Raw genomic sequence first — 72,089 nt, 5'->3', positions numbered from 1 at the left:
GGTCAACAGATGGCACCCTGTCATTACACATGTGTAGTGACGTAAATGAAGCCCCTATAATAGTTAGCGCCAGCTACTGCCGCGAGAGTGGAACTGTAAGTCGTGAGCCTCTCTCTGGCACCGGAGTAGCTGTGGCATGGCAGCGGGCCCTAGAGGGCATGGCTCGGAGAACGGTCAAGAGAGAGGCGTGTGAGGACGTGACAGTCTGGGTGACCCTGAGCAGGCACGTGACCGGCGTAAGGTAGCGAGGGGGGTCAAAGTGGGCTCGAGGGACACGTCATGCTCGGACGAGACCCTTCTGGTGACTTCCAGAAGGGGGCGTGCCCGAGGGCGGAGCGAGGCCACGCTCGGCAGCATAGAGCACAGGTCCCGAGAGCAATCGTGGCTGTCTCTTGGAATCAACCCGCCGGGCTACGGCTCTTCGATCTTCGGTCGTCACGTTCTGCATCGTGGGTCAGGCAGTACGTTTCTGTCTGACCCGGTTATGTAGTTACCCTGTTGGAGTCAAGTTAACTAAGTGTATGTTTTTGATTTAAAGCTTTCGTGACTGCAGGGATTCATATTATTGGTTCCTTCTACGTGACTTTACCGAAAGAACCAAGAATATATAAGTGTATGTTATATAGTTACCCTGTTGGGGTGTTATAATAAATGTGTTGCCTCCCAGTTCAAGTGTGTGCCTCCGTTGTTGAACTTATTTCTCACCGCAATACAAGATGACATGGCTATGAATAAATGTTCCCATACATTTTTTTCAGGAAGTCTGCTTTTTTCCCTACTCTCCATGTCCATTTCCTATTTAAAATTATATATTTGTTGGTCTCTTTCTACTAAATAGGATTTTGTAAAAACAATGGCAATGTTTTGGTGGAAGGAAACAGAGACAGGCAGAGGATGACCAAAAATAAGTAATATTTTTAAAAAAACTTTTTGGAAAACACGCTTTAATGAAATGTACCGTACTACTAATGGAAGAACTCCACAACTCCAGGAAGTGGCCCCGAAGCTTGTCATAACTTAAGGGACCGTGGTGATTTACAGCTAACGTCAGATGAGCGTGGACAATTAGACCCAAGCCGAAACATAACATATAAAAAAGAATGTTAATTTTTTTTTATGATAGAATATGGTATTGTCCTCAGTATGACATAAGTATGCCAAGTTTGCAGTCGATACCACATTGGGAAGTGGGTAAAAATTGAGTTACAAGATTTGATACAACACCAGACAGAGGGAGTTAATAAAAAGCGTGTAATAAAAGATGGACTGATGGAGTGTAGGAGGCATCACAGTGTTCCCTCGTTATTCAAGAACTTCCTTTCCGCGATTTTGGCTATCCGCGAATCGCATCTGGAACTCTCCACGACTGCGTCGAGAGAGAGATCAAGTGACGAGTTATAGATACAGTGATGAAATATAGTGTTGGGGGAGAATGTGATGCGAGAAAGTGACGTGAGAAAGTGATGAGATAAAGTGGTGAGATTAACAGATGAGAGATACCTTTTCGAGGCTTTAGAAGTATCGACAATACTACGCGTTTACGATATTCGTAGGACAATATCATCCGCGAAATTTGCTGTTCACGAGCATTTCCGGAATGTAACCCATCGCGAATAACGACGGAATATTGTAGACTGGAGAGGAACTATACGAAACATCAGCACCTGGTGGTATATGGTGCCAACAGTCAGGGCTGGATTACGTTTTATGGGGCTCCAAGGTGTTTTAGTCTTTGAAGTCCCTCTTTATAAATTCACTTCCTTCCCTTCACTGTTTCATCACGACCCATGCCAAGCGCTCCATTATCATTCACCTCAGTTATTAAAGTTTTTGTTTCTTTAAGTGTTATATATTAACCTTGGAGCAAAATTTAAGTTAAGATGATTTTTTTTAGTTTGGCACATAACGGGTCGTAGTACACATAGTGACGCTAGGGCTTTGATTACCAAATGAAGCGATAGGATGTATCGCTTCATGTGGTACTCACAACCTCCGCCCCCACCAAGGATCGGGACTGTCGCTGCCAAGCGTCGTGTCTCTGTGGCAGTCCCCAGCCATCTGGAATGCCATCCTCGCTGCACATTCACAGCAGCATTTAATCTCTAGAAATTACGGTCACTTGCGTCTGTGAAATATTGTGTGCATTTCAAATTGCCTGTTTATCATTATTATTATTGCGTTTCACAATTATTTAGCCGCTGTATATTTGTTTTCGGAGGAGGAACCCCTCAAAATCCGATGCCCTGAGCTGCAGCCCCATGAAGCCCCTGCGTTAATCCAGTCCTTACAACAGTGGAGGGCTTTGCCCATAAGTTATTAGACCCAAAAGCTTCCACAAAGGAGCTGGCTGGGAAGGGCGCAAGGTGTTGATGTCATGGCTCCTTCCGAATTTATGGTAGGGCACTGCATTCACCCCTGTTGGTCGGTGATATCACAGAACTAAATGTGAGATCCTCTTCATTTGACACCTTATTCACTATAGGGTCACTGCACTTACCCTAGAACATGGATTTTATTGATTTATGTTTGGTCCTTTTCCCAATTTACTTCAAGGGTGCTCTTGATGTTTTGCCATGAGATGAAAACATATTTTGGAAATAACAAATAGATGTGCATTCGAGATTGGCCCGCAGAAAATATATTTGGTAGAATTCCTCCACTTAATAAAAACCTTCAAGAGGCTTTTAATTCTCTACACACAAGATTGTTTGTTGCCACAAAACAGCAAATATATATTTAATTTTGAGAACTAGAATTGAGCTAAATCTAGTGCAAAACCAAAAGTAATTCGGTGGCTTTTTTGTGCAGAATTTGGTGCCTTGAAATGCAACTGTTTATAAAGGTTTAAAATGGGCATAGCCCAAGTGTCAGAAGGAGTGGGGAACAAGAGCCGTGGAGCAGCATGACTGGACGAGCTCGAGCTGAGCGGCGAGCGACGTAGTCCAAGTGTGTCAGCAGCATGGGCGGGGCAGCCAATGTTAATGTAGGAGAAGACATCGGGGGAGAGAGAGTGGGGGTAGATATAGGGGGGGAGAAAGGGAGGTAGAGATAGGGGGACAAATAGTGGGAGAGATAGGGGGGAGAGAGAAGGGGGTGAGATAGGGGAGGGAGAGGGGTAGAGATGGGTGGCATTGCACCTCGCTCCACACATCCGCACTGCTGATGGTGGAGGTTGACAAGAAATTACAAATCAAGTCATGACCCAAAGTGGTTGATGACATCTTTCCAATGATTGCTGAGTTTATAACCGTCTTCTCGGTTGAAATTGTGTCTGTGCCTGTATATATGGATCGCTTCATTAACGAATCTTTGTTCATCGCCAGTAGGCTGGCAAAGTGCCATCGTCTTGGAGAAATCAATTTCGTGTGAGCCAGCCGCATTAAAATAATGATCAGCTACGGCAGAAGTATTGGTCCTACCATGTTTCAAATCTGCCTTATGTTCATGAACACGGTCCGAGACATGTCGCTTAGTGTGGAGTGAGGTGCAATGCCCCCCATCTCTATCCCTCTCTCTCTGCCTATCTCTACCCCCTCTCTTTCCCTATCTCTCCCCCCTATCTCTCCCTCCTATCTCTCTCCCCTATCTCTCCCCCCTCTCTCTCCACCTATCTCTCCCCCCTCTCTCTCCCCCTATCTCCCCCCCCTCTCTCCCCCTATCTCTCCCTCCTATCTCTCCCCCCTCTCTCTCCCCCTATCTCTCCCCCCTCTCTCTCCCCCTATCTCTCCCCCCTCTCTCTCCCCCTATCTCTCCCCCCTATCTCTCCCCCCTCTCTCTCCCCTTATCTCTCCCCCCTCTCTCTCCCCCTATCTCTCCCCCCTCTCTCTCCCCCTATCTCTCCCTCCTATCTCTCTCCCCTATCTCTCCCCCCTATCTCTCCCCCCTCTCTCTCTCCCTATCTCTCCCCCCTCTCTCTCCCCCTATCTCTCCCTCCCATCTCTCTCCCCTATCTCTCCCCCCTATCTCTCCCCCTCTCTCTCCCCCTATCTCTCCCCCCTCTCTCTCCCCCTATCTCTCCCCCCTCTCTCCCCCTATCTCTCCCCCCTCTCTCTCTCCCTATCTCTACCCCCCCTCTCTCCCTATCTCTCTCCCCTATCTCTCTCCCCGATCTCTCCCCCCTCTCTCTCCCCCTATCTATACCCCCTCTTTCCCCCCTCTCTCTCCCCCTATCTCTCCCCCCTCTCGCCCCCTATCTATACCCCCCTTCTCTCTCCCCTCTCTCTCTCCCCTATCTCTCCCCCTATCTCTCTCCCCTCTCTCTCCCCCTCTCTCTCCCCGATCTCTCCCCCCTCTCTCTCCCCCTATCTATACCCCCTCTCTCCCCCCTCTCTCTCCCCCTATCTCTCCCCCTATCTCTCCCCCCTCTCTCCCCCTATCTCTCCCCCCTCTCTCCCCCCTCTCTCCCCCTATCTCTCCCCCCTCTCTCTCTCCCTATCTCTACCCCCCCTCTCTCCCTATCTCTCTCCCCTATCTCTCTCCCCGATCTCTCCCCCCTCTCTCTCCCCCCTCTCTCTCCCCCTATCTATACCCCCTCTCTCCCCCCTCTCTCTCCCCCTATCTCTCCCCCTATCTCTACCCCCCCTCTCTCCCTATCTCTCTCCCCTATCTCTCTCCCCGATCTCTCCCCCCTCTCTCTCCCCCTATCTATACCCCCTCTCTCCCCCCTCTCTCTCCCCCTATCTCTCCCCCTATCTCTCCCCCTCTCTCCCCCCTCTCTCCCCCTATCTCTCTCCCCTCTCTCCCCTCTCTCTCCCCCTATCTCTCCCCCTATCTCTCCCCCCTCTCGCCCCCTATCTATACCCCCCTTCTCTCTCCCCTATCTTTACTCCCCTCTCTCTCCCCCGATGTCTTCTCCTTCATTAACATTGGCTGCCCCGCCCATGCTGCTGACACACTTGGACTACGCCGCTCGCCGCTCAGCTCGAGCTCGTCCAGTCATGCTGCTCCACGGCTCTTATCCCCCACTTCTCATGACACTTGGGCTACGCCCATTTTAAACCTTTATAAACAGTTTCATTTAGAGGCTTAACCCCCCTTTTCTCTCTGCCTGATGACGACTGCTTGTGTTGCGATCGAAATGTCGTGAGTTTTTTCTTCTTCTATTTCTATCTACGTGACTTTCCCGAAAGAACCAAAGAATATGCTATGAAGTTATTTTTTGTTCCACATAAACTGGCTAAATTCTACCTCAGGGACTTAATTTATTGCACTGCAGGTCCTAAGGGAAAGTGCATTTCCGAGTGTGTGGATGGAAGACAATCACTTGAACGAATGTCAGGGGTTCTGAGAAATGTTATGCTTCTTGTGGCCGTTCTCTGAAGCACTCACTCACTACTCTGCAAGAGTTCTGATTGAACACTTAATATCACAACATGCCGACCGTAGCACAATTGGAATTAAATTGCGAACAAAGGCACAATGTGTACTCTTTGGCAGGGCATGTTGACAGCACAAACACTTAGTGAATCCAATTGATGTATACAATATCTATTTGATGATGATGGCAACGAGTCAAGGAGTCATGTGATATTCATCATACGGTTGTATAATTACTCGATTGGATATACTGTATATAGATCTACAATAATTTACATCAATGTGTTTATCCACTGCTGGACGAAGGCCTCTCCACTCCTTTTGTTCATGGTGAGGGTTGTCTGATTACCTTTCACCATGCTGGTCAGTGCAGGTTGATAAGGAGGCGAGTCCACCTGTGACTCACCATTGGTGTTAGCCGAGCCCACAGCTCAGTAAAAGTCACTTCAGCACATACATCGACTTGTGCGTACGTACACAAATAATGATAATAAAAACAACGACAAATTGAAAAGCACCGGAACATAGCAAAGCTCTTCCACAAAAAGCAAGGATGGAGTGGTGGTGAAGTGGTGCATGATGTGATGTCGTACGGAGGAATTGCAAAGTATTTTCCGGAACATCATAGACACAATTTTTCATATCCGGTCAAGAACTTCGAGGAAGTGGAGTGAATTTCCAGAGATGTTTTCGGGAAATTAGTACAACAAAATGTGGACAGGAGTTCACTCGGATGTCCGTGCGACGCTGTTCACCCGCATTCGCACCGCGAAGTGGCCTTCAATCCGAGGAGGATCTTGAAACTTTTGTCAAAGGGGTGGGGGCGATCCTCATATATATAAAAATGAAACGTATTTACATTGGTAAATATCAACAAAAATACCAGTAGTTTCCGCACTGCCCTATGAACCCAGCCACCTGAGTTGTGATCTCTGAACACTGCTGACATCAGTGTGCGTGTGATACCTGACACTCGAACCGGTTCCAGCTGCCCCCCAAACCCCCGACCTCACTTCACAGTACGGCAAAGCGCGATCAAAGAACCCGCATGACTGGCACAGCACGGAGAGGCATTCATCCAGCAGTGATTGGCAGGGGGCATGTGTTTTAAAGTAGTTTTTTTCTCACAAAAATAAAGTAATGTCCCGGGGGTAGGGTGTTAATTTATTCTGGCCTTCATAAAACAAACAGAATAGCTAATTATTGATTTGCTTAAGTATCATGCCACGACAGCCTGATGCTATAGAACCCACCCAAATCTCTCTTTTCTCGAACCCTCCTCGCTTCTCGTGCCTTTGAAACCCTCCCCTTTCCGTGGCCCCCGGGAAACTCGCAGCTCAGACGGCCGACCAGCTCGCCGCCTCCAGCCGCAGGAATGCGCTGGGCGCATGTTTAGGCCAGAACTCGTGGCGGCTGCTGTGACTTAAAAAAAAACAAGTTAAACACTTGCCTTTTTATCTTGTACAGCGTGCCTGCAAAAGTGCGAAACGACCAACTTTGGGATTCTGAATACGGTATTGTGTGTGTTTATATACGCGTGTGGATATCACACACAGTGGGGAGCGGTAGTGTAGCGGTTAGCGCGCTGCGCTATGAACCTGGTGACCCGGGTTCGATTCACGCTCACGGCCAACACCAGTGAAGATTATCTGAACCGGTCCCGGGCCTCCCCTAGGTCAACTCAGCCTCAAATGAGTACTTAGTACGGTGTGTAAACGTTGCCACAGGGGAGACAAAGGCGGTCGGGGGTGGTGCTGGCCACCCCCTTCGTGTGCCGTGCCGGCCTTCATAGGTGCTCGCTAACAGCACTTGCCCCTACAGTCTATCACAACAACAAGTCGATTAAATTATCGGCATACGCCGTGGGTTTAGCCATATAAACTGTCAGAGAAAGATTCTGCCAGTTGGCACCGATTACTGGAAAACAAAAACAAAGACAAAGATGCGCCGTGTAGGCGACACGGGCTATTTGGGCAAGCACTGCTCGCGAACGCCTATTAAGGTCACGACGTCGCGCAACCTGGTGATGTGGCCAGCACTCTGCCCGACCGCCTTTTTTACACACTGCACAAGGTTCTTTCGGTTAAGTCACGTCTAAAGATAAAATAATACATTAAAATAATGGCATATTACGACGTTTCGATTGCAACACAAGCAATCATCATCAGGCATAAAAGAAATAGCAACAAAAATCTAACTATAGACAGACATACAAGCAGACAGACATCACAAGGGCACACAGAGAGAGGACACATATCGGCACAAAGAGAGGGGTCGTTTCTGTGACGGTCCCTTAAATATAGAGAGGGGGGGGCGGGGACGGAGAGAGGGAGGGGGCAGAGAAAATTAGCATATCAATGAGTGGACGGCAACGTACTGCTGCTGCAAGTAAGATGACGACGTGGCACGGGCACGCAAGCTTGAAAATTAGGAGAAAGGCACACGAAAATTAAATAACCTAGCAAAATATCGAAATGTGATGTAATACAACACAGAGAGTCGGTCAACACACAATTAACGCATAGCCTGGTTGATTACGTATTTCAAGTGATGTCTGTCTGCTTGTATGTCTGTCTATAGTTTTCTAGTTAGATTTTTGTTGCTATTTCTTTTATGCCTGATGATGATTGCTTGTGTTGCAATCGAAACGTCGTAATATGCCATTATTTTAATTTATTATTGTATCTTTAGACGTGACTTAACCGAAAGAACCAAAGAATAATTCCTGCAGTCACGAAAGCTCCAAAAATTAAGACTGCACAAGGTGCTCATTTTAGGCTGAGTCAACCCAGAGAACCCCCAGGGACCAGTTTGGGTAACCACCGCTAATGTTATACCCGTGGGAGGAAATCAAACCAGATTTCTCGTGCAGAGCACCACCACTGCGCTACCACTCCACCCAGACACGCACTTTCACGCATGCATGATGGACCGTGAATAGTGCTGAAATGTATACCTATGCTTACCTTTCATATGCTCTGCACTCCTATCGTATGCTGGTATTGTTTGTTCTTCTAACTTTCTGACCCGCCCCTGCTGGACATCTGTGAAAATGAGCTTTATAGCTCATCGGATTCCTGGAGTATAAATACATGTTCTTATTCTGATTTATTCCAGTGGCTGCGAGGCTGTGCCACTTTACAGACGTAGGCAGAGGTTGTTTTGTTGTTGAGGACGTAGTGATGAACTGAGCTCGTCACAGCAACAGTGAATTGGCCCCCAAAAGCGATGGGCACCACGTGGTTTCGAAAAAGTAATTTAAGGACTTTTTTTTTATCTCATGTCGTGGGCTTACAAAGACAATTGCGGACAATGTGCAGCTTCGAACAGTGCACATCCACACCGTACCCACTGCTGAAGCTGAACAAAACTGCAGTTGTTTCAAATTAATGTCCTCTGGCAGGATGAACGAGGCTGGTAAACGCGGCCAAAACGGTGCACGCTTCAGTTGCATGCCTTAGCATTAGTGAAGCCTTCACGCAATGGAGCTGCCAGTATTTTGCTTTACAAACGTGTCGTTATCTGCGACGTATAGTTCAACCGCGTGTGGGTGTTTTGATTTAGCAGTAAACGGTGTTCACGTGTCGTCAACAAATCAATCGATGTCTTTATTTCAGCCCGCTGAGTTTCTGTTCAGATAACATGTTTCTATTGCAATGGGGATTGGGATCAATAATATTCAATCAGGAGTTGAACAGATATCCCAAACAGGACGTCTCTCTGATGTGTTTTTGGGTGGTGCCGTGCATGTTGCTCAGCGATGACGTTCACTTCTCCAATTCCTGAAGGTCTTGAAGAGTCCCCGGTCTGCGGAGTAAAACGTCGGACATCGTTTCTGAACAACGCGAGCTGTACAATCTCAAACCATATGGAAAGCTGTACTGTACGATCGTAAAAACGCAGGCGGCAGTATGAGACTCGTTCCCCTTTACGTCCCTCCACTCAATGTTCTGGAAGGCATGGAGGGATATTTCCTGCCCATGTGACTTTTAAAAAGTTGGAATGATTTGCTGCTTGGGGATTATAATAAGGGCATGTAGCTGAGCCGAGAAACACACACACTCACAATTGTGCATCACACAGAAAAACAAAACCTTATTAAAAAATCAGATCTTGTACAAGACTACGCATGGCATACAGGGCAGAGATGGATTATGGTTTAGCACCCACTGCATGTTTACATTTTGAGAAACCAGTGCTTGGCGGATTTTAGTTTTTACTCTCAAACATCCCGAGATTTCGCGCTATGCCTCTTGCTGTTACGTAACTTTACAGTCGGTCAACTGACCCTTGATTTTGGATATTTAAAAACATAATATATATGTATACTTTGTCGGTGGCATACATACGTTGATATGACGTAAAACAGCAATGTACAGCTTGTAGCCTTATACAAATAGCAGGATATCTCTTTATAAATAGACATGTAAAGAACACTAAATCATATTCTTGAGTGTTTCGGTAAAGTCACGTAGATAGGCTACGAAAGACCCAAGAATATGAATTCCTGCAGTCGCGAACGCTTTAAGTCAACACTAAACCACACAAACGCACTCGGTGCCAGAACGCTATCACCTTCTGGGGCCATGGGGGTGGCCAGTTTTCCATTGGGCATCCCTTGAGTATTCCGCCTTGGGATTATGGAGAAGCAAGCTGCTCTGGCCTTGTGGTTATCACTCTGGGACCCGCGCTCCGGACAGAGGCCTCCGGTGCGATCTGGGCGGCGTGACAATTGCAACAATCGGCAAAGTTTCTGAAATCTATCCCTCACCCCCCAGCAGTATCAACGGGGTTCAGCACGCGGGAAGGCGATCGGATGGTAACCGCGCGACGGGGCCCAAAGTGGGGGGGGGGGGGGGGGTTGTCTCCCGCTTCTCGCGAAGGGCTGGACAAAGTCGATTCGAGAGGGGCCTCTCTCTAAAGCCCCCACCAGTAGATTGCTTTTCTGTCCAAGGCGAAGGCCTTCGACTTTTGTTGTTCCCTTTTCCTGTCGGAGCGGAGTCAAGGGCCTCTCGTGGTGCGTCATGTTCTCCCCGTGCGTGCATTCAGGCTGCAGGCAGACGACGACCACGCGCACGGTGCAATGGTGCTGGCTGGATTACCCATGCACGAGGTTGCATCCTCTTCTCGAATAAACAATAGTGTATGCGTGTGTTGATGGCCTGCTGATGAGTACGTGTGTGTATGTGGCTAATGTTTATGTGTATATGTGTGTGTGTGTTACATCGGGATTGGAGCGGTCAGTGCACCACGCTACGAACCTAATTGCCTGATAATAATTACATTTATCGCTTTTCATCAAGTTTCTCAAAGCGCTGTACAGAACACCGCAGCAGCAGATACTCAGCATGACAATAATATCATAAATACATTTAAAAAATAATTTACTAAAATTACTAAACATTTAATAATCGGAAGCGTATAAATATGTTTTAAGGCCCATTCAAAAAAGTTTACACTCAGATCCTGATATCTCGTTCCATAGCCAATGACAATTATCTGAATCGGTCCTGGGCCTCCTCTAGGTTGACTCAACCTCAAATAAGTACCTGGTGCGATGTGTAAACATTACTGCTATGGAGACATTGGCTACCAGGCGTGGTGCCGGCCACCCACCCCAAGAGTCTGTGAAAGGCTACACTGAGGATCTTTGTCTTTGTGTGTTATATCTTGAAGCAGAAGATTATTGCTGGATACGGTCACATTTTCAAATGTGATTTGTAACTTTGATCCTTACCTGTGTATCGATCGTCCAATGTGAGTGTGCCATTGTATTGAGGGACTCCTGCTGTGTGGCGTTATCTTGGTGTGGTCTGGGACTGTGTCTGTTTCTTTTGCTGCCTTGCCCACTCTTGATGAAACGGACTTATATAATGTATTTATATGTATTTATATGCAGTGACTTTCTTACCATTTTCTCTATTTTGCACTCCTATAAATGTGTTTGTGTTGTTTGCTGCTGCTGCTGTAACTCGCTGATCCCGCCCCTGCTGGACATCTGTGACAAAGAGCTTTATAGCTCATCGGATTCCTCAAGTCTAAATACGGATTCTGATATCATTGTTGTTTTGTTTCTTACAGTAACTTTGGAGTTATACCGCTGCGTAGGTGTCCACGGGTGTGCCGCGTGCCTCTCCAAAGCGTTTGCAGGTCGTGCCGAGCGTTGTTCGGCATGAAGTCCGAAGTTTCGTGCCACGTGCTGGGAGCTTCTATTCAGTTCCTGGACTCATATTCGTGACTCAGGTGCCTGCTCCAGATGTGTTCCTTTCAATTAATTGCAAGGCATTTATAAATACATATTTCTGCTTCAAATATATTTTCAATTAATGCCACCCGTTAAGAATTATATAGCCAAAAACAACGGCATGCTAATGTCTCGATATGCGTACTAAATCCAAACGTGGGCTAAAAAGATTTTTGCACACAGCGTTGGTGTACGGTGTTTTTTCTGCAATATTTTGCTGTCTTTTCTTGGATTTTCTGTTTGCACTTAGTCACATAGTCACTTTAAGATGTTTTTTGTTCATGTTTTTGTTTTTTGTTTGTTGCGGTTGCACCCGATTCAAGAGCTGAATGGCTCACAGGGCTATACCTAATAAATGAACTTGAACTTGAACTTGATAAACATATTTATTTCCATACACGCAAGCATACGTGTTTCAGTTTCAGTCGGTATTTATCGCGTGTTATATCATTGCACGTAGCTTGGGGAGTCTCTGAAGCCTCGGCAAGTTGTGGTTCTCCATTCGTTTTACTTTTCATACGGCCAATGGCAATTCAGCATGCAGGAGGAGCCCTCGTATCCGCTGTGATGCAGGGGATCAATGAGGCGGATCATATTCCCCGCCGGGGTTATCCACCCACATTTACTTCACATATCTGCGAGGGGGGTGGGGGGAGCAGTGCGGATAATTGCAGCCAATTTGAGTCATTTGCCACGCTTCTCCTCTCGTATCGTGAAAAGAAATCGTGGGGAATTTATCCTCATGGCGGTACCCCGGGGTAACCAAATAATACAAAATGGGCGAGGCAATTAAATGTTTTATTTCTGGGACACTATTTTTTCCAGGGGTGTACTTAACTCCGCGACTGGGGTACCAATCAATCCGAAATCAGTGCCACTCCGCGATGTCGAAACGCAGCGAGGACGATTGCGCTGAACCACCATGGGGGTGCATCGTGTACAGCTCGTCGAGATGAGTCGATTGCCGCATCGCCGACCATCAACAGACTAAAAGTGACTGCATCACGGACATTGTGCGAGAGCCAGGGTACTATGGTACCCCGGGGTACCGCCATAAGGTTCAAATGTCCGATTTCATAAAAAAAAATGTTTTGCAGATGACAGAGGGGGGGATAATTGAACCAATAGTGAGGCCACTAGTTGCTGCTGCTCCCATAGACAATAGACGCATTAAAGTCACATACAAGACAGTTTCTCCTCTGTTTAACATTACCTTGATAATGTTGGTTGTTTAACATGCGTTTTGAGATGTACGTTGGACTTTTTTCGCACCGTACGTAGCCAACCATGCTAATCGGAGGCGTGGGAAGCAGATATGTGATGTTGTTATGTGAACGATGGTGATGATGATGATGTCATGTGCTCAATAGTCATGGCTTAATTTTTTTTTACATTAAAAAACATTTTATTGAACAAAAAACGCAGCAAATGAAACACATTTGTATTCAGCCACTTTAAATATGTACAATTTATATTGTTAACGACGCAAGCAGAGAACAACACAACAGGTTACCAAAGACTCGCTGCACCTGGTATCAACGAGCGGATCCATAGAACAACCTCGTCGTGATCTCAAGGGGGGGGGGGGGGAGAGAAACTAAAAAAGGGGACAGAGAGAATGAAACAATAATTTGGCCACTGAGTGCTGAGAGCGGGGTGATGTGACCCGGCCGGCAGCGTGTCAACGCCTCCTCCTGATGCTCGCGCCTCGGAGCAGGAAGACGCTGGGTTCGATCCCTGCCTCGGGTGACTTTTCTGTGCGTGGAACTTCGCGCGTTCTCCCCCTGGCCTGCTTGGATCTACTCCGCGCTCCACGGTTTCCTGCCACAGCTGAAACCACATACACAATATCAGTGGCGTCGGCCAAACATCCCAATGCAAGAACCACCCCCCCCCTGACAAAGAGTCGTTGAACTAAGTGCAGTGCGTTTTCATATGTCGAGAGGAAGCAAAGTCTCGAGAGCCCCAACATGCTTGAGTACGGACACCTACTGACTGCATCCGTAGCATCTCAGGTACTGTGACTTAACGAACACGGATGATGTGTTCAACGTGTCGATTCGGGCAGCGAGTAAACACCATCGATGGGAAAACACAGGCGGCCAGGCATTGTCTCTGTCTGCACCACCATTCCATAAGCCGCGTGCACATGACACAATACTGAAATGCGCAAGTCGTACCTCAGACGTGAGAACGGAGTATAGTAACACGGGGACTAAGTGACGCACAGTGATAGACATAGCGTGCCAGTTAGGCTACATTTGTGTCGATGCTGGAAATGTATGCGAAGGCACACACACACCTGTAGCCCCTATGCAGTAATGCAATAACTTTGCGATTCGTTCGCGAGATAAGACGGCGCTTTAAGTGGATTTCTTAGAAACCCGAACGTTCTAAATGAATATTTAAAGAGTCTGTTGCCAAACCCGATATTACACTTACAAAGATGTTTCCTTTAGACGAAGGCACTGTTTGGAGGGTGCTGTTAGCGAGCACCTATTAAAGCTCGGCGTGGGAAACGACGGAATGGTGTGACCATAACATTTCCCGGGAACCTTTATCTTCCTTTCGATGGTGTTTACGCACCGCTTCCTTCATCTAAGACCGAGTTGACCTCGAGACATCTTCGGCCAGGAATGAAACTCAGATAATCATGTTCGTAGTGTAACGTCTAAATGCTGTGACACCACTCATCATCATCAGCCATCATCAGCCATCATCAGCCATGGTGATGATGCTCCGCTGGTAGGAATGCCTCCCGCAGGCGATCACCATCTCTCGCGATCTTGACATGTCATCACAATTCTCTCCTCCGTGTTCCTCTGCTCTCTTCATCTGTCTGCACATTCGTGTTTTAAATCCAGATTGAAAACTACATTTATTTAATATGAGAAAGCCATTGGAGCTACGCACTTTTAAATCTAGATTGAAAACTCACTTGTTCAGAACTGCGTGTTGACTTTAGCTTGTTCTCCTTGTCCCCACACCTCCGATTAGCACGGTTGGCTACGTACGGTGCGAAAGAAGTTCAACGTACATATGAACGTCGTCAGCATCGCCCTTCTTATCTTTCCTCTTGGTCCTTACCCAAATAATCTTCGATCGCTCACCTCATTCAGCTGATTCCCTCTCACTACTCGAAACACAATCACCCCCGTTCAACACGGAGGCTTTCGCGACCAATATCATCCATCATCATAAAAACAACATTACCAATCGCCTCCGTCAACATGCCGGTCCCTCTCACCACTGCGTGCCCCAATCCAGGCATTTCTCCGCTTCCTACATTTATGGAATACTTTCACCGTCTTCTCTCGCCAGCACCTCGTCGTTTGTTTTTCATTTTTATCCATCTTATGACGGTAGCTCTCCTTCAAGTCCACATGAAGACGAAAATAACCTCTTTACAATCACTGTATCTTCCTCTCGTATTGTCCACATCTCCCAAGCACATGTAGGCACACGTGAAACGTTACTCTTTATTTTTCTTTTATTCAAGTTGCCTTCAAAGCGTTTTGTTAAAAGTCCCCTTTTCTTTCTGAAGGCTTCCTTGGCCATTGCGATTCTGGTTCTGATTTCTTCAGAACCCGCTCCATCGGTAAGGACAAGACTACCTCAGCAGCAGAACTTTTTCACTTCGCCTACAATGATAGATATTCACCCATCTGCCTTCTTTCTTTGAGCCACTCATTACTTTGGTCTTTCCCATGTTTATTTTCATTCCAAAAAAATCTCCCGCTGCTTCATGTTTTACCTCGTAAACTGAGACCTGTGAAGCCGTTCTGCTATATTTCCTAGTCCCGTCCGTCATCTGTACATCAGCTCGACCTCAATGTGTGTCCTCCGATCTTGTTTCCTTCCATCAGGATTTGTCAAACTTCTTCTATCACCGTCTCGACATCGAACAGTGTCGGCGATAATGAGCGCCCCTGTCCCACACCTCCAGTTTATATCTCGCTACGGTGGCTAGGAGATGTTAACTACCTCGCCTGGTGGACAGGAGGTCGTGAGTTCGATTCCGACCCTGAAACCTGCTGTATATGTGGAGTTTGTGTGTCTCTCTCCACATGGTCGCGTGGATTTTCCTCCGGTTTTTCCCTCCACATTTAGAAACGTGCGTTTAGAGTATTGGGCTGCTATAATTTCTACATGACAAGCCACTTCGTTGAGCTATCGTTTGTGGCCAGGTCGCTTCTGAAAAAAGAGCTCCACAGCCCAGTGGGCCTTACCTTGTGGTAAAATGTAAATTAGTTTAGTTTAGTTTCCAATTATTGCATCGCCGGATTCGCCTCTGAGCATTCACTCTGTTGCCTTTAGGCCCATGTACAAGGCTGCAATCCACATGAATTATTATCTTTCCCATCCGCTCTCATCATACTGAGCGTGTTGACCAAGATTATCAAATTCACCCTTTTGCATGCTTTCTCAAAATCAATCAAACAAATGTGTAACTTCTCGGTTAAACGCCAACATCCTTTCCTAGATTTTTCTAATAACTCCAATTCCCTTGCTCCTTATCCCTTCCGAAAACCCAATTTGGTCCATTGCAGTATAAGCCTCTGCTTTGCTGTAGATCCTTGATCAAATCATGTTCAGCATAACCTTCAACGGGTGAGATATCAAACGCATCATTCTAAAGTCTGAGATGTCAGTTTGTGTTTGGTTTCTTTGGGATCGGTGTCACCATTGAGGTCATAAAATCTTGTCGGCCGGTCTCCCCGCACGCACATCGTGTGGCAGACTCTGTGGCACATTCACAACTTCGCTTCTTTACCTTCGCCCTTCCTCGTTTCTCAAGGCATTCCATCGACTCCCTCTGTCTTCCCGGCCTTCCTGCCTGTGTTGCCGTGGCAACGTGTCTTCTTCGTTTGCATTTCCCTCTTCCTCTGTGTTCAGTCTCATTGAGTTTCCTTCCTTCTCTTCGAGAGCGTCTATGCACCCTTTCCACTGTTGGGTAGCTGCGGGAATTTAGCAAACTGTTTCGTGTATTTAACACGCAGGTTTTCGCGACCAACGCCATCCATAATAACTGGTGGTGTTGTACTCGTAACGAATTGGCACGTGTTCTGTTTACATGACAACACCTCACTAATTGGCTGTGTCGGGTGGTGGCGGGTTTAACAACACATTTATATTTACCCGATCCAACCGAAAAAAACTATATTATGGATGTTTCGTGTATCACTACTTGACTAGGATGTAATCTATCCGGTGTCTTCTACAATCACGTGGTTTTTCTTGGTAAATTGTCTAATTTTTCATGTTGGAACCAGGTGTTCGCAAAGCAAAGTTTGCCATTCCAAGGTGGCCCACGGTAACCGGGAAATCACTTCCCCTTTTCTGCATCGAGTATCCTTCGCGTCTGCTCACAGACTGCGTCTGTATCCTCATCACCGTGATGGAACGTTGAGCGTGTAACCGTGACTCGTGGCTCTCTATATATATGCACTGGCTGTCCTCCGAGTTTGACAAGTGGCAGTCTGTCGCCTGCTGGGACCACCTTCGATGATGCTCTCCGCTGTCGTTTCGTCGACAGGACACCGCTTTGCCTCTCCAACATCCTTGTCCACCCGTACCTCGCAGCGTCTCGCTACGCTAGGCGGGGCACGTGGCAACCTCCTGCTTGACGTTCAAACAATCCACGCTCCCAGTGCATCAGATCATTGCCATTGTTCTACAATTCCACGTTCCCATCTTCATATTTGCTCGTGCGCGGTATTCCGCCAGGGTGACAGCCAGAAGAGGTCACGACCTCCACCCCTGCCGGATGCAGCTCCGCCATAGCCAAGCTCCCGGCAGACGTTGACCCAACGTTGCACGTCTGCTGGCTACGCGAGGCTCCATTCACGTCGTTAACTCCTAATTCATAGTTTGATCTGTGCCATAATCGGGGGGGGGGGGGGGAGCAGTTGACGTGGTTCCGACCTTGTCTTTCTCAAAAGATGCAGATTAAGAACATTCTCAGGACTATATATATAGAGTATATATATAGTATATATATAGTATATATATGCATACACAGGGTATATTTAATACGCACACACGTGTGAGGTAACCATCAATTCCCTGGGCCTTGATCCACCTGACAGGAGTAATGGGTCCACCGCAGTGCTTCGATTGGCGGGCTGCGTACGGTGAGGTCAAATGTGGGTACCCCGCCCCTCTTCCTCTCCGCCTGGAATCGTGTGGAAGAGTAGGCCAAAACATAGCCTCTCACGGGGCTCTCCAGAGCTCCCTCTAGCGGAGGGCCTTCCACCAGCAGTGACGTGAGCAAGCAATTGCAGGGCTGCACCTTTACGTTGTTATTCTCCAAACGTTTTTGGCTGCCTGTCATACACACGCGTACAGTACAAACATACACAATATACAGACGCACACACGCACACATTCTTTAACTTTTCCTTCAAACCCTGTGTGGCTGCATTCCCGCACCGCGGGTCGCACTCAGAAAGGAAAGTGAGTGGGAAAAAAAAATCTTAAAACCACATATTGTTCCGCGAAATGTCTTTCCATTCTGAAAACAAACACGTCTCTGGGTTTCTCACTTTTGATCTCCACCCTCCGCTCCATCGAAAAGTTCGAAGCCAAGCCCGTTTGCAGAAAACGTGGTTTAGACTCGCCGATTAACAAACGTTATCCGCGAACAGCAGCGGATTTTATCGTTGGATGACGAGGCTGGCGATGGTGGAGCCAGAGCGGGGACCTCCATGAAAGTCGAACAAGTCAGTGATTCATCTTCTTGGTTCTTTCGGTAAAGTCACGTAGAAGGGAAATAATAAAAATAAAACATAATAAAATACAATTATGTTTTCTTTCTGGAACAGAATTTTTTTTTACATTTAAAATAAAAATAAAATAAAAATCACGACGTTTCGGAGGCAACACAAGCTTCCGTCTTCAGGTGGAACCGTCACAGCAAGTAAGAAACAGCAATCGTGCTGTGACGGTTCCACCTGAAGACGGAAGCTTGTGTTGCCTCCGAAACGTCGTGATTTTTATTTTATTTTTATTTAACTTTTAATTTTAATTTTTTACCTACGTGACTTTACCGAAAGAACCAAGAAGATGATTCCCTGCAGTCACGAATGCTTTAAATCGAAAAGTCAGTGCATGGTTTTTTTGTAGGTAAATAATAACAAAAATGGTCAACAACAATAACTCACGGACCCTTGACAATTCATTGCTTAGTTCTTGACATGATTTGGTGAAGAACAAAAAACATTAAATGTATATGTCAAGAACACTGCCTTAAAACGAACAAATAATATATAATCGGTGACGCTTTTGGGCAACGGCCCTTCTCCCGTTCATGATGTGCTTTGAAGAAGGCCCATAGCCCAAAACGTCGACTATTATGTATTGTAAAGTGTTGTTAATGAACGCGTTGAGCTTTTTGCTTCGTCTCCCTCCTGGCTCCAGCCCCTTGCCGCCGCCTTTGTCTTCCCAGTGCAATGTTGGCCGATCAACTTTCAGCCCCCCAATTTTCTGTCGCCCCCCAACTACGACCAGGTCTATCGCAATCCGTCGTTATCAATCCATCTCGCTTTAGCTGCATCAAAACTGCACCATGTACAAAAACCCGATTCTCTATTTCAAATTATTGTCACGCAATGTACGATTTTATAATTGCTGTAAATCGCCTTAGTAAAGGAGCTATATGAATCTCATTAAGTGCGTTTATAAGGGCTGTTTGACCATACTTCACCACACTGGTCAGTGTGGTTGAGTAAATGACCAGGTGGGGGGGAGAGGGAGACAAAAGACAAAGGTCGCCCGTATAGCCTTAACAGACTGTTGGGGCAAGTGCTGTTAGCGTGCACCAATGAGGGTCGGCATGGCACACGAGGGGGTGGGTGACCAGCTACACGCCCGGCCGCCTTTGTCTCCCAGATACTCATTTGAGGCTGTGTCGACCTAGGGGAGGCCCAGGAGACCGGTTCAGGTAATCGTTATCACTGGTGTTGGCCGTGAGCGGGAATCGAACTCGTGTCGCCGGGGTTCACAGTGCTAACCAGGTGGGGGAGGCAGGAGGGGGCTACACGACGGCTTCTTGGGTGAGCTGCGTCGACTGGGAGGAAACTATCACACAAACAACAAATACCTGCGACTGGAGAGGCAGGCACGATGGTCACGTTCGCATGGGTGTGGGCGATCATATTGATAGACTGGTATTGCGTTTGTTTACCAGGAAAGCCTTGCTGAGTCCCAAGACTCTTTACAAAGGAGGGTCCTGCCAAGTGGTTTCGCAGTACGTGCGCGATGCTGCTGCTGCTGTGTGTAATCCCAACTGAGTAATTTGCTGATCGTTTTTCAGCGTTGGGATGTTTGTCCAATACTAGTTACATTGTGGCAGGAAACAGGAAAAACCTGGAGGAAGCCGCACGCAGAACAGCAGGGGCTGAACAAACTCCACACAGAGAGTCGCCCAAGTCTGGAATTGAACACAGCCACTTCTTGCTGTGAGCCACAGGTGTTACCACTACGTACGCACCCGAAATGATGTATGGCTTATGATCAATGTCTTGACGTAGAAGTCAAATCATAGATGGGAGTTCAGTTTGAGGATGAGGAATTGGGTGGTCGAGGTAGGGATGCCACTCAACCGGCATGCACATTGGTCAGTGACACTGGGATTATTATTATTATTACGCCATGCCGATGTCCATAATGTAGCGCAATAGATGACCACATGCACTCGTCATGAGAGCACGGAGATCTCCGTGTATTATCTGTTAGCTGGATTATCATGCTGTCCGTTGTGCGGAATGATTCGCACACTCGACTTGCGATCCTGAGGTCGCTGGTTCAATATCCTCCGAGAAGCTCCCGTCTCTGCCCATCCAGCAGTAGACAAGGGTGCACCACAGTTAGTCGACCAGCGGGGCACGTGCGGTTGGGTAGAGTGTGGATACTCCCACCTCATCCAAGACGTATAGCCAACGTGGAAAAGTAGGCCAAATACCCTCAAGTGGTGCTCTGTTGAGCTTGCTCTCGTGGAGGCCCTTCTGCCAGCAGTGACCTAAGCAAATCGTTTTCAGGGCTGCACCTTTACCTTTTGCTGGCACCATGAACAGTGATTTATGCATTGTTTTCGCCGTATAACCCTGATAAGCGTATGCAGATGGATGAAGTCCCTCGCATATAAAATGTATGCACTGCATCTGATATAATATTTATTCAATCAAACATGAAGCGCATACCCATTTACATATTTTCTACAGATTTTCCCGAATAGTGTTTACAAAAAAGTGAATTGTAAATCCAACATCAATGAGGTTTTAATAGATAAGTAAACGCAATTCTTCATTATCATCGCCATCAGCCACGGTCTTTCCATTGCTGTATGCAGACGTCCTCACACTGTCACCATCCTCATGGTCCGGAAATACCACACTCCATCTGACTCCCGTGCAGGAACTAATCTCATCGTTCCATCTCCGTGGTGGTCGTTCCCTATTTTGGCTGCCGATTCACCAGTCTCGTCCATAATCCATAAACCCTCCGAGCCACGATGTGTCCAACTCCCAAAGCCCAGTTCATATCTAGAACAGTCAATATTTGGCTTTACTTGTATGTTTGCGTGCCCTCCTTTGTGACTGCTGATTTGAGTTCAATAAAAAAGACGTGCGCTCCTCAATCTGTATCTCGGCGTAATTCCCAGAGCATGCATCTCTGTGCTGCTTTGAGAAGTTTTCGTCTTTCACTCCCCCGTCCGTATTCGTCAGTGTGTGCTATTGAACTTTGTTAAACTGTTTCATTCCAGCACTGCAATATAAACACCCCACACGTATGTCCATCTTCGCTCGCACCGTACGGAGCCAACCCCGCGAATCGGAGGTGTGGGGGTAGGATAACAACGTGGGGCGCAATTAACAATTCACGCAAACAAGCACAGCATTAAAGTAATATTCAACTAATTTCATGTTACCAGAAGCAACCTGGCCACAAACGATAGCTCAACGAAATGGCTTATCGCTTGTAAATATATTGCAGCTAAAAGTCGAAACGCACGTTGATGTTGATTCTAAATGATGAGGGGAAAAGCGGAGGACCCGGCGAAAAATCCACGCGACCACGGGGAGAGAGACACGCAAACTCCAGATATACAGCAGGGGTCGGGGATTGCGATGGAACCCACGCACTCATGTGTGAGTAAAGTCTTGCACAGTGGTCAAACAATTAAGCACTTGTTCGTGTTGCAAAGGGATTGCGATCTGGGGAGGCGGCATTCCACAACAGCGCATCCGTCAACACCCTCACGCCTCCCTTTGGCCCCCCTTTCTCCACCTCGCCCAACACCATCCGACCCACCTCGCCCTGTGCTCGCCGCTCCTCACATTTCCCATCTTTCCCTTCGGCCGAATGGTGGCTTTCCACCAGCAAGGGGCGCTCCTCCGTGTCCATCGTGTGACACGCCCTGTGTAACCAGACCCACGTGCACGTCGTTGTCGTGGTGCTATTTTATGTGTACGCACGTTGAACTTCGGTTGCACCGTACGTAGCCAACCGTGCTAATCGGAGGCGTGGGGAACAAGGACAACGCACAAAACACAATAATCAGTTCTAAAGAAGTTAGTTTTCAATTTTAAAAAGATACATTGACTGCTAGAGATACATCGAGATACATTTAAGCAGAGGGGGGACAGAGTCATTGTTATGCAAGTCCAAGTCGAGTCGCAAGTCATCAAATTCATGACTCGAGTCTGACTCGAGTCCAAGTCACATGACTCGAGTCCACATCTCATAGGTGGGACAAAGTCATTGTTATGCAAGTCCAAGTCGAGTCGCAAGTCATCAAATTCATGACTCGAGTCTGACTCGAGTCCAAGTCACATGACTCGAGTCCACACCTCTGCATTTAAGACAGTAGTGTGATTGTGGCCATACAACCCACACTATGGACCGCATACTAAACCCATGGACCGTGTAATAAACCCGTATAGAGACTCATAGAGATACACGGGAGTGATGTTACGTGCACGTGACTGTGGCAGCGACTGCTGTCACGTGCTGCCCGGGATCACGAAGATTCGGCAGCTGTAGACGCAGCGTTGGATTTCCCCGGACGGAGCCACGTGGCACAATCAGAGCACAGCTCTGATCATGGACGTGCAGGCTCGGGTTGCCACCTGCCCTGCTTTTCCCAGGGACGTTCTCCTTTTCGGCGAGCTGTCTTGGAAATAATACTTGCATATGTTTCTACCCACGTGACTTTACCGAAAGAACCAAAGAGTATGGATTCCTGCAGTCACGAAAGCTTCAAATCAAGAATACTTGCATTTTCATATTGCCCCTGTAATGTAACGCCACCCATCGAGAGTGCGGTTGTAGGGTTTGTTTTCACTGTGCAGCACAAGGTGAGCAAAGCACCAGCCGACAAGTCGGCATGTCAGCCAGTTGGGAGCCACGTTTCTATTGGTTAATTTCCCCAAAATATAGCTTATACTAAGTCATTTTTTCAAATTATGGCAGACATCAAAAGTCTTATTTTTTCCCAGGTATAGTGAAGTATATGCAGTTCGCCCTTCTGCTGGTACGATGAGATATTCTTCTACCCACGGAACGGTTCCAGTGTGACAACCCAAAGTTGAGGCAGTGCTGAACCAGATCATCCGAAATGTGTAGGGACACGCATTGTAACAGACTCCCGTGGGCTGCCAAGCGAACGGCATGTCCTAGTATTGTGTACCCAACCCTATGTTCAGTTGTGTGGCTGGCCAGCACGTGGTTTAACTGGCACCATTGTTCACGAGCTGTACGTGGCCCAGGTGTCGGGCTACGAAGAGGGAGGGGCTGTGGGTGAGAATTGGATATTTCATCACGTGTACAAATAATAATGCTTTCAACTTGTAACGAGCCGCAACACTATTCGCTCACTCGATGGAGAGAGAACGACTGAGAGGCGTTATGAGTTTTCACATTTGGGAGGAAACCTGCAGCACCCAGAGAAAACCCACGCGTGCGAGGGGGAAACACTCTATCCCGCACAGTTGTAGCCGGTCTGCCCTGCCCCCTCTCTTCCCGTCGTGAATCCTTCAGGTCGGCTAAACAGACAACAACAACAATAACAACAATAACTAAGTTCGGAGACGATGAGTAAACTCTGCGTTGTGTTCTGTCTTCCGGAGAAGTGGGCGACTCGACAACGGCTGAGCACCGGGGGGGGGGGGGGGTTGTGAAACGGCAAAACCTGAAATCAAAAGTCCTCTCAGAAGGGAAATTGTGCATCTGCAATAGCGTTCGGCGATACCCTTACACGTCAGAACACCGCGGCTCAATTTATCGGTCCAGAAGATAGCCCGCAAATCTACATTTTTGTGGTGTGCCTCATCCTATTCTGTGCACGTGGTAGCTTGGGTCCAATCTCTGATCAACATCGCCTGGTCTTAAATAATAATAAAACGCACCCGGCTACCCATAGCTATGCAAAATGGGTTCTTAAGTTTCCGTATTGCTACAGAGTGCACTATTACACGTGTGATTGACCACAGGTGAGCCCAGAGGCAAGCCAGGGTCTGACGCCTCCACGCCCTCGGGAAGGGAGTTTCACAACATGTGTGCCATCCACCGACCCTCGCCTCCACGGCGCTGCATTGACAAGCATGCACCACCGCCGTGCCAATCTGGTTATGCCACTGCCTACGTTCGAATGTGTGTGCGCAGTGTTGATGTTTCAGTGCGGAGTGGCAGGCGAACTGACAATGTATTTGTGCACTTCGCAGTGTTCCGTACGCAATCGGACTGATTATGCTGATGATACGCTGTGATTTACATCACGTGCTCTTGTCCTAGACTTGTATACACATTGAATGGGTAAATTATTGTGGAAATCACTGCATGAAAGTATGCGAACCATGTGGGTGTACAGTATTTGTTTTAATTGTAAGAAGAATAAGAATTTGTTTTAATCAGGTGTTTAAATGCCTCAGATTCTCAAAGTGCCTCACATTTCTACTCAACCATTTCAATGCCCTAAGTCTCGCCGAGGGGGCTCCCAGTGGCACCTGTCCCTATGCGGCACAATGTACACGCAGCACTGGCTTGCAAATGCGTAGTCTGTCTTTATGTAAAACTGCTTTGGCATCGTACGTAGGCAACCGTGCTAATTGGAGGTGTGGGGGAAGGACAACCAACGAAACACAAAAGCTGTTATTTTCGAAGAAAAGAACTGCCATTAGGAGGTGATCTGTGTGGGTTTACCTAATCAAGTAATTTGTGGACAATCTTTGAAATAAGTCAAATTTGAACAAAGTCACCGGCATAACCACTTGCATTGAGAAAATGACTGTCTGGCCTTGTCATAACATTGTTTCCTCTCTTGGTGATCTCTCTCCATAGTCGGGAAAATGAGGCTACACCACGTGGTGGGCAATTAACAGCGGTTGTCCTCTGGATAAACTCCCCCTGCGATGGGAATGTGGAGTTTACACCTCTAGGTTAGGGTCACCGGTGAAGATGAGCACCATCCAAAGCTCATTTGAACAGCTTTTAAGCTTAGAGGCACTTTGATTTACTTGTAAATAAAGACACTAGCATGCAAGTGAAGAGGTTTTACATGTTTATCTTACCTAAAAACCCCACACATGAGCCTCCGAAATATGACACGGCATCGAGAATGCTTAATAAAGCAAGTGCAATGGGCACTGCCTTCCTTATTATTTAAATCAAACCCAGATGCCTGTGTCTTGTGCTGAATCCATTGTACTGCAGAAGACCAACGCCTTCACGTAGGCGAACTGACGCGCGCGTGCCGACACGTGAGTTAGTGTCCCACCTGCCGTAACCAGAACTGGGGTGGCGCTAATGTCTATCAGCCATTCTGAGCCGGTTATGGCAATTCCACATTCATATGGTGGGGAACACTCTCTCCGTACGATGAAGACTACTGATAACTTCCTACCACGTGGTGAAACTTTTTAAAATTGTGATAATTTTCTCAACCATGGGGAATGAACAGGCTGATTTGAATCTGGCCCCGGATATACACTTTAAAGAATGGAAGTCTTGCGTGGCAACATTTTATGTTTTGACTATGTTATCCAATTTTAACCTTCTTTACACGTGGTGTTTTACTTGCTGTATGTGCTCAGCCACTGTGACTTGATCTGCCCTCCATAAGATTGAATGTAGCTAGTTCATGTGTAGCATCTACACATACTCCTGGTTTTAATATGGTTTATAAACCCAAATTATATATATATATTAATAAGCTAGATCCCATTTATAATATATATGCAACCCTGGGAGTGTGCAAAAAAACACTTTCACCTAAAAATGAACTAAAGATATGGTGAAATGTATATAACGATAATAGCCTGCAATCCCTTGTCGATCCATGATGAACCCCAAGCCGTATGGGCAATTGCGGTTATTTGACCAAAGTTCGCCACACTAGTGGAGAAGGCGAAGGACAAGTACCGGTTCGACACGTCACTCGGGACTCATGTTACACATAGCCAGTAATCAAACTCAGATCGTCGGGTTATTAGCGCAGTCCCCTTTCCACTGGACCACCACTGCACCCACAAATACTAAACTAAAACGACTAAGCTATATATTTTTTATTTTACCAGGTAAGGCCCACTGAGCTATTTAGCTCTCTTTCAGAAGCGACCTGGCCGCAAATGATAGCTCAACGAAGTGGCTTATCGTCCGAAAATGTATTGCAGCCAAATACTCATTTGTGCATACGTGAGCAAGTATAGACTAACACAGAGAGCAAGGCTAGGCCGATGTTGAAGTGCTATGAGATGTAATGTCAAATGGAGGCATAGCAATATCCGATGGGATGATGTGACGGAATTACCCACCGGCACTCCACCCCACAGTACACATACAGTATCATAATCCGTGTGTGTGTCATTCACCCAAACTACGTATGTGTCGCAAAACCACGCGTCGACACACCGCGCCGTTAAGCCTAGCATAGCCCCGATGAATGGCGATGACTATAACAAAGCAATTAACCAGTTGTAGTCACGGTGTCATCCGCTCGGAATGCCTATTCACACACTCCAGCCACGCATTCATCCGACCCACGCCTCCATGAAAATCAGCCGCGCTCGTCTGTCGGTTGGCAGCAGTGGCGACCGTGCCGACTGCAGTGCGTGCAACTCTTGACTACGTGACAAATTACATTCTCGTCGGCTCGTGCCAATGTTGAATGTCATCACATTCACTTCACTTGTGTCAGAAATTAGGAACTGGCCATTGAACGCACACACGTGCTTACAATACAGTAATTGGACCATTTACCAAGTATAATAATAATCATCATCATCAACAACATCGCCGATCAACTACCGGAAGATTTCCATCTCGACATTGGCATTCTCTTGGGTGTGTTCTCTTCTTTGCTGTCATTCCGTCCTCAATATTGTCCATCAGTCATCATCACTTATAGCGATGTCCTGCCAAAGCCCACTTTAGATCGCTTATCGGTCAATTTGATATCTCGGATTTGCATTTGTTCTCCGATCCAAGGCCTTCCTTCTCTTTCTGCCTATCAAAATAATCTTGAGCAGTCATCTGACTACGAGTTTTTTTTCTCGTGTAAGTCTTAACCTGTTCTATTTTCATTTCCTCGGTGAGTATCCAGGCACAATAAAGAGGCGAGCACGACCAGTATGGAGGCTGACGTTACAAAATGCAAAATTACGTCTGTGAAGAGCAGCAGCATCATCATCGGGGCCCAGAGATGTTGTGCACACAAGGTACCTGTTTGGTGTTTTGGACATCTTAATAACTAATAAAAATAAAACATAATAAAATAATTCTCACGACGTTTCGGCCACAACGCAAGCAACCCAGCTTAAATATACGCTCCAAGCGTGGTGGTGTTTCATTCAGATGCTGTCTCCCCGACAGACCTGGTCTTCACCTGAGGACGGCTGCTTGCGTTGTGGCCGAAACGTCGTGAGAATGATTTTATTATGTTTTATTTTTATTATTGTATTACTTCCCTTCTACGTGACTTTACCGAAAGAACCAATAAGATGAATCCCTGCAGTCACGAAAGCTTTAAATCGAAATCTTAATAACTGTTTTATGTTTTTATTTCAAGAAAGGGTAAAGCCCATGCTGATTGTCCATACACTCCAGGATGTAGATCTCCGATGCGCTTCTCTGGTCGTTCTGCGCGATGTCCGACGTTTTGTCCCACTTGCTGGGAGCTTCTTCAGAAATCACTTTCAGTTCCTGCGGAAGTTTGCAGCGTGTGCAGCGAAGCCCCCAGACACGGTGACATATAACAAGAACACACAGCTGATAACGCATCGGAGAGCTGTACGCTGCAGCCGCAAAAACGTCCAACAGCCGTATCCCCAGAGCGTGCGAGTTTCTCTGCTGAGCATCTTTGGAGCGACTGCAAAACTCTTTTAGTTGACAGGATATCGTCCAAATGGAAACGGAGGAATACCCAAGTAGAGGTGGAAGTTTGGTCCGATGTTGGGCGAACGTTAGTCCAACGGTTCCAAACACTTGCCAACGTTGGCCCAACTGGGAGGCCTTCACAGGGCATCTGGCTAACAACCTACATTTAGAGTTAGAATTTGTTCCTGTTCAAACGCCTTTTAATTTCATTTTAAAGTACTGAACACGTAATTGAATGTGATCTTTCTTTCCGTGACCAATAACTGTATGCAACTTAGTTTATGTTGTCAGTCCTGAGCAGAGGACGCAAATGCCCAAAACTCCAAGAGGCCAGCGACAAACAGTGCTGTTGAAGGTGTAATCGATGAGGACAACTTGGGGAAAGACGATGGGAGGGAACTGCAAATTCAAGCACTGCAATGAAACGACCCATCGTTAGCAATTATCATCGTTATCGTGATTCTCATCTCTCTGGGATTACCATGCTAAGCGTGACAAAGGTGAGGCTGCACACGCCTGTTGGAAGCCACTAGTGGCAAACTCTGCGGGCAGCTTGGTGTGGTGGCACTGGAGCGGGGGCACGATTTGTCGATTCTATCGATTCGTCGACGCAATATTTGAACCGGCAACCGAAGGTGGGAAACCCCTTTCAAGATGTCTCGCATGCCTGGAAAGAGGGAGAGCTCTCCCTAGTGGCGACGTTCATGGCAGCAGTGGAGTGATTAATATATTTCAGGTCCTCGGCCATGGGAAATGTTGATTGTCTTAAGGCACTGAACCCAGCACAGTGTTTGATCATGAATACACTGACATTTTGTCTACTTTTAATCATGCTTCCTTAACATCGCATATTACTTTAGTTTATTAGTATAGCTGGCAATAGCATAAGTCATCATGTAATTGCAAAATACGTTTTTGATTATCCACATTGAGCCAGTTGATCTGATTGAGTCTTATCGTCTCAAAATAATTGAGACTCATCATCTCAATTTGACCTGGCCCGGATATACAAACAGAAAATAAATGTGCGGGTATAATTTTGAACAAAACCTTGTAAAAAAACGTAAAAAGCCTTACATATTAACACGATGCAGTGGTGCCCTTTTGCTAAGCCAGGATAAAGCCTCAAAGAACAAGCCAATTACCTTTACTCAAGCGAGTCCTGCTTGGCACGGCCAGGCAATTTCTCCACGAGCATTTCTCTGCAGCCGCGTAGGGTGTACAATTATGTCAAGTGTGAGTGGCGCTGGTGCAGTTGGAGGGACATTTTCTTGCCGATCTTCAAACTCTGTCGCCGTGGCAACGGAGCTCAAGTCGACGTCACTATCTCGCTGCTGCCTTCGGAACGAGCCAGAGCCCAGGATGGAATCTCATTGGTATAAGAGGCTGAGCCCTCATTGCATTACCACTCGAGTAGACAAGTGTTATTGTAGCTAATTATTTACCAATCACTGCCACGTGTCCGAGTGAATGTTTGGCTTCATCTGGTCCAACACCATGTGAGACTGGGCTCTAAGAAAAGATGTCTCGGGTGTGGACCAATCAACTTCAAGGACAGTGCACATTATCAGAGTTGTGTTTTTTGTTTGCATTCCGACCGCAGGTATTGTGGTCAATGCAAACATGACTCCTTGTAAAAAAGGTGTCAGTTTTGTTGCCAGATAAAAGGGTAAAAAAACTATTATCATATTTTGCTACTGGCAAAGGAGGTTCCAATGGTGAATGTTAAGTATTTCATTTGTAACGAACTTTTTTTGGAGGTTTCATCAACCTCCTTGAACTTGTTAAAATTAGTTGCAAGAGAATGGTAAAAATAATAATTGTTTGTTTTTGAGACGGCGACCTTGACGTCAAGGGGCCTGGGAGCTGTCCCTGTGCGACTACAAGGTGACTCGGCACCTGGCCTGCAAACGGGCACGAGTCTGCCAGTGGTGGGTGATGATTGCCGCTGTGTGTCCAATCCAAATCAAGTCATTTGCGGTGTCATTTTCGAATTTGGCAAATTTGAAAACGATCACCCCCACAACGCGAGGATCGTTTGTACCGGATGTAATAAAATACAAATTTACCTAAATATATAGGAAATTAACGTAAAGCCAAAATTACAACGTGTAAAATATATATACATACACCGTGGAGGAATAATTCGCACGCCGAACTTCCTGAGGTCGCAGCAAATGTAGAGGTCAGTGGTTTATGGTGCCAGTGCGGCAGTTGAACAGATGAACAGGTTCACTCAATCCACCCGCCGAGCAGTACGCCGCACCTCCCATTAGCACGGTTGGCTACGTACGGTGCTAAATAAATTCAAGGAGATTAATGAATCCTCCATGACACATGATGCAGACAGAATGTTAAAATGAGTGGAGTGATTTAAGTAGATTTCTATTGCAAAAAGAAAAAAAGCATAGAGCCCCCGAAATAAATAAAATAAATCTAATGAAGAGGAGGAAGTTCCAGACATAAAATATCACGAAGTAAACAGAGAGCCCTTCACAAAACCAAAAAGGGGTAAAGTCCCTGGACCAAACGGTATCGCTGTGAACGTTGTAAAATATGCCGGGCCAGTGGTGTGAACAAACTTTAGTTGATCTATTTACTTAACGGTTTGCACAGAAATGAAATGCTTCAATCGTGAAATATACCTCATTCAAACGGTCGATAGAAAGCATTGCCTTTTAAAAAAATACAGAACCATTCACCTTATTATTTCCGATATAAAAATTAGTCATGAAAATCATTGAGAACAGAAAATGGCCAACTGAGCACATAAGCCAGCCGGGTTTAGTAAAAGTGTCCCTGCGATTGATCGCATCCATCCTGGCAAATCACGTGCTGCAAAAGAGCAATGCATATCAAATACCATTGTGCTTAGAGTTTGTTGAATATGAAAGCAAAGCCGAATAAATTGACGCTGACAGCCACTGGCATGCATTCCTTCTCCAACAAACTACGGCTTTGGTCTTTCTTAACCGGTGCACTCTCAAGTACATCGATGTTTTACACAAAATGCGTAACTCTTCAACACTATTATTGCATGATCATTTTATTTTCATGACAATTTTTGTCCGTGTCTGGTGGCTTTTGAGCTATATTAGGCTCTGACGAAAAGGCATTTCGACTCGCGGGGAACGGATGTGGTTGTCCGAGTTCTCACAGCACCGATGATCTAAAAATGGAATCACAACCGTTTTACCCAAATGGAATAGAAACACGGGGCTTGCGTGACATGTGAATATATATTACGCGTTAGAGTGGGAGTGAGTGAGTGAGTCACACGAGATACGCTTTCGCCAAAGTCATACACAGCCACGTGAGAATGTTTTCCAAAAATTGGATTGGAGGAATAAAGGCCTGAAGAAATGTTTTTTATAATCTTAACCATCTCAGGTTTAGATGACAACATATTCATTGGCAACAATTCCATGAAAATGAACTGCAAGAAAGTATTGAAGACGGTACTAAAGAAGACAATGAAGTACGCTTCAATATGAATAAGTTTGATTCCAGGACACGGCTAACATTAGTGTGGAGTGTGGTATCTGAACCGATGCTGACCTCACCACCCGCCACCGACGACGACGCAGAGTGATGAAGACAGAGCCCGATCATTCCTTCATCCAGCAGTGTCAGAATCAGAATATGTCTTCATACTGGAGGAATCCGATGATGTCCAGGAAGATTCACAAAGGGCTGTAAATGATCACCATTGTTCCAATCTGACTGCAAAGCGGACACGTGTTGCTGCTGCTGGACTACAGCGCCACCATGTGATAGGACTGCTGATCTCAGATTAAACGCACTAACGAATGTGTCCTGGCAGCGTAATGTACAGTACTTGGCACAGTCCGTTGCCAATCCACTGCTGGATGAGGGCCTTTTCCACGCCGTGCATCTCGTGGGGGGTTGTTTCACCATGCCTAGCCTCACCGCGCTTGTCCGTGCAGGTTGGTGGAGATAGTTTCAGTTTAATTTATTTGGTATAGCCCTGTGAGCCATTCGGCTCTTGAATCGGGTGCAAAAGCAACAAACAAAAAACAAAAACATGAACAAGAAAACATCTTAAAGTGACTATGGGCAAACAGAAAAATCCAGGAAAAAACTGCAAAATCTTCCAGAAAAAAAGCACCGTACACCAACGCTATGCAAAAATCCCAGTGGGATGCAAGTCAAACAACAACAACCAAAAGACAACTTAGATTAAAGCCATCATTCTAACTCCGTACTACAACAAACATGGCCAGACCACAAAACGTTTTCAAAATCACCAAAATAAAGCCATAAGCAATGTAACTGTGATCATAGGAACTGTGACCGAAATTTCACAATAAACGACATAAACAACATGTACCACCAAATCCTGCAGCCATAGCTGGCTGCATGAGTCACTCCACAACAGCAGGAGCATCAGTAGGAGTATCAATTTTTTGTAAAACATTTTTTTGTGTGAACAGTTGGAGGCTGCATCACACCGTGAAACTTGTTTAAAAAAAATTGAATGTTTATCAGACCCCAGAGTGGGTAGTGGTCTCCAACTATCATTTGTTAGATCTCTCTGGTCTCTCTGTTCATGTATTATGAAGAAGGGCTATTGCCTGAAACGTCGCCTATTATGCTTCCCTTTTAAGGCCAGTGTTATTGAGAAATGTGCAATTTTTTGTTTCGTTTTATTATTTGTGCTTATGATCCACTGCCAGCTTAGCTTCCGAGATCTGACCAGATCGGGTGAATATTCTGGGTAATTTTGTCACAGCAGGCCACCCCCACGTTGTGCACAACATTAATACATGCATATTATATGGTTCTTTCGGTAAAGTCACGTAGATATAAATAATAATAATAATAATAATAATAAAATAATAATGAAAATAAAGTGAATACAAATATCACCACGTTTCGATCGCAACACAAGCGGTCATCATCAGGAACAGGAAAGTTAGCCTCTGAGGGAAAGCTGTTTATAAAGGTTTAGAGATGGGCGGGGCAGCTAATGTTAATGTAGGAGAGGGCCCAGACACCGGCAGTAGGTCTACACCAGGGGTCCTCAAACTACGGCCCGCGGGCCACATGCGGCCCACCGAGGGCATTTATCCGGCCCATGGTCACTAATTGGGCTGCGCTTGTGAGCACTAATTGGGCTGCGCTTGTGAGCACTAATTGGGCTGCGCTGGTGAGCACTAATTGGGCTGCGCTGGTGAGCACTCATTGGGCTGCGGTGTTGGGCACTGATTGGGCTGCGGTGGCGAGCACTGATTTGACTGCGCTGGTGAGCACTGATTGAGCTGCGGCGGTGGGCACTCATTGGGCTGCACTGGTGAATGGTTCAATGGGCCAATTGACTGGACTTGCCCCCCAGGCTTAAGGCTGCCAGCCCTCCCCTGGCTGCGCTTGACTGGCTCTCCCTCCCTCAGCTCCCTCACTTGCCCCTCGGCTCCACTCCCAGTGATATTCCCGTGTGCTGAGTAAATGATAGAGGGGTAATAACAGAGTGATCTCTGATCTCTGGAGGGGCTGCCTGCTGTTTTCCCGTGCTGGTCAGTGACAGACAGCCGAGGAGTAAGAAACCCAATTTAAATGACAGTAAGTGCATTTATATTCTGATTGCTATTCAATTATATGAGGTTATATGTTGTATGTTGTGTAAGCCCCGGTTCATACTGTTGCGATCTCTGAGCAGTGCGAGTTCAGCCATATGCTTGTATGGCTGAACTTGCATTAGATTCGGAAGAAAAAAGGCACATGTGCCTTCTTTTTCCTGCAGTGGAATCGGATCGCATGGGTCTTCTCCCCCATGCGATCAGATTCATATGCGAGTTCGCAGATCGCACTGCGATCTGTGAATAAAACTGCAGGTGTAATTAACTTTTTAATGGCACCCGCACCAGTGTGAGCCTGGGGTAAAAGCGGAGTTCCCCCAATCAGACTGCATTGATGGGCAGTGCAGTCTGTATGTCTCTGTGTGGGCAAAGTTATTGCTGGTATATTGTTTTTGTAGCCCTGTATATATATTGGTATTTTACTAATAGCAATTTTGACTCCCTAGGAAACAATGATGTCAAGAAAGAGAATAATTAACTCGGAGTGTAGGATATTCAAAAAACAGTGGACTTATGATTACTTTTTCATGCAGTACAAGGAAAGAGCTGTGTGTCTGATATGCCAGAATATAGTGTCTGTGTTCAAAGAATACAATTTACGTCAACACTATGAAACTCAACATAAAGATAAATATGATTGTTTGGTCGGAGAAGTGAGAAAAGATAAAATATTAAAACTGAAAAATACATTAACAACTCAGCAAAATACTTTTGTGAAGCAGAAGCAGCTAAATATTTCATCACTGCGAGCAAGTTTTCAAGTTGCCAAGCTAATAGCGTGCACTGGCAGACCATTCATGGAGGGAGAATTTGTTAAAGAAAATTTCTATGCATTTCTCCCCTCTGAGACATATCCTCATCTCAGGAACCATGCACTCAAAATGGCAACCATCTTTGGCAGCGCTTATGTTTGTGAACAAACTTTTTCCAGAATGAAACATTTGAAATCTCCAACCAGATCTAGACTAACGGATGCACACTTGCATCACTTGTTACGACTAGCAGTGACAAATATGGAACCGGACATTGACCATCGCATTAGCCAAAAGCAGGCCCATAGTTCCCATTGAAATACTGGCAAGTTTGTTGATTTAACTTTACTGTTCTTCATTTTAAATATTGTATTTGTTCCCGTTTTGTTTCTTCACTTCAAAATAAGATATATGCAGTGTGCATAGAAATTTGTTCATAGTTTTTTTTTAACTATAGTCCGGCCCTCCAACGGTCTGAGGGGCAGTGAACTGGCCCCCTGTTTAAAAAGTTTGAGGACCCCTGGTCTACACCAATCAAAGCATTGCACCTCGCTCCACACACCCACACTGCTGACGGTAGAGGTTGACAAGAAAACACAAATCAAGTCATGACCCAAAGTGGTTGATGACATTTTTCCAATGATTGCTCAATCTATAACCTTCCTCTTGGTTGAAATTGTGTCTGTGTCTGTATATATGGATGGCTTCATGAACGAATCTTTGTTGATAGCCAGTAGGTTTGCAAAGTACCATCGTCTTCGAGAAATCAATTTCGTGTGAGCCATCCGCATTAAAATATTGATCATTATTCGTTCATGAAGTCATCCATATATACAGCGGAGCGCGGTGGGGTAGTGGTTAGAGTACTGCACTCCGAACCCAGCCAACTGCGTTCCTTCCCAGCCATAGCCAAAATCAGTTGCAAATTTCCGAACGAGTCCTGGACCTCTCCTAGGTATATCCAGCCTTAAATTAGTACCTGGTACAGAATGTACACATCAGGGCTGGGGAGACAAAGACGGACAGGTGGGTTCTAGCCACACCACCCCCTCGTGTGTTGTTCCAGACGGCTTTAATAGGTGATCGCTAACAGCACTTTCCCCAAGAGTGGTAAAGTTGATGCAGTGGTTATATCTGTATTGTTGAATGGGTCTGAGACCTGGGCCCTATACAGTATAGGCACCAAATCAGAAAGCTATGCAGATTCCAACAGCATAACTTATGTTCTATCCTGCAAATCCACTCCACTGAGAGATTGACCAACGATAAACTCTGTATAGGGGGGCGGGGGGGCATGCTGGGACATTGGAATACTAAAACTAAATAGATATATATATATTTTTTTTCCAGATAAGGCCCACTGAGCTATATAGATTTTTATTTATTAGTGACCTGGCCACAGATAGCCCAATGAAGTGGCTTATCACGTGGAAAATACTCGAAACGCGCGTTTCTTAATGTGAAGGGAATAATTGGAGGTCTCAGAGAAAAATCAACACGACCACGGGGAGAACACGCAAACTCCAAATATACAGGCATCAGGGTCGGGATCCAACCCACGACCTCCTGTATACCAGGTGAGGGAGTTAACACCCTACTTCTGTGGCAGCATCAGCTGCGATGGCGCCAGACACGTCATCAGGATGTCAGACGGTCACATTCAAAAGCAACTCACGACTGTCGAACTCCAACCTTATATAGTCGCGTTTTTCTATTAGCTCTCTTCACTTAATACAGTGATTTTGGCTGTAACGGTTCCACCTGAAGACGGAAGCTTGTGTTGCCTCCGAAACGTCGTGATTTAATTTAGTTGTTTTCATTTATTTTATTTTATTTTTTACCTACGTGACTTTACCGAAAAAAACCAAAGAGTGTAATATATGCATTGTCTTTGAAACAGATTGGTCCACTAGAAACAGCTTTCTTTCGAGCCTCATCTCAAACGGTGTTAAGAGGCCTTTGGCGTCCTCTGGTCTAACACCGTTTGAGACTAGGCTCGAAAGAAAGCTGTCTCTGGTGTGGTCCAATCAGTTTCAAAGACAATGGATGTCTATATTATCAGAGTATGTTTTATATTTGCATTCTGACCACAAGAACTGTATTGTGGTTAATGCAGACAACCCTTACTAGTTGGCTGTGTCGGGTGGTGGCAGGTTTTAACGACACATGTATATATTTACGCGATCGAACCCAAAAAACCCTCTATTATGGATCATAAATGATCTGATGGTGCATTGTCTTAGTACTGTTTGCCTTATGTCGTTCTCTGGTCTGACACTGATAAGACTCGGCCCTAAAAGAAGGCTGCTGTCTCTGGTGTAGGCCAATCAGTTTAAAAAACAATGCATCATATAATTATCAGAACATGTTTTGTTTGCAAGTTCACCACAAGTACGTGTGGTTAGTGCAGACTTGATTCCTTGCAAAATGTTTACATTTGGTGTTTGAACATCTTAACACCTGTTTTATTGCCAGAAAGGGTAAAACCTATTCTTATTGTTTCATACTTTTGTAATAAACGACTGGACCACGATGTCTGGCTCAGTGTCCTTTATTATTCGGTTCGTGCTGTACACCCACACGGCTGTCTTTACTCTGTAGCTTCTCCACGGTGCTGACTCCAATGTCGGCCCGATCCCCAACAGCAGCTCCGCTGCTGTTCCTCTCACACAGCCCCCCTTGGCTGTACTCTCTGCTGCTCTTCTCCCTCCGCAGCTCTCACAGCTTCTTGCTCTCTCTCTCTCCCCCCGCAGCTCCTCCTGGCAGCCACACCGCTGCCTCTATCAAGCAGCCCCCTCTCTCTCTCTCTCCGCAGCTCCTCCTGGCAGCCACACCGCTGCCTCTAACTCGCAGCCCTCCTGGCTGTCTCCTCCCCAGCTGCACACCACTCCGCAGCTTGCTCTTATCTTCGGGGTTGGCTCCCGATCGCCGTCGGCGCCCCCCCTTCTCCACCCTTGCCCGCGTGGCCTCACTCTTTTCCGCTCACACCCCGACTGCCTTCCCCTTCCGGTTTACCCGCTTAAAGCCCCGAACCTTACCCCCACGTCACATGACTCCACCCCCCGTGACGTCACCTCCGGAAGGTCGCTTACGCCCGCATTACACTTTGATACTGGCAAAAAGGTCCCATTTTAATGTATATTTATGATTTACCATACCTCTGCTGAGTAGAATGCTAAGTTAAGATGTAGCTGCAGAGTCGCTATGCCTGCCCATTTTATCCAACTGAGCAGAATATATTAATGTTATAAAACACCTTAGTTAATCCACTACTGGATGAAGGCGTCGGTCATGGATGCTGTTTGATCATATGACATCACGTTGGTCAGGGCGCGAGGGTAAATGGGGAGGTGCCCAGATTGGTTCATATATAATTCGTGACTCACTGATGTTGGCCGTGGCCGGATATCTAATTTCTGGTCGTGAGATTCCAAGCGGATTACGCTAACCGCTGTGCCACCGCTTCTGCCTCTTCTCCCTTCAAACCAAGAACTTTCATGGAAAACGAAATCCTGATTTCGGTATAGTCTTCACCATACTTCACCACGCTGATCAGCTCGAGTTTAGTCAAAGGGTGAGGAGGAAGGGGGGGGGGGGCAGGACTGGTTCAATTACTACTTAACACTGATGTTAGCTGTGGCTAGGAATCGAACTCGGGTTGACCGGGGACTGCGCGCAAACCCCTGCACGACCACTTGCACGCAGGTGACGTCTGGAAAATACCAAAGTATATCCACCATGAGGCTAGCCTAGGATTTCATGAATACAAAATTACGTGCCAGCTCTCTACTAAACCCACCCACCCCCACCCTTCCACCCAGCCTCATCATGTTTGTCCTTAAATGTATATCATCGCATAGGTGCGTGCATACATTGTTAATATTACAATGTATGTACAATGGACAATCCTAAAGTGGTGTGTTTAAACAAATTGTGCTCGGAGTATCAATTGTTCTATCGAGAGGCAGCCGTGAGTGATGGGGGTGTCCATGCTGGTGAATAGCGCGCGTGTTTGGCATTGCGCTGTGCGTGTTTAGAGATTTGGAATACGCGGAACGCAGGGCAACGTAAAGACGGCCACTTAACATTCTAACCTCGCTCACAGTGCACTCGGGGCTTCAGCTGAGCTGACCTTTAGGACACACACAGAAGAAAAATCAATCAAGACTCAAAAGAGTAGAAGTTTTTTTGTAAATGAAATAAAACATATCCGTGAGAACGTGCTTAACCAACACCATTGAGTAATAAAGTCAGATATTAACTCAGGCTTCACGTGAAGCCAAATAATATACAATAATATTTATATACAATATATTTTATATGAACGACAAAGGTACAGGCTTGCTGACGGTACTCGTGGTGGAAGGGTCTCCGCCAGAATAAGATCTAAACAGCCTGTGTAGAGGATATTTTGGTCTACTCATCCATACAGCGCCAGGCATTATGGAAGATAAGTAATTGCACCCACGCCTGCGCCCATTTAGCAGGGTGGACAAAGGCGTGGGATTATAACATCTTGCCCATGGTTTCAGCCGCCAAGCTGTGAAATGGACTACAAGTCGAGTTTGATAACGATTTATACCACAGCGTCTCTTAAAAAAGGAAAAAGTAACGTTCCATTAACGTAACAGCAAGACCCGCAAAATTACCTTTTTGCACCGGTAGCCAAGTGAAGAACGCACGAAAATGTTGGCAAACATAGACCATGGTGGCAAGAGAATGATGGGTTGAGAGAGGATGTTGTATACTACTGTTGGCTGGTCGTGGCTTTCTCTATGAGAGAAGCGAGAGGCATTAGCTGATTCTAATGGGACATGGCTGGGTATTGAAGGGTGAACAACCGACTCCAACGTATTTAATGAATGAAACGAGAAAAACACAGCACAAAATACAGCATCTGTTAATACTTGCAATATCGATACAATGAATGAACACTGCAGCATCATAACATTGTCTTAGATAACATGAATCTCAACAATAGGTCCTGGGTGGACCAGGCACCTACATTAGCACTGAATAGCTATACAACAAGAGAATAAGCTACCGTGTTAAATAAGGTCTCTTGTGGTGCCACGGCCGTGGAGAAATTCTGCCAGCGCCGTGACTTCCCCTTGGCCCCCACCCTGAGCACACACACGCATCGCACACACGTTGTATCCTGGCGGGGGATCGCCTGGCACAAGGGGTTTTAATCTGAACGGTCCTTAGGAGGAAAGTCGCACAGTTTCCCGGTGCCAGGAGATTGGCCGACCCCCGCAGGACAGGTCACATTGCGGTGCCCCTGAGTTGGCTCAAAATTGTATTGGCGCAAAAAAAAAAGGTTCACTGGGCCAGCCGCAATGAGTTATTCACGACATCGGGTGGGACTGAGGGTGGCATGTTAAGCAAGAAGAGCATGAGGTCAGGAGAATCTCAGCGCCACTGCCAACCACATCTCGGCCTCCATACCGAATACACACTCGCAGGGTGTGTATTCACCAGGGTCGCCGGGTTCGTAGCGCAATTACACACACAGACACACACATACATAAACTCGTACACGCAAACCAACCACTGCACACCTGAACGTGTTGCTGGCTATCTGCACTCCCACGCACGAGCCTACACTTCATTACGTCTCAGAGCAACACTCAATTCTCTTGCCGTATATAAACTCGTGATGCATTCATGCGCAGATGGTTATTGGGCTCTCCATTTATGTGTGCAGCATTTATTTCGTCGATACGATCTTCAGAAAATACTACAATAATAAGTAGCAGCCTGCATGTCTTGGGGATGTGACCATCCATGCGTCCGTTCGCGGCAGGCAGGCAGGCTTAACAAAAAATAATATAGTACTGTATAATAATTTCAACCACAGCGAAGCTGGAAGGCATCAGCCTGGTGGTGAGCCAGAGCCAACAATTTCCCAAGCTCTGCGGTCCTCAATGTGTGTAGGTGTTATCGGCCCATTGATGAGTGTGCACACGTGGCGGTAAACTGGAGAAACCCGTCGCGTGCGAGGAGGAAAAACTCTGTCCCATGCAGACGGAACAGGTGGAGTCCACGTTGCTTGCGGTACCGCCATCTCCTGGCGAGCCAGGGTTATGACGCCTGATCGACGCCCCACGGGACGGGAGAGTTCACGACATTTGTGCAGTGATCCACCAACTCTCGCTGCTGTCTCCACAGTGCTGGATCACAGGCCACGTGGCTATTCACGACCGCCCGGCTAAATGTCACGTTGATTAATTCTGGTGATAGCTTATCTCCTTGCCTGACTCATCTTTTCATACGGTAATCTTGTTGATTTCTTAATACAAATCTCACCCTTGCGGTTTCGTCTCTACAAATGGTTTCAATCATTTCCATATTCGTGTTTCTAAACAATAAACCGATAACCATTTCCAATGATGAATAAGCTTCTTATTATTTCGTATGGCTGATGATGTCGATGCAGAGCGACAACTACAATTTCACGTCGGTGGTCAAGCCAGATCACCGCGTCCGGGAGCAGCGGAGTCTCATCACTGTGCTGTCTCTTTCGTATTTGTGGATCGGGACATCGCGTCGTTCTATCTTGTACGGTCTGTTCTGGATGACTACAGTCGCACACTGCAGAGTTTTAATTTTCTATTCGTGCACCAGGTATCCGCATCTGCCATGGTTTGTGCGGATGCGGTTTAGGGTGGACCATGAGCTTCGTGGAAGATACAACTCAGGGACATTCTACGCTGGGTTTTTCACAACAAGGTGTTTGTGAGTTATTTTGAACTCGTGCTCACAATGCGCTTGTGAGCACGTGCGAACACACAAGTCACCACGTGGTACATTGGTCCTCGTTTCTCAGGCAAAGGGTTCAGGCGCAGCCCTGAAATCCCTCGCTCACGCCCCTGCAGGCATAAGGGACTCAACGAGAGGGAGCTCTCAAGGGGCTTTGTTTTCTATGTCCACGCTGACCAGACGTCTTGGAGCTGAACATATCCACACCTTTACCCCACGACACGCGACCATCCACTCACTGTGGGTGGACGGAAGGGGAGGGGGGATAACAAAACCGGTTTGAACTGCCGTGCGGAGAGATCGAATCAAGAAGGCGACCTCTGAATTTCAAGTCCGATGTGCTAAACAATGACTAGGCCACTGTGACAGATCCTTTTGGTTCTCGTTCAACATTTTAGAATGTTATATTTTGTTTACGAGGCGTGTGTTTGCGTACGACAAACCGGGTTCTTCGTGCGGTTACCTGGAATGCAACAACACAATTATTAAAACAACCCTTATTCCACACATGTATATGTCAGCCTTAAATGCATAATTTCCACCGAGTCAAATGCTATTTTGTGGTCTACAAGAGAGGCACATGATTGTATTTCACATTATGTTATATTTTTATTTTCGGGAACATTTTTGATATTATGAATGGGGTGGATGGTATTACAACAAAACAATCCCGCTCGGAATACACATTTCTTGCTTTGTTCGGTTAGCCTCCAAATTGTCCATTATTTGCGTGTGTATAATCAAAAAAAACATTTGCAATTTCACAGGGAGACTTGACGCCATAATGAATCCTTGATATTTGACACATTTTGCTCATTAGCGCGCCTAAATTGCCTGCATATTTCATTATTAATGCCGCACGTGCTTCTAATTATAATCTCAATTAACAGCGTGCCGCTTGTATGGGTGACAGATGCGTCCCACGCATTACTGGACTTTAAATACACGATAGAGAGACCACATCGCCAATCAGCACTCTTTAGATTGTGACATGGCCCAGGTGACATCGCCGAGCGGGAGCCGCGTTCGCCTGATTGTTGAAGAGCTTCATGGTTCGAATCCCAGCGGCCGCCCTGGTTATTATGACTGCGCGTTTAAGATCCCGTGACGTCACTCGCAAGAGAATGCCATTGCGTGGCGGCGTCACGATCCACATTTTCCTAATTCCACCTTTGGCGTCCTCTGGTCTAGCAACGTATGAGACTTTGCTCGAAAGAAAGCTGTCTCTGGTGTGGACCAATCAGTTTCAAAGACAATGCATATGTATCAGAGTATGTTTTTAATTTGCATTCTGACCACAAGTATTGTGGTTAATGCAGACATGATTCCTTTCAAAAGTTTCAGTTTGGTGTTTTAACATCTTAACACCTGTTTTATTTCCAGACAATAGGGGAAAACCTCTTCTCAGAAAAAAATAACTTAACCGAAAAATAATTGTTTTGGAAAATACATCACCAATCATCGCAACTTGGCTGGCAGGGACCCTCCAAGCAAAACAAACAGACGTGAGACTCTTCGATGGGACTTTGCATGTGTCCCGTACCAGCCCTGGTCATTGTTGCGGCGTGCATGCGTGCGTGTTAAGTGGACGTACGCGCGCGTATTCTAGGAGCTCGCTGGCACGCCAACTACGCATCCACTCTGCGTGCTTCGGTGTGCGTGTGTGTGGCTGCTATATAAAGGGAGAGCGTGGACGGCGAGGTTAGGTACAGCAGGCGAACAAGGCGGCGGAGGGAGTCCAAATTCTTACGCCCTGAAGCGGATCAGCTTCGTCTCTCGCTCTCTCTGCGTGTCGCGTCGACGCTTCATTCATCATTCACCATCCACCCAACCGTCCCCTTCGGTTTCACTGCCAATTAAAAAAAAAACACGCACGTGCTGTAGCCAGATTATCTTCGGAACGTGGAATGAATCACCGAATAATGATAATAATTATTGTGAAATCTGCATAGATAATATAAGCGTGCAATATTTATGTGGAAATTAAGTAAGTGTAATGTTAAAGGTTGAATTTGTATTTTGCGTAAAACCTAATGAGACTTGAGACAAAAGAAAAATCACCACTTTGCAAGGGATGCTTCGCAAATAATAATGTTGGTGTTTGGAATAATTCGCCGTCTGTTTCGTGAGTCTTTGGCTTAGCAATTGCGTGTGTGGGACGAGGGTAGAGGTGTTTCGCCTAATTGTGTACTCGATAAAATAGGTCGGAGTCGTCTTCGCAGACTGAATTCCAGCTACAACACACATTGTGTGTGAATCTCAGCTACCACGGGTTTCATCATCTTAATATACATGTACAATGTAAACTATCGGATATACAGATATTTAAACAAAAGGCGACAATAGCATTCGAACAATGCCGCAAAGCACGCGTGTTATAAATAGCCAGCTCATTAAGTAACACGACAACAATCTAATGCAACAATCATCTCAGAATAAAACACAGACGAAAACACATCAATCGCTCTCGGCAGCAAATCAATTTATTCACCACGGAAGCGAGCGGCAGTCCGTTTGTCTGGCAGCGAGGCGGCATCAATCAACGATGAACGTCAGCCAAGTTGGGACTCCGCGAGATCAGAGCATGACGCCTCCTCAACACCTCTCCCAGGAGCAGGAGCACTTCGAGGGATTCCTCGTGCTCCTGTCCCTCAAGCCGATCTTCATCCCGCTCTACGCCCTGCTCACGCTGGTCGGCGTGTCGGGCAACCTCCTCCTCATCTTGGTCATCGCCAGAACCAAGCGGCTTCACAACGCCACCAACTTCTTGCTGGGCAACCTCGCGCTCTCGGACCTGCTGGTGTGCCTCACCTGCGTGCCCATCTCCGCCGCCTTCGCCTTCGAGCCCCGGGGCTGGGTCTACGGGGCCCTGCTGTGCTACCTGGTGGCCCTGCTGCAGCCGGCCACGGTCCACGTGTCCGTGCTGTCGCTCACGGCCATCGCGTTGGACCGCTACGTGGTGGTGGCCTACCCCATCCGGAGGCGCGTGGCCGTGCGGTCGTGCGCGCTCACCGCGGGCTTCATCTGGATCGCTTCGGCCGCGCTTGCCTGCCCCGCGGCCGTCAACACGGTCTACATCGACTTCCGCACCGAAGAACCGCAGGTGGGCAAATCCCGGGCTCAGACGCCTTTGTCATCTGTCACCTTCACGACACGATGTCAATTGTGACGACATGGCGATTATCGCGATATCGGTTTCCGTTCGCTGTGTTCATGATAGTTACAATTTGATGGTGACGATGTATCCAAGAAAGCCGCATTCGGTCGTAGACATATTTTTTCAGGTAAGGTCCTGCATTGGCTTTTTATTTTTCAGATGTGTGCAGCCAATTAAAGCTGAGTTGCTTACTATACAAGTGGGAGCAAACCCGGAGGAAACCTTCGCCTTGCGCTAGCGGGCTGCACTCTGGGCTGCCCTCTATCCCCGTACAGATGGATAGCAAATGGTAATTAGTTCACTTGCTCTACTGCCTTCTCGAGCGAGGGGATGGGATCTCGACGCCCACGCGAAGAGAGTTTCACAACACGGGTACAACCCACCAACCCTCGCTGCCGCCTGCACACCGCTGGGTTACCGCAGGTTTGCCACGTGCAGCAAAGCCACCAGCGTGGCTCTGCATGGCAGTGAGCAGGAGATGAGGAACAATGCCGCAATGCAAATTCGAGAAGCGGAATCACTTGACACTATAGAATAGTATTTGTTTATTTATGTCGTGGTCTTGTTTGGCCCTTTGACGCACTGTGCCGTCACGCGCTTCATGTACGGATCTATTAGAGCTTGGAAGAGCATTCAGCCGCACTGCACACTCACAACCGAAGCCTGCCACAAGTTTGTGCAATCAATGTGCTGTGTGGGACTCGACAATGCGTACGGCGCGCGTTTTCAGTGCACTGCGGTCATTTACTCCGGAGAACGTTTTACGCACCACCAATGTAATGGGGCAGAACTTGTGTTAATAACCGTAATTACGATTGTCGTCTTCCATTGTTATTTCATAATGATTATATATATTCGCCACTAAGCGATGTTCACGTCGTCACAGCGTTTGTGCCAGGCTAGGTGCACTTCGAAGCCCCGTAAAATTGTGGAAGGCTCGCTGGCAGGAGGTTATGTGTTGACTGACACCACTGGCAGGTGCACAGCAACAACATGCTGTTTGTTTGTTGTTTATGCGCCCTGCGTTCTGCTTATTGTTGTGAGCGTCTCTCCTCCCTCTTTCAAGTGCCCAGTCGAGTACACAAAGACAAAGATCCCCCGTATAGCCTGAGCCTACTTTTGGGGCAAGTGCTATCGAAAAGCGCCGATGAAGGCCGGCACGGCACACGAAGGGGTGGGCGGCCAGCACCACGCCCGGCCGCCAATGACAGTACTCATTTGAGGCTTAATCGACCTAAAGGAGACCCAGGACCGGCTCAGATAATCGTCCCTGGTGTTGGTGGCCGTGAGCGGGAATCGAACTCGCGTCGCTTGGTTCGTGACCCAGCGCGCGGACCGCGGCACGCTGCCGTGCGCGGACAGCACGCGCGCGCGTTCAGGACTCGTTCTCGCGTTCAGGACACGTTCTCGCGTTCAGGACGCGTTCCCGCGTTCAGGACGCGTTCTCGCGTTCAGGACGCGTTCCCGCGTTCAGGACGCGTTCTCGCGTTCAGGACGCGTTCCCGCGTTCAGGACGCGTTCTCGCGTTCAGGACGCGTTCCCGCGGTCAGGACGCGTTCTCGCGGTCAGGATGCGCGCGCGTTCAGGACGCGTTCCCGCGGTCAGGACGCGTTCCCGCGGTCAGGATGCGCGCGCGTTCATGCACAGAATGAACATATCACGCTGGACGTGAGCATTGGCGGATGACGCGGAGATTTGTAAAACTGTCGTTCGTCGTCGTCAGTCAACGTCACCAGTGGCTGTGCGGTGACCAACAGATGGCAACACGGCAACACGTGAGTCCTGAACTAAACACTTGCGTGGTTATTGAGTCAATGCACGATCGGTTTCTTGTCGAGGTTGAGATCATCCATCAGGTGTTCAGCAAAGAGCCTCTAGGCATCGCGTGGACGCGCTGCCTGATCTGGGGCCGCCCGCGAGTCGGGTCGATGACATTATCAGGACAGCCACGTAGGCGGAGCGAGTTAACAGTTAGGAGTTGATCAATGGTTGCTTTCTTGTAATTTACCGGGTTAAAATAGTGGTGAAACCAACAAGATCCATCAGATCGTCTGGTACTGGTATTTTAGTCGTCCCAAAGGCCAGGACCAAAACCGTGGGAGGAGCAGTTTTTAGTGTGTACAGTCCTCACTTGTGGCACAGCACGCCAGGGGAACTGAGGGCTTCAGAATCATTCAGCACTATTAAAATACATCTAAAAACGTATTTTTTTAAACTTGCTTTAAATTCGTATTTTCTTAATATGTTCTTTTTTATATTATGTCTTTGCAAAACAATTGTTGAGTAATTTTACTTCGCCTACAATTTCACTTTTACTGTTTATGCCTGTAAAGCACTATGTATTGCATTTTTTGCACGAATAGTGCTATTGAAAGAAAGTTTGATTGGGTGAAAATATGCTATCCTTCATTATATTCAGGTGTATTGTGTTACAGAGTAATTAATATCATTCTAGATTTGAAGTTTTCGTGACTGCAAGGATTCATAATCTTTGGTTCTTTCGGTAAAGTCACGTAGGTGAAAATAAGTTATTTTTATTTTCAACTACGTGACTCTAAGGAAAGAACCAAAGAGTAATTAATATCAGTTGCCGAAAAGTTTAGTTGTGCATAAAACATTCACCTAAGGGGGTATGGCATAAGATATAATTTAGTGTAATTGTATCAGTTGTTGTTTGTCGCAATATTCGAGTAACGGCGCTTAGAGATATAGCTGCTGGGATGAAGCTCATTGACTGGGTCGGATCTCACCGCTGGCGGCTGTGCACGCGGCTGCATGCAATCCCGCACTGTGGAGGCAGCAGCGAGAGTTGGTGGATCACCGCACAAATGTCATGAAACTCTCCCGTCCCGTGGGGCGTCGATCAGGTGTCATAACCCTGGCTCGCCAGGAGATGGCGGTACCGCAAGCAACGTGGACTCCACCTGTTCCGTCTGCATGGGACAGAGTTTTTCCTCCTCGCACGCGACGGGTTTCTCCGGTTTACCGCCACGTGTGCACACTCATCAATTGGCCGATAACACCTACACATATTGAGGACCGCAGAACGTGGGCAATTGTGGATAGCGTCGCCTCATCGCGTGGTCTCCTTCTCATCTGTCCGTGGTTTCTCCGCGCTCCTCCGATTACTCCTCTGTCTACGAGAGCGAGCGAACACCGCGGCGGCAGCGTTTCACAAGTGGAAATCATCATCATCATCATTGTTAGCATCATTGTTCTTTTCAGAACACCAACGAGTCGGAGCTGGCGATTGTGGTGTGCGAGGAGCTGTGGACCGGCCTGGAGGACCAGCGTCTCGCCTACTCTTGCGCGATGGTGATCGTGTCCTACTTGCTGCCCTTGCTGGCCGTGTCGGCCTCCTACTGCGCCATCTCGCTCACCCTGCGAGGCCGGGTGCCTCCCGGCGGCGCGCACTGCACCGTCAACGCGCGCCGCACCTGGCACCAGAAGCGTCGGAAGACGTTCCGCTTGCTCGTCATGTCCGTGGGCACATTTGCACTCTGCTGGCTACCTTTGCAGGTACAATATTTGTTTTAAACACGCGTGTACAGTATTCCCTAGTTATTCACGAACTTGATGAACGCGAATTTGGCTCTCCGAACTGAATTGCATCTGGAACTTTACACGACTTTTGCCATTTTTTATGATAACATTTTTTTAGGTCTCTTTCTACCAAACAGGATTCTGTAATAAGTATAACCCGTAAAAACAAAGTTTTTCACTATAAATCCTTTATATGCGTGGCAGCGAACTTAATATAAAGGATTTAAAAATATATTCGCCCGTGGAGGACTCGGGGATCGATCCCGCGACCTTTGGCATGGGAAGCGAGGGCGCTACCAACTGCGCTACTCCGCCACTGCCTGTGGAGGGGTTACGCTGTGGGCTCTTACACTGTGACGTTCAGCCAAAGCCATGAATGAGTTATATTTGAATATATGTAAAATATTTTTTTTTTGCCTAAAAAGTGCAACATTTTGGGAATTTTTTTTCACGAACATTAATTGTCTCGCACAACGAGTCTGTGTGGAAAATGTCAGCTCGATTGGATCACGGGAAGTGTGTTAAAAAACGACCGAAAGATTTGCACGGTCGTAAGCAAGCAAGCAAGCACGCAAGCAAGCAAGCACGCAAGCAAGCAAGCACGCAAGCAAGCAAGCACGCGAACTTAATATAAAGGATTTAAAAACAATGGCAATGCTTTGGTGGAAGGAAACATATGCAGGCAGAGGATGACCAACAAAAAGATGGACTGATGGAGTGTAGGAGGCATTATAGTCTTCCCTTGTTATTCAACAACTTGCTTTCCGCGATTTTGGCTATCCGCGAATCGCATCTGGAACTCACGAGTGCGTCGAGAGAGAGAGAGATCAAGTGATGAGATAGAGTGATGAGGGATAATGTGATGCGAGAGAATGTGATGGGAGAAAGTGATGAGGTGAAGCGATGAGAGAGAAAGTGATGAGATAAAGGTAAGTTCACGTATAAACTATGATATGATACTTTTATATTTATTTTATGTTTATTATAACTAACAAGATGTTTTTGGGTGTTATGCTAATTTCATGATTTAAAAGCTGGTGTATTTATTTAAGCTAATTAATTTGCTATTCATGAGCATCTCCAGAAACGTATCCCTCGCGAGTAACGAGGGAATCGTGTATACCATAAAACCATCATGTCCGAAGGACATGCGGGTTTATGGTATATATGATTCGCGAGGGAATCCAAGCGATATGTCTCAGACCATATTCGTGAACACAAGGCGGATCTGAAATACGGTAGGACTAATACCTCTGCCGTGGCTGATCATTGTTTTAACACTGTGGGCACACATTATATTGATTTCTCCAAGACGAAGGTACTATGCAAACCCACTGGTTATCAATAAGATTTGTTCATGAAGCCATCCAGATATATAAACACAAACACAATTTCAACCGAGAAGATGGGTACAAACTAAGCAATCATTAGAAGGATGGTATTAACCAGATAAAGTCATAACTGGCTGTGATGCTTCCATCCTACCTGCCGATGTTAACAGTTATTTCCGACTCTCTGAGTTACAGCACCTTGTTAAATGTCTTTACATTAACAGGCTAAATGTCTCACTAACATAGCTGCTGCTCCCTTTTCCTCGATGCGGCGGTGGCGTTCGTTGTTAAATAGGCTGAATATCTCTCAATAACACAGCCCGTGTTGTGGGAGCCGTCTCACATTGACATGCTAATCTCTAATCTCTAACAATACAATGGCTTCTTCAGCACCGTAGTCGTGGGGTTACATTAACAGACTGACATGCTAATCTCTAATCTCTCCGTAGTGGTGGGGTTCAATTAACATATTGACATGCTAATCTCGAGCAATACAATGGCCAAGGTTTATAACTTGTAAATTCCATCTCTAGCCCCGCCCACTTACCCCCTTGGGTTGTACCCATCTCAAACCTATATAACCTCTTGCTGCAGTAGTTCTCTCGCTATAATTCTCCTGCCTCAGCAGTTCGCCTGCTGTAATTTCTTTTCAACTCAAGACGATTGCTTCTGTTGCGATCGAAACGTCGTGATTTTTTTATTATTTTTCTATCTACGTGACTTTACCTAAAGAGTATTACTCTATCATTTGTGACTTCGTCTCTCTTTCTGTTTCTCGTCGGGGTGCGGGATGTGGGGGACCTTTGGGCCAGAGGTCGCAACCGGGTACCCGATACCCTACCACCCGATACCCGGCTACCCGTACCCGGCCGGGTACGGGTACCCGTTTGCGACCCTGGTGTGGCCGGGTACGGGTAGGCCGTGAGTCACTGGTGAGTCACCGTTTGTCACTCATTTCGTTTAGGGTACGGGTACGGGGTAGGGAACGGGTACCCGTACCCGGCCGGGTACGAGTACGGGTACCCATTTGCGACCCTGGTGCGGCCGGGTACGGGTAAGGAATCAAAACCCGTTTGTGACCTCTGCTTTGGGCCCAGCGGTTATTACCCGCGGCTGTTTAAACTGAAGATGGCGACAGTGCCGCAGCAGCTGTCTGCAGTCCCGTGTCGTTCCCACTGGTCATCTCCTGTTACCACACCTCGTGCCTTATCCACGTCCTTCTTCACTATCCCCTGCTCTTCTTACTTTCATCTTTCACTCCATCTTTCTTATTATTTATGTTGTTTTATTATTTTCCTCAGTATTACTTTGGCGGCGCCCGAGGCGGTGGCAGAACCCTGCCTCCAACCCCGCCTGCCTCTGCGCGCACTGCACACGCCCCGTGGCGCTGCAACAGCTGACAAATGCCGGCTGCTGCAGTGTCACACAGAGCCCGGCTTACCTGCCGCCTCGGTGTCACACAGCCCGCCTTACCTGCCGCCTCGCACAGCTGAAGGGCTGTGCGAGTGAACGAGGCCTGCTGCTCCCACGCACGAGGCTGGAGGACGCTGGCTGCGCTGTTCATGTCGTGCGGCTTAACAGCCGCCCTGGGTCCGTTTCCTGCCAGCGACGTCCTCACAAGGCACCTCTTCTGCCACTATCAATGAGTGTGAGCTTGGCGTGCCCCAGCAATGCCAGCAAGTGGGAGCTCGACGTGTTCCATCCACTGTTCAACACCACCAGCGAGTGGGAATGTGACGCAGACTGTCCACTGCTCAACACGAAGGAGTGGGTTTGCCTGCTGCCCAGCACCACCAGCGAATGGGAGCTCGGCGAGGTTCGTCCACCCTGCTGCATCACCTGCGAGCCGGAGCAGAGCGCGTGGTCAGCTACTCCACTGGACCTCGTGTTCTTCTGGCCGCGTGCGTGGTCGTGTCCGCCCGCGTGCGTGCTCAACGAGTGTTCACGTAGGCGTGTACGCACCCGCCACATGCGAGGAAGTGCATGCTGACGGAGTGGATCTTGGACACCACTACCTGGACTTGCTGCTCCGAGTAGCACAGCCGCTGATTGGAGTCCACCCGAATCCTGGCCCCCCCATCACCACCACTGGTACAGCACGGGCTGATATAATAGGGCTTCGACATGCACCATCCCTTCATTATCTGCACCTGGAACCCGCGCTCCTGAGGACGCTCTCTGGCCTCGGGCTTCTTCGAGGTCAACGTCAGAGACACCGTGGTTGCAGAGGCGGTAGGGGCTGCTGTTCACAGGTCAACCTTCAACCAGCTATTTCCTCTGATCTCTCGATGCCGCACCTCTTCGGATCTTCACATCCACCTTAACCCATCCGCCTTGGCCTACTTAACTCACGCTCCATTACAAACAAATCAGCCCTGATTCACAATACCATCTCGGACCACCACATCGACCTTTTGCTTAATACCGAGACCTAGTGCAGGCCAGACTCCCAGCCAGCCATCTCTTTGGAAGTCGCGCCCCCGGGATACAAGGTTCTTTAGAAACCTCGCGCAACTAACCAGCGGGGTGGTGGCTTAGCGGTCATCTACAATGCACACTTGAAAATTAAAGAGCTCGATCTACCGATGGCTCACGCCACCTTTGAGGTCCAGTCCGTGACCCTCACTACTAACACCCGAGTGCTTTTCCATAATTTCCATCCATCGCCTTCCAGATGGCAGCATCACTACCTTCTTAAATGAGCTTTCCGAATTTCTTTACCTCATTCCTAACCCATCTCAGAGGCTCGTGCTTCCTGGAGACTTTAATTGCCCTGGCAATACCCCAGCCTCCATTAATAACCACCTCGAGTCAACATTGGCCTGCCATAACCTGGTCATCACCAACTCAGGCCCCACCAGAGCTTCCTCAACAAATGTTGAGAGCGTGCTCGACCTGGTTTTGGAACCTGACCACAATCGACGCATCACTGGACTGGGAATTTTCCAAACTGGTTACTCCGACCACCACCTCATACAATTTTCCCTTCAACCTCCAAAGCCAATCACCATCAAAATCACCCGACACTCCCGTAATTTCAAGGGATCAGGTTTTCCACTCTACAGCACCTCCTCGCAAATTTTCCTTCAATGTTATCTCCATCATCAGATCCAACTGTCTGTGCTCTTCAACTAGAAGCTGACCTGAGAGCGGCGCTGGACAAGCTGGCTCGATTCAAACAACGAACCACGAGGCAACCTTCCCACAACACTCGCTGGCTCTCAAGAGACGCCATCCTTGCTAAATGAATCAGGAGGCGCCTTGAAAGGATCGCGTCCCACAGTGGTCTTCCCTGCTGATCGAGTTGCCTACAGAGCTGCCTGCAAGAAAACTAATGAACGTATCCTTGCCTCTCGTTCCTCCTACATTGAAGAACGCATAAAAACAGCTACCAGAAAACCACGCGTCCTTTGGAAAACCCTCAAGGATCTTCTACATCCTGGTAGCACCATGGTCCCTCACCTTAGCGATCCCCTGGCCTCACTGAAACTTGCCACCTCTTTCAAAACTGACTTCACCAACAAGCTGATCACCATCGCAAGCTCCTGCACGTCTTCCCTCACATCGCACCATCGTACCCCGCTCCCGTTTTCTGAAATTGTAAGCACTAACCCAGACACCTTTCTAACCACGTTCAAGCCGGTGTTTTCAAAAAACATTTTCTCTTTGATTCAATCACTTCACATGAAGTAATCTCTACTCGACGTCCTCCCAGGTTCCTTGTTCAAGCAATGTGCTCTGGAACTCGCCATCATGATCAGGAACATCGCAAATGCCTTATTCTCTACGGGGTGTTTTCCGTCCAACCTGAAATCTGGCCTGGAAACCAAGTCTCGACCCGGATGATCCGTCTAGTTATTGTCCCATCACAAATCTCTCGAACCTCTCTAAACTCCTCGAAAGACTCGCCCTCGCCCAGCTAAAACCCCACATCACCTCCTCCCCAAACTACTGCTCCTTCCAGTCAGCTTACCGTCAACTACTCCACAGAAACATCACTCACCAGAGTGCTTGATGACATTTTAATGATTATTGACTCCGGTTCCATCGTTGCACTTGAAAGTCTGGACATTTAATCAGCCATTGACATCGTCAATCACTCATTCCTTACTTCCCTCCTGATATCCGACTTCGGTATATGTGGCTCAGCACTCAAGTGGATACTGTCGTACCTTTCTGATTGGAAATCCTCAGTCAGGTTGGGCTCGTCCACATCTCCTGAAACAAAAGCATAATGTGACATCCTCCAGTGCTCCGTCCCCAGTCCCCTGCTGTTCACAGCCTACACTTCCCCGATCGGCCGCCTCATCGCAAGCTTTGGTGTTAAGCACCACTCATATGCGGACGACACTATTATGTTCACCGCCATCAATTCTCCCAATGCGTCTGGATTTGAGAGGCTCTCGGAATGCACCACTGCCCTGCAGCAGTGGTTCTCCGCACACAACCTTGCCCATAATCCGTCAAGGTCCGTGGCCATCATGTTAGGTACCAGGCAACGTCTCAACTCATCCGTGCTCCCAACACACAGACACATCTTTGGTCACAGCATAAGGTTCACCAATCACTTCAGCTACCTCAGTGCCATCCTAGATTCAACTTTATCCTTCGACCGTCAAACCAATCATATCATCAGTTCATGCAACTTTCACCTGAAGGCTCTCAAACACCTACGTCTTCTCATTTCCACTGAAACTGCCAACACATTGGCAGGTTGCATCGTTGGGTCTCGCCTCGACTATTGCAACTCCGTCTTATTCCGGACCTCCTCTGGCAACCTAAAAACACTTCAAAGACTACAAAACAACCTGGCACGCGTCGTCATTGGCCGCACTCATCCCCGTCTCGACTCACTTGCCTGTCTCCATGCCCTCCACTGGCTACCAGCAGGGTCACATACAAGATCGCCTGCCTCTGCCACCATGCCTTCACATCTGTCTGCCCCCCGTACCTCTCTTCATTATTGACGACTTGCAGCACAGCACGTGGCAGATGCCTTCGCAGTGCGACTCACGACCTCCTCTTGATGCCAAGATCCAGGATGGTCACGTCTATGCGCCGCTTCTCGGTGGCTGCCCCAACAGTCTGGAATGCCATCCCCTCTGCACATTCGCAGCATCACCTCAATCGTCTCCTTCAAGAGACACTTAAAAACTCACCTCTACAACCACGCTTTCGAGTGACTCTGAGCTTGGCTCCGCGCCTCTGAGTTGCGGCCGTGACGTCCGCAAATTTGCACACGTTATAATCTGCATTATTATTATTATTAAACCATGCATGCGGAACACACCGTCTGCTTCACAGTGGACATTAAAGATCCCCTCATGTCATTTGAAACGAGTTAAAGACCCAACGCAGAAGACCCCTGGGTTTGATCTCCCACGAAGCTCATGGTCCACCCTAAACCGCATCCACCGCACAAACCATGGAAGTAGATGTGGCTACCTGACGCACGAATTAAAAATCAAGAACTCTCCAGCGGTAGTGTGCGACTGCGGTCATCCAGAACAGACGGTACGACGTATAATGACGCGATGCACGATCCGCAGATGCGAAGGAGACATCACAGCGATACCACTCTGCTGCTTTTGATGCAGTTATCTGGCTTTACCACCTGAATGTGAAATTGTAGTTTTTTTCTCTGCATCTACACCAGCCATACGAGAGAAGACGATTCGAAACGCATAGTCCATCATTTTGCCGGTGTCATGGTAGAAATGTCAAGATTTTTTTAAAAACTCGACTCATTAATTAATTGGCATGACAATGAAGCAATTATCTTCCCCGACTGGCAGACGAATGCGCACTTGTAGGCCGCTGATGCGTCACCCTGTGCAGCACAATAACAGCTGCCACTCAGGGTGCCCAATCAGATGTTTGAGATAAGAGGTGATGAAAGGCACTTCGAGTTGCCGAGGCATTTAAGCAAGCGCCTTATACATATTCAATAGTATATAATTATCTTAGAACATGTACGGGCGCATCTGTCTGGGTTTAAGTATTCCATTCTTTCTCAATATATATTAAAGCACAAAAGTTGAGCTGATGATGAATTCGGTAGTTTTGCTCACAAGCCAATTATCTCGTGTTTTGGAGGTTGGGTCGGTGGTTCATCGTGTACATAACAAATCCATTCTTTGGTTCTGCAGTCACGAAAAGCTCCCAAAATAACAAATCCAGCTGTAAGGCGAAGGAGCATGCTACACAGCAGGAGAGATCAGTGGGTTGCTAACGTATCTGTACGAGATTTGTAAGCGTCATTTATGTATATGTGTGGGTTTCCTACAGCTAGCCTTGGTTTTCCCTTCGCGCTCAAATTACTCGGCAAATTGGTTACACATCAATCTAGATTTGGTTACACATCCCAAGCGAGACTGCCACGCAAATGAATCGCAATGTTCAGGTTGGGGCCCTCCGAGGATAAAGGTTCTATTACAATGAGACTTACGCTACATCCCATTTAATTGCACATCAAGATTATGTAGAGTGACTCAATCCCTTGGTAATATTTTCTGGATGAAGAAAAACAACACACTCGCTATAGTCAATATAATAGGAGAAAGCAGTAGTATCCTCACGCTTTGATCCAAGCACCCAAGCTTTGCTTGTGCCCCAGCAGATGCCAATTATAGTCCACCTGACAGCGCATGCCCGTGCGGCTTAAGTGATTTAATAAAACGAATAATGAAAGCTTTTAAATGCACGGCGGGCAAGCCAGATGTTTTTGTTGTAATTACGGTTCCGTAATTATCAATCTTTGCGTCCACACAACTACATATTCCTTTGATCGAATTGCACAGTTGGGGTGAAGGCTGTGTATGCGCAAAGTGTGTTGCGTGCGTGCATGTGAACGGTTAGCGCACTGTGCTATGAACCCGGTGACTCGATTAACGCTCACGGCCAAAAAGTGACGATTATTTGAACCGGTCCTGGGCTTCCTCTAGGTCGACTCAGCCTCGCGGTGTTGGCCACCCACCCCCTCGTGTATCCGTGCCGGCCTTTATAGGTGCTCGCTAACAGCACTTGCCCCTACAGTCTGTTAAGGCTACACGGGGGATATTTGTCTTTGCTTCATTTAAAATAAACATGTAGGAACTGCATTGGTAGAAGTAAAGGCGCAGCCCTGCACCTCCGAAAAGGACAATTGGCTACGTACGGTAAAAAAGAAGTTTAACATATGTATATTCACCACTGCTGGTGGAAGGTGCCTCAACTAGAGGGGAGATCATAGAGAAATTACATGGTTGATGTTTCTGAGGCTGGTATGCACAATGGTTGCGACCTGTCTAGGTTTGACCCACAGTCTGGGAATTGGCACGTGTGCAAGTGGGGAATCTACAGAGATCTGGTACTGGTGTTGTGCTGCATGCAAGTGTAATGACAGGGTGACACCTGCCGGCCTGTAAGGGTCATTGCGGTTATAGCTGCATTACATAATGCCTTATTATGAAGGGGTGTATCTGGGGTAAAAGTCAATGGCGGAGTCAGTCGAGAACGTCCTGGAACCAACCCAAAAGTTCTGGAAAGGGGGCGTGGTCAGAGGTGGCGCTCGGCCGCACCAGGCAGATATAAACAGCACCGAAGCTCTGGTTCGGGGCTGTTAGCGTGGGGTCTGGGTCCTGGTTGCGTCACTGCAGTCACCTCTTCATCTTCGACCACGTGGCTGTGCTTCTGCAAGACCATCCCCATTGCCGCCGCTACGCTCGTCAACCAGCCAGCGTGGCGCAGGATGGAGATGGGCTGCGTGTTTGGACAGCCTGGGTGTAGCCGCGTTACCAAGTGTATCGCCCCGTGTGCTCCTAATAAATAAGAAGCCTTCAACTAGACGTGTGTTGGAAGTCGCTCACTCGTGTATATTAAACTTCTTTCGCACCATGCATAGCCAACCGTGCTAATCAGAGGTGCGGGGGAAGGACAACAAACTAAGCACAAAAAGCAGTTCTCAAGAAAATAGTTTTCGATTTAGATGATTCAACAGTGCATAGCTGTGTTCAACTTTATGACAGTGTGTGGCAGTTTCGATAGGCCGAGTGCTCGACTGACGAATACGTCTGGGCTCGGTCAGTCTTAACGGTGGCATCTCTAGCAGACGCAGCGCTTGTACCTCGCTGTGGCCGATAAAGTGCAACACTCATCAAGTGCTCGCTTTGAGTTCGCTTTGCCGCCGAGTTAACGCCTCGCCAGTTGCAACACTGAACCCTCCCCCCCCCTAAAAATAAAAAACGCGACATGACAAAAGGACAACTCTCGCCCCGTGGGCGCTGCGCAGGTGTTCAACCTCATTCGGGACCTCGACCCGGAGGTGACTCTCGTCAGCAAGCGCTACTTCAACGTCATCCAGCTGTGCTGCCACTGGGTCGCCATGAGCTCCACGTGCTGGAACCCGTTCATCTACGCGTCGCTGCACCACAAGTTCGCGCGCGCCGTCCGCCACCGCTGCTGGGGCGGTCTCTGCCTGGCGCGTCCGCAGAGGGCCGCGCTGGCGCGGGCGGCCGCATCCTGCCACGGCGGCGGCGGCCGCTCGATGTCACGCAGCCCCATGGGGATGAGCTCGCTGTCCAGTAAGTCGTCGCGCTTCCACACGCCGCAGCCGAGCCACGGCGTCGTCTACAGCCTGTCGGCAGGCTCGTCATGCGCGGCGGCGCGACTGGCCTCAGCCTCGGCCGCCGTCGCGCTCGAAGACAGCCCCGGGAGCAGCGGCGGGCGGGCTGAGGCCCCCCGGGAGCGGCGGCCGCGTGGCGCGGGCGAGATGCCGGAATTCACCCCGCCCGGACCGGGGCCAGCACGCGAACTTCAATCCCCATCACTCTGCGGGGATAAGTTCCCATGAGGTCTCGGGCAGGCTGCGTCAGGGATGTCCGATGGGTCGTTGTTGTATTGTTGTTTGCTGTTGTCACCATCACGACCGTCGACATCACTGGTATTATTATCATCATCATCTTTTTTGTGATCATTGCCTTCAAAATATTGTCATCATTTGCACATTATCGTCATGATTACTATAATCGTCAATACAGTATTATGATTGTCATATTTACACCATCACCGTTTTCAATACTTTATTATCTCTTTTAATAATCAGTAAAGTTTATATTGCAATAATCATGTTCAATAACATGTTAGCATCATTAATATCTCATTAGAAGTTAAAACACATCTCTGAATGTACCAGTTTTGTGATTTTGTGGAGTATGCATTTGCTAACGAACTCTCATTTGACATCAGTGTGCACATTACAACTGGCATTGCCGTGTTCACTATATACACGGTGTATCCGTTAGGCATTTAATGTTTCACCCTCCGAGTGACTCGACGAATCGTCACGATTCAGGTCATTATTCTTATTTTTTGGCTCATTTGGTTCCCCTCGTTTTCACATCATATCTCGGCCTGTCTTGTTCCAGTAGCCTGAAGGTCACACATTCTTTTGAATTGTAAACAGTCGCGTATGCTCTCGCAGACCAATGCTGTTCATAAGAAAACATCTTTTGGGTTGGATGTGTGTCATACAACCATCTCCACCCGACAGCCAATTTGTAAAGTTTATCACGTGGACAATCAATGGCGGAGCCAGGATTTTCAGGTAGGGGGGGGCAACCCCTCCAGCAACTAAAAATTCTAGGAGTTGTTAGTAAGTAAGGACTTGTCCCTTGCTTTTTATTCGACACGTGTGCGGCGATGGCGCAGCCATCGATCGAGGGTCGAATTCGAACCGTGTGCGATCGACATCGCGCTCGCTGAAGGTGTTGATGCCTTCAGGGACGTCTTGTACTGTGTACGCAACTGCGCACAATTCTAAGTCACTTGTAACTTCTTTTGCGTTACTTATTACCAATTATGGACTCAGACTATTGTCCTATCATCTCATAGAGTCCCTGGCACGTAATAATATGCTACACAAGTGGCAGTGGGGGTCGCAAAATTCAGATTTACCTATCTTCTATCTTCTTCTATCTTCTCTTCTATATATATAAAAGTCAAAAATTGCGTGTGGGTTTGTGGCGGGGTTTGTGTGTAGGTCTGTGGGTGTTCCTGCGCTTGGCTCTCAAATGGTGGGGTTTACGTAAAAAAGAAAAAAGCCAGGTACCACGCCGTAAGCCCCGCGGTTAGCAAGTGCTATTCCTTTTCCACATCCGTCAACTTAAAATTAGTTTAATTAGTAATTTAGTGCGATTTTTGTGTGCTGCCCTTTTATTTATTTATTACGCGTGCACGACCATACCAACTCACACACCTTTGGTGGGGGGGACGGCCCATGGCCAGTCGCACGCCTTCGGTGGGAGTGAGGGGGACATTTTCTTTCAATGTTAAAAATGCTATAAAAATACACTAAACGCTGATGTTTATTCTTCAGTGTGTGATATCCCCCCCACCCCGATACGTGCAGTTATTACTACTATACAGTCGCTAAATTCTACCACTATGGGTCGTAGATATTATTGCAGAGCGGCCGGGGAGATCGTGGCTGAGGGGGGGGGGGGGTCAAGGGTAGCAGCCCAGCCCCAGCCTGCCAAGGTGCCATCTCGGCTGGCTGAATAATCTAGGCGAGACCGGAGGCTCTGCATGGGACTAGGCCTCACCACGCCACTCTGTCAGCTGAGCACTTTGTACTATAGAGCAGGTACCACCACAGTCAGTATGCACTGCTGTAATCATAGCAGGTACCACCACAGTCAGTATGCACTGCTGTTATATTTTTGAGAGTAGTTTTAAAATATAAATTTGATCCGTGCAATGCCGGGTACTTCCCGCTAGTTACTAATAAACCCCAATAATCTGATCGAAATTAGAGATTTCAATCGGACCTTTGGGGGGGGCACGTGCCACCCCACCCCCCCCCCCCACTGGCTATGCCAGTGTGGACAATACGTACCATTTTGTTACTACTTCAGCACACCAGTTGTGTGTATTGGAGAGCAAACCCACAATTGAGTGCTCAATTTACATTTGACTCAATTTATGATTGAGTGCGTAGCAGATTTAATGCATATATCGCATGCGTAAGAATCGATTTTAATCGATGGGCTGAGGAATCGTCAAGCTCGGGGTAGATCTTTTCCACCCATGTGCACAACGAACTATTATGTGCTCTGCATGTGCTGAGAGAACACAGTTTGTAATTAATATTGTAAACCGGACTATGAGACACACTTGCCAATTTAATGAATACGTGAAATTAAAAGTAATTACTGCGGTTGTTTGATGCTCGATTTTAATGGCAATATTGAGAGGATAGTGATATTAGCAGACATTGGAGATATCACTGCTACTCTTAAATACGAACAACATTTTAAAAAATGCATACAATTAATCAACACGAATGAGTGGCAATTCCATCCCAACTGCGCGCACTTCAGCATGAATTTAGGAACTCTGCCAATTTTTACCCATCTGTCACCAAATTAAAAAAGCCATTGAGCTGAAACGCTTTAGTTATTGGAGCACTCTGCTGTAAGCTACCGTCTGGATTGATGATGCATTTATCAAGAGGAGGTTGGTTCGTTTACGTCTCAATCCTCTTGTCCTGGTGAGGGTCTTGGCAGCAGCGCATTGAGAAGGGCGGTCTGGACCTCCATTTCCCTGGTGACAGACTCTAGCTCTGCATTACTATACACTACTACACTATACACTGCTATACACTGCACTACTATACACTACACCACTATACACTGCACTGTTATATACAGACTCCAGCTCTTGCTGGGTAATTCCCAAGCGTTCCCAAGCCAGCCAAGTGACATTGTCCCACCGCCAGCGTGCCCTGGGCCAGCCCCAGGATCTTCGCTGAGTGGGACGTGCTGCCCGGTAGAGTTCCAGGGAGAATCTACTGGGGGGCATCCTTACCAGGTGCCCGAATCACCTCAATTGGCTCCTCTCGATCCGCAGCAGCATCGGCTCGACTCTGAGGCTCTCCCGGATTCCCGAGCTCCTCGCCCGATCACGGAGAACCCTCAGTTTGGTTCCTTGTCCCCGTGACGTCATCCTTTCGGTCATTACCCAAAGCTCATGGCCATAGGTGAGGATAGGAACGTAGATCGACCTGTAAACCGCAAGCTTTGTTCGAGAGCTCAGCTCCCGCTTCACTCCCACCGAACATTACAGCGCACTGATCCGCTGGCCGATCTCCCGCTCCCAATGACCGTCATTCGCGAAAGAGACCCCGAGGTACTTAAACTCCTCCACTAAGGGCAGCTTTTCCCCTAACACCATAGGGTGACTATCAGAGAACAGAGGAGACGGGTGAGTCACAGTGAGGAAGCTGACGGTCGATCCACTCACACACGGCTCACTCATACACACAGGGCAGCAGTGGACAGAGCCGTGCTCTGTCCACTGCTGCCCTGAGGGAGAGCCGTGCTCTGTCCATTACATTAGTACTCGAGTTTTTTTGGTGCTTAAATCCACTGCTGAATGAAGGCCCACCACACGCTGTGCGAGTGGATCGTAAGGATTTACTTGACCAGTCTGTTGGGGGCCGCCGCAGGCTGTGGTTGTTGGGGGGTGCCGCAGGCTGTGGTTGTTGGGGGGTGCCGCAGGCTGTGGTTGTTGGGGGCCACCGCAGGCTGTGGTTGTTGGGGGATGCCGCAGGCTGTGGTTGTTGGGGGGTGCCGCAGGCTGTGGTTGTTGGGGGACGCCGCAGGCTGTGGTTGTTGTGGGACGCCGCAGGCTGTGGTTGTTGGGGGATGCCGCAGGCTGTGGTTGTTGGGGGGTGCCGCAGGCTGTGGTTGTTGGGGGACGCCGCAGGCTGTGGTTGTTGTGGGACGCCGCACGCTGTGGTTGTTGGGGGACGCCGCAGGCTGTGGTTGTTGGGGGACGCCGCAGGCTGTGATTGTTGGGGGGTGCCGCAGGCTGTGGTTGTTGGGGGACGCCGCAGGCTGTGGTTGTTGGGGGGCGCCGCAGGCTGTGGTTGTTGGGGGACGCCGCAGGCTGTGGTTGTTGGGGGACGCCGCACGCTGTGGTTGTTGGGGGGTGCCGCAGGCTGTGGTTGTTGGGGGGTGCCGCAGGCTGTGGTTGTTGGGGGGTGCCGCAGGCTGTGGTTGTTGGGGGGTGCCGCAGGCTGTGGTTGTTGGGGGGTGCCGCAGGCTGTGGTTGTTGGGGGGTGCCGCAGGCTGTGGTTGTTGTGGGGTGCCGCAGGCTGTGGTTGTTGGGGGGTGCCGCAGGCTGTGGTTGTTGGGGGCCGTCGCAGGCTGTGGTTGTGCGGGGGGTGCCACAGGCGCCCCCCAACAACCTAGTTACAGAGAACACAATAGGGTGGCTATTACAGAGAACACACGGTTTGTTTTTCTTCTCAAAGCCTCTACACGTCTCCCACCAATATCACTTACAACACATTTATACATCTTCTAACTCTCTCCTCGTTAAAGATATGGAGCCTTCGCATTTGCAATATTCAACCCGCCTGTTTGGGAATAAAAGTAAAGAGAGGGTCATTAGAAACTGGTAGAGTGCATCTATCATTGGATCGATGCTGTATCAAAATGCCAGAATTATAAGTTACTTACATTCTACAGCACAACGTGTGCATGGTCTTGATACAGGGTCAGTGTCGGTAATCTTTTGAGATGTTGTTTACAGAAAGGCCTCATTCATACCTCACTATGGGCCTTGTAGAGCGGTGAGAGTATTTTGTTAATATTCACCGTTTGACATTGATATTTGATACAGGGTATTGCCGCTTAAATGTCCAAGCTTGCTTGCAGGTCAGCCCTTACACATGCGGAGTGGCTGAGCCATCGTGGGTAAAACTCGATGCCACTTATGGCTGCAATTGATGATAACGTTACTTCTGCGTAGGCTTTGTCGCTTGTGCCATGTATTTCCACAATGTGTTTTCGGGTCGTGTCGCTTGTTCGGCAATGTCAGACATTTCGCCCTGTGCGCTGGGAGCTTCTGCAGGAGCCGAATCGTTCCTGAAGAAGCTCCCGGCACGCGGAGCGAAACGTCGGACATCGTGCTGAACAACACAGGGGTGCAGCCGGAAAACAACACCACCTGGAGACAACCTGAAACGCAATTGACCCGTACAATGACGATGCTTACACTAAATATGTTTGTCTTGGTGTCAAATGGCATGAGCCCGTGGGAGTCGTTGCTCGCCGCTGCTTGAGATGCTGGTTTTTAAACGCGTAACAGAACGTTTTACATGTAGAACACATTCCAGTGATCGTATAGGTTTCCACTGCAAGTGATAAGGACAGGGTATTAGGTAGAATAAGAGAGTGGGCTTGTGTGACACAGCTATGATGTCCTGCATCGTTAATACGCGACGAGACAGAGATTCTGTATTATATTTTACTTATTAAAATGTTAAACATGGAAAGTCCCTGGAGATGGAACATCTCACTTGCAATGGTTATCCAAGGTGTTGAGTGACACGTACATGACAACCACGTAATAACGCGACCAAAGAGGTCACAGGTTTGGGTGAAGAGATTTAATTTTGATACTGAATGTTATATTTCTCAAACAGAGCATCGTGGTTGTCATGACTACTCCAGTCTATAGGCAAGTCAAAATTTGTCGAGTTAAAACTTCCAAATTTCGATCGTCTAAGAGCCTTGTGATCTGTGGTCTTCAAGACAGGATACAAAGACTACCATCCTCCGAATAGCCTTCAACATACTGTTTGGGCAAGTGGTGTTAGCGAGCACCTATTAAGGCCGAAGAGGGACACAAGAGGGTGGGATGACCAGCACCACTCCCGGCCACCTTAATCTTTCCAGTGACAATGTTTACATACCGCACCAGGTACTCATTTGAGGTTGAGTTCACCTCGGGGAAGCCCAGCACCGGTTCAGATAATCATCACCGGTGTTGACCGTGAGCGAGAATCGAACCCGGGTCGCCAGGTTCGTCGCGCAGTGCGCAAACTGCTGCACACTCGCTCCACACAAGACAGGATACCTAAATACATAGACATGCATGTTTTATTATCAGTGGACATGCATGTATTATTATCAGTGGACATGCATGTATTGTTATCAGTGGTGGCCCGTTGGACAAATTGGCGGGACACGGAAGCCAGTTGAGATGGGGTGTTATGATTTTATTTTAAGGCTGCAGTGTTATTGACGAATGTGTTGAGTGTTCTGTTAACACTGGTCAAAAAAAAAAAACATTTTTTTCTGGCCTGGACTTTTGCAGCTGTTTTAGACTATTTCAGGGTGCTGATTCCAAATCTGATCTCAGATTTGCTCTATCACATCTCATTTTTATGCTATCGGCATACCCCATTTTCATTTATTTTACCCGAAATTAACTCTGTCACTTATGATTGCAAGTTGTTGCGAGTCAGTGACTGCTTTAGTGTTAAAATATGGTGCTATATTTTTAGGATAGTTTGTTTATAATATCATTTTATGTAGATATCCACATTTATTTAATATTTTTCTTCTGCAGTTTTTATTGAAAATGCAATATTTGATATCTCAAAAACCTGATGTGATAGGCAAAAACTGAGGCCAGATTTGGAATCAGCACCCCAAAATAACCTTAAAACCGTTGGAATACCTTATGCCAGAAAAAGTGTGTTGACCAGTGTAATAGTAGCGTGTGCGCCACTGCCAATGCAGCAGCTACAGAATGAGCAACGCCAAGCGATTAATGGCCAGGTGAGTGATATCAGTGGCCAGGTGAGTCATTGTCGAGGGTTTTATTTCACTTTGTCACGAGTTGGTCCTGGCGCTGCTGGGCCCTAATGATGAACCACCACCGAATATATATCACGGACAGCAATTCAAATACTAATTTTTTTTCGGCTTACGTGCGAGCGTTAAACGGCTAGCGTAAACTACATGCCAAAAAATGTCCTTAAATATGTGATTACTGATGTGTTCAACATTCGCCATTCTACACAGAGAAGCAGCCTTTAAATACAGAGCCAGTATATACGGTTACGTAACATACATACGTTTCATTTAAAAGTTGTGAAATGGACACGCAGAGCGTCGTGAGAATAATGCGCAGCATGAATGGTCGCTTTGTGATCCTGATTCATTTAATTCAGCAAAGGAGCAATTTGGCGCTGATCATGAGAACAAGCCACTTTGTATACAGTGGCAATTTCCACACGGATGAGCATTGCCAACCAACTATTGTCGTACGCCTACGCTGGTTTGTACTCCCGCTGGAGAATCCGTTGTCGCTTTGCCATTGCAAGCAAGGTGCCACTTCACGCCAGCGCCTCAATGGAACGTTTTGTTGTTGTTACTCTCACCATTCCTTCTGCCGATTATATCCGAGCCTGCTGTACAAAGCTAGTGACTACGACCAAATCATCTGGGACTGCGCCTCGTCTAATCACATCTTGCAAAATCTGGGCACAGTTGAGCCTGGATAGTGTGCTGAATGGGGTGACTCACTCACAACAAGGGTGATATTGAATCTCTACGATTCTAATGTACCAACCATAGCCCCCCCCCCCCGCGCAATTCAATTGTCGCGATTTGATTCACGAATAAAAACAAAATTCCGAGTGAACGTGGTGGTCAGCATCGGACAGTGCAGCAAATTCAGTTGTACTGATAATAAGTGGTGAAGTATGGTCTAAACATCCGTCACTATCCACGCGGCATGGCGAGGTCCTCATCCAGCAGTGGATTAACACAAGGGATGTCTGTACATGCTGGTGTTTCTTAAAATAGAAGTCCGCTGGTTTTAATATCGCTGTGTTTTCATGCTATCATTCAGCAGAATACAGATTTTTGGTATACAGCAGTGTTTTTTTTATCTTTCTAAAATAAATAAATCACCTGTCAAGTGTGTATAAGCATTTGTATTTGTCAAAGTCCAGTGGTATGAATATAAAGTGTCAAAATTGTATGTTTATTGTAAAGCGACAGCGCTGCCTGTGATACTGGTTTATCATCGCTACGAATACACAATGCACTTGTCTTTAAGCATTTAAGCAGCTGTTGCTCATCCATCATCAGCGGTTGATCAATATTTGTGAACGTGGACCACGACTGCGTAGCTTGTCACGGTTGTGCTGTGGAGCTCTGTCCGATTTGTTTTTAGAGTTTGCCCCACGTGCTGTCCTGCCCCATTTCCGACGTTTCGCTCCAAGCCTGCGGTGCCCCCAGCCCGTGGAGCGAAACGTCTGACATAGCGACAAAGTGGAAAGTATGTAAGAATGTAAGGATGCACTATGTGGCTGGAAAACCTCCTTTCAGGTTTTCCTAAACTCTGTTTACTGCAACCCAGACGGTACATAATTCCATTGCTTGTGTTGTTAATATATAATGTCTTAATTTCAATATAAATGTGAATAATCAATGCATTCTATACACGAGATATGTAACGATTCACACCCCACCCGCCACCGCTGATTCAGGGTCCTGAATGTGAGATGTTTTTATCGTCACATTGTTGACGCTCTCTAACACTGCGGTTACAAGCGTCAATGGAATAGACCCGTGCATCGTGTTCGTCTGTGTCTCCCGTGGGGTCACGATGGCGTTCGCAAACACCATCCAACATGAGTTATATGGGAGCTTAAAGTTTTGCATTGACACGCTAATCTCTCACAATACAATGGCCACCTCCACAGCTGCGTCGTCGTCGTGGAGGTACATCACCGATCTTACATTGACATGCAAATTCCACCTTTAGCCCCGCCCACTTACCCTTTGGGCTGAGCCCATCTCAAGCCGATATCACTTCGTGTCTCAGCAGCTCACAAGCTGTATTGTCTCCTGCCTCGGCAGCTCTCTCGCGATACTTTTTCACCTGATGACGATTGCTTGTGTTGCGATCGAAACGTCGTGAGAATTGTATTATTTTTCTATCTACGTGGCTTTACCGAAACACCCAAAGTATGAATTCCTGCAGTCACGAAAGCTTTAAGTCAATATTTATCTTAAAGTTGTTTTGCCTTTAGGGCTACCCGGGCAAACCGATCGATGCATTGCCCAATTAGCGCGAGAATGACAATTTGCAAATATGGAAATGCATTTTGCCTTTGACAGCTACCCCGTCAGCTTCCGTGCTGCTAATCAAATAGTCTCGAGGGAGAACTACAAAGTATTGTGGGAAGCATGCGGATGGATAATTTATCCTCCTTGTTGCCGTTTCATTTGTCGAGGTCTTGTTAGTGTTGTTTATTCTGTATCCATAGTCCAGTCTCACATGTGTGTATGCTGCAATTCGCGTACCTCGAGCATAATAATCAACTTCGTTCAATGGCTCCATGCAGAGATATATGATATCTACGCACACTAAACTTTGGCAGAGCATCTGCAATGAATCGTGGTTGAGAAACGTTGCTGTAGTGATTACTGATTGTCTGGCGTCAAATCAATGTTCTGAAGGTCAATGAGTTATGGTTGTCCAATCAAGCTCGCTTTACTGATTGCACATTTATACATTTGGACTAATTGTGTTTGATGTTTGTACGTTGCTAGACACAATCTAGTCAGCTTACTTAGTTGGAAATAAACGATGTAATTGTATGATGTCTTGATTATTTTCTGTGTACCGCAATTCACTTACCCAAGAACAAAACACTTTCCGTTAGGTTTCGTTTTTTATTTCTCTTCCTCATTACATTTTACTCGCGGAGTAACGACAATAGACGAGACGCTGCCATTGGTCAATCTCGCGGTCAGCATTTCGTCACTTTTTTTCAGACTAAAGCCTCGTGGAAGATGCCTCGTGCCTCGGGCCGTCCACGGGGATGGCGGTGCAACTCCCGCCGTGTGAGCCCCCCCCCCCCTCAAACTAAACCGGCAGTCTTAACATCTGACACTGTGACGTAGGAGCCACGGGGCCCCCCGCAACGCGGGGCCTGGGGCAGACGCCCCGATTCGCCGTACCCCTAAGGAGGAGGGCTCTGAGTGTGGCACACATTTTATCGTTCTCGGCTATCGAGAGGGTTTCAAAAAGACATTTTTTTTAGACGGTCTCTGAGCACAGACCGATGCGCCCACACCGTGTATAGCCGCGAGCGACAAAGCACACTATCAGAGTTGTAGCAGGCATGAGGGAACACGTCTGACTGAGCAAGGTTTGTATTAGCGTGTGGGCGAAGAAGCGGACAATTAAGTGTGATTAGCAGTGCACAGAGTGAGTGAGTGTTGTGATCAGCAGTGCACAGAGTGAGTGAATGATCAGCAGTGCACAGAGTGAGTGAGTGAGTGATCAGCAGTGCACAGAGTGAGTGAGTGATCAGCAGTGCACATAGTGAGTGAGTGATCAGCAGTGCACAGAATGAGTGAGTGATCAGCAGTGCACAGAGTGAGTGAGTTCTGTGATCAGCAGTACACAGAGTGAGTGAGTGATCAGCAGTGCACAGAGTGAGTGAGTGAGTGATCAGCAGTGCACAGAGTGAGTGAGTGAGTGATCAGCAGTGCACAGAGTGAGTGAGTGATCAGCAGTGCACAGAGTGAGTGAGTGATCAGCAGTGCACAGAGTGAGTGAGTGAGTGATCAGCAGTGCACAGAGTGAGTGAGTGATCAGCAGTGCACAGAGTGAGTGAGTGAGTTATCAGCAGTGGACAGAGTGAGTGAGTGTTGTGATCAGCAGTGGACAGAGTGAGTGAGTGAGTGATCAGCAGTGCACAGAGTGAGTGAGTGAGTGATCAGCAGTACACAGAGTGAGTGAGTGAGTGATCAGCAGTGCACAGAGTGAGTGAGTGATCAGCAGTGCACAGAGTGAGTGAGTGAGTGATCAGCAGTGCACAGAGTGAGTGAGTGATCAGCAGTACACAGAGTGAGTGAGTGATCAGCAGTACACAGAGTGAGTGAGTGAGTGATCAGCAGTGCACAGAGTGAGTGAGTGATCAGCAGTACACAGAGTGAGTGAGTGATCAGCAGTGCACAGAGTGAGTGAGTGATCAGCAGTGCACAGAGTGAGTGAGTGATCAGCAGTGCACAGAGTGAGTGAGTGATCAGCAGTACACAGAGTGAGTGAGTGATCAGCAGTGCACAGAGTGAGTGAGTGATCAGCAGTACACAGAGTGAGTGAGTGATCAGCAGTACACAGAGTGAGTGAGTGATCAGCAGTGCACAGAGTGAGTGAGTGAGTGATCAGCAGTGCACAGAGTGAGTGAGTGATCAGCAGTGCACAGAGTGAGTGAGTGATCAGCAGTGCACAGAGTGAGTGAGTGAGTGATCAGCAGTGCACAGAGTGAGTGAGTGATCAGCAGTGCACAGAGTGAGTGAGTGATCAGCAGTGCACAGAGTGAGTGAGTGAGTGATCAGCAGTGCACAGAGTGAGTGAGTGATCAGCAGTGCACAGAGTGAGTGAGTGATCAGCAGTGCACAGAGTGAGTGAGTGAGTGATCAGCAGTGCACAGAGTGAGTGAGTGATCAGCAGTGCACAGAGTGAGTGATCAGCAGTGCACAGAGTGAGTGAGTGATCAGCAGTGCACAGAATGAGTGAGTGAGTTCTGTGATCAGCAGTACACAGAGTGAGTGAGTGATCAGCAGTGCACAGAGTGAGTGAGTGATCAGCAGTGCACAGAGTGAGTGAGTGAGTGATCAGCAGTGCACAGAGTGAGTGAGTGAGTGATCAGCAGTGCACAGAGTGAGTGCGTGATCAGCAGTACACAGAGTGAGTGAGTGTTGTTGTTGTGTGGCGGTTGAAGACTGGTGGATGAGACGAATCGGCCAGTCTGGTAAACTGAGTTCTCAACTTGGGTGTCGGAATTAATTCATGAAGTTCACGGGAGAGATCACTGTGTCGTAAGAGATGGAGGAGTGATACAGAGTAGTAATCAAACCACGCTATCAATGCCCAGAGCTGGATGAAACCAGTTTCAGTAACAATGCATGTTAATGTGGTGTTGTTGATGATTTGAGAAGCCAGTTTAATTATAAATTATTTTGTGTGCTATAAAAAATGGCAAATTTGCCCCATAAATATCACCGATTATAACCACAAAGTGACATCGTTAGCCAGGACCTTGACAATGCTGGATTAGTGCTATTCATCTTCTTTCATATCGCCTAAGTGGAGCAGCCCTTTAGATATTCAGTCGTAATTTATTGGGCCATTCAGTTGCTTTGTCTGAGAGCTGGCAAGTTTCGGATGTACCCATCCACCCACCGCCTTCACGCGAATATCTGTGCCAGTGTGAAGTGTTATGGTCCACTCGCGATGAGAGAGTTCTTTGTGTCGGCGTCACTCCACTTGCATTGTGGAGGTGCAATTCATTGCTGAGCACGACCACCAAGCTCTGTGCGGCTCATGGCAAACACAACTTTTGAATAACCGTAATGCAGTAATGCTTCCATCTTACTTCACGCAATATTGCAGTGTCACAAGTCACCCAGTCTTACACATGCAAGGGTGAACGATGCAATAGGCAACGTTGGGGAGGCATTCTCTCGCACATTTGCTTCCTCTGCTTTATCATTGACTTGTCAGTCAGTGAACGACGCCAAAAAGATGGGAACGACGATTGCATAGGTCATAAAAAAATTGATTTCGATACGATGTGGCTGCTATTCGTTTGCCAAACATCCCATGAATATTGATCTTAACTTTGTTTATAATTTAGTCTACAATTTTGCGGGAAGAACTCTCTTGATGTCAACATTTCTCTGGGGTTTCTCCTCACCCCTGAATATAGTTATGCTCATACCCAGACGCAAATACAAAGATCCCCTGTGTAGCCTACATAGTATGTTGGAGCAAGTGCTTTCACCTATGCCTTTGTCTCCCCAGTGCTGATGTCTCCACACCTCTAGGTATCACACATCTCACGAAGGTAAGTCGACCTAACGGGAAGTCCATGACCAGCTCAGATAACCATCACTGATCTTAGACTTGGCCAGGAGTCGATCCAAAGACAAAGATCCCCTATGGCCTTTAAGGAATTGTTGGGGCAAGAGCTGTTATTGAACATGCATCTACTACATACTGCATTAGGTACTAATTTAAGTCAAGGAGGATCAGAACCGGGTCAGATAATCGTCATTGGTGTTGGCTCTGAGCGGAAATGGAACTCGGGTCACCGGGTTTATAGCATAGTGCACTAGCCACGAACATTTAGCTCCTTATTACAGGCACAAACACCCACACACTAATTTCGAGTGTGACCTGAAGAGATATTGGGAGTCGATGGGTGTATGAAGTTGGATTGTTGCTACATATTATCATTATTATTGTTTACCCAGTAAAGTCTCATTGGGTCTCAAGCTTCTCGTTGAGGGATGATCCTGCCAGGTTTTGGAATCCACATCTTCAATGCTTTTATGTCCTGTCTCCAAACGTTTTTCTTCGTAAAAAATGCTAATTATCATTTTTATTTCAGTGACTTTGCAAGATGCGAAAGTGTGTGTAGGCGAAGTTTAATTTAAAAAAAACACAGTCGCTGAGCTAATTCATGGAATAGTTTTGGGTTAATAGGGATGCCACAGTGGTGAGATGTTAAATACCTCCAGGACTTAGTCCTGAGTTTTTTTATCGGTTCAGAAAATCCTAAAATCAGCGGAGGTAAGGAATTTCAAATAATTTGAAGGTATTTGTTTTGGTGGGTGGGGAGGGATTATCTAAAAATATGACACACCAGCAGCATTGTGTGATATGGAAATTATGTCATTGTGATATGATTGTTGTTAATACGTGGCAGACGTGTGTGTGCGTGTGTGACATAAAATGTGAGTGATATTTGGACCAGTCCTCCCCTAGGTTTTAATATGCAGTAAATGGGTATCTGGTATGGTAATCTGTAAACTTTAGGCCTGAGGATGCAACGTTTGCACAGGAACGAACCCCCAAAAAAGCAAGTGTGCAATCAATGCAAATGACCAGACGTCACACGTGGATGAGGAACATGAACACAAACTAAAAATAATGTAAAGAAACACGTAGGGGCCAAATTCTGGGAATCGCGTTGAGCAACAGACAGGGGAGCACGTGGATCAGGACACGAATGCAGCGTAGATGGCATCGTATTGACCGTTGAGACAAGTGGACTTGGAGACCGATGGTCAAGGCTGCTGATGGAATGGCAGCCAAAGAAGAAAACGTCAGAGAGGAGCGACCACTGGAGAGATGGAGCGGTGAGATCAG

At 47.4% G+C, this 72,089-nt stretch overlaps 1 protein-coding gene across 1 annotated transcript; it reads left to right on the top strand.

The window, feature by feature from the left end:
* The first annotated feature begins 43,587 nt into the window (after window positions 1-43,587).
* On the top strand, window positions 43,588-57,903 carry LOC144943344 (prolactin-releasing peptide receptor-like). The gene is made up of 3 exons (XM_078870719.1): window positions 43,588-44,145; window positions 47,437-47,718; window positions 57,343-57,903. The coding sequence occupies exons 1-3, from the start codon at window positions 43,588-43,590 to the stop codon at window positions 57,901-57,903; spliced, it is 1,401 nt and encodes a 466-aa protein (XP_078726845.1).
* The last annotated feature ends 14,186 nt before the right edge of the window (window positions 57,904-72,089 follow it).

Source organism: Lampetra fluviatilis, chromosome 30 (assembly GCF_964198595.1).
Source record: "Lampetra fluviatilis chromosome 30, kcLamFluv1.1, whole genome shotgun sequence".
NCBI lineage: Eukaryota > Metazoa > Chordata > Hyperoartia > Petromyzontiformes > Petromyzontidae > Lampetra > Lampetra fluviatilis.
This window is presented reverse-complemented; position numbering and strand designations above follow the sequence as displayed.

What these genes read in the sequence shown, in the direction of transcription:
- LOC144943344 (XM_078870719.1), top strand. Translation starts at nt 43,588, where the DNA reads ATGAACGTCAGCCAAGTTGGGACTCCGCGAGATCAGAGCATGACGCCT. An exon ending in TCCGCACCGAAGAACCGCAG is followed by an intron (nt 44,146 to 47,436) that starts GTGGGCAAATCC and finishes AACACCAACGAG; the next exon opens with TCGGAGCTGGCGATTGTGGT. An exon ending in TCTGCTGGCTACCTTTGCAG is followed by an intron (nt 47,719 to 57,342) that starts GTACAATATTTG and finishes GGCGCTGCGCAG; the next exon opens with GTGTTCAACCTCATTCGGGA.